General features: G+C 37.4%; 1 protein-coding gene across 1 annotated transcript; it reads right to left on the bottom strand.

Annotated features, from left to right (window-relative positions):
• Positions 1–16,155: 16,155 nt before the first annotated feature.
• LOC131631638 (suppressor of mec-8 and unc-52 protein homolog 1) lies at positions 16,156–35,014 on the bottom strand. Its single transcript, XM_058902413.1, has 16 exons — positions 34,859–35,014; positions 34,544–34,754; positions 33,944–34,096; positions 33,396–33,444; positions 32,949–33,032; positions 32,269–32,372; positions 30,937–31,023; positions 30,816–30,869; positions 30,371–30,466; positions 28,137–28,264; positions 27,421–27,547; positions 17,444–17,503; positions 17,230–17,337; positions 16,786–16,886; positions 16,625–16,676; positions 16,156–16,495 (listed from the first exon to the last, which is right to left on the bottom strand). The coding sequence occupies exons 1-16, from the start codon at positions 34,885–34,887 to the stop codon at positions 16,397–16,399; spliced, it is 1,542 nt and encodes a 513-aa protein (XP_058758396.1). The 5' UTR covers positions 34,888–35,014; the 3' UTR covers positions 16,156–16,396.
• Positions 35,015–72,089: the final 37,075 nt, after the last annotated feature.

Here is a 72,089-nt window from a genome sequence, read left to right on the forward strand (position 1 = left end):
TCGAGTTTTTTTTTAGAATACGAAAATTCAAATTTTTTCGGAAGAACGAAATCAATTATTTTTCAGAAAAACGAAAAAACTATTTTAAAATACGTAAATTATTATTTTTATGAAATTTTAAAAAAAAATAAAATATTTTTAATTATCTTTTGGATGGATGGATATCCATCCATTAGAAATTTGTTAATGGATGAATTGGATGGATTTTATTCCTTAATGGATGGATTGGATTGGATTTTTATTTAGAGAGTTTAATGGATTGTAATGGATTAATGGATTGGTTTGATCCATCCATTAAGGATCCAATCCATATCCATCCAATCCATCCATTTTGCCACCCCTAGATAATTATAGGTTGTTGAGATAAGTATAAATTATTGAGAGAATATCTCATATTCTTGAGATAATTATGGGTAGAGATAATTGTTTGTTGAGGGAAACTAAGGATTCGAATTTTAGATAAACTAAAACCTCGTGTTATACATATGGCTTGTAACAATGTAATCAATATGCAATTCACAAGACATAAATAAAGGGAACTGTAGCTACTCTATAGTCGCAAACATAGGTAATTTTCCCAAACTTTATGAATAAAGCTTTTGTGTCTTTCTCTCTACTCTGATATGTATTTGTCTTTATGTTCTAACAATTGGTATCAAATGACACATAATCCTGGAGGTGTGAAACTCGAAGTGACTCGGTTCGAAGGAAACGGGCAATTTCGATTAATGGCAAAGGAGGGTTAAGGATTTGTTGGCTTAGCAAGGTTTACATAAGGCGCTTTGTGATGAGAAACTGACAGCCATTGCAGTCGTTGATTAGAATGAGATGAAGGAGAAGGTTACATGTTTGATAAGCCTTTGTGTTTTCAATGACGTGATGAATCATATCCTGGACCTCACAACCCCGAAGGATGTCTGGAATAAATTGGAAAATAAATACATCTCCAAGACGCTCATGAACAACATCCTATAGTCTGAAGATGCAGGAAGGAGGATATTTGCAGGCTCATGTCAACGCTTTCAACAACATCCTCGCTGATTTGACACGGTTTGGTGTGAAGGTTGACGATGAGGATAAATTCATTATTTTGTTGTGCTTTTTACCAAGCTCTTGTGATTACTTGGTGACCACCCTCACATACGAGAAGGAAACAATCACGGTGGACTCTATTTCTTCTACTCTTTTACAACACACACAACATCACCAAAGTGTATAGGAAGGTAGAGGAAGTTTAGGTGAAGGTTTATTTGTGAAGTGAGTTCAAGACCGTGAAAGAGGAAAGGGTAAGGCAGTGAGTTCTGGAAAGAAAAATAGGTTCAAGTCCAAGGATAAAAAATAATAAAATGTTATGGTTGCAAGCAAATTGGCCATTGGAAAAGGAATTATCAAAACAAGTCCGGCAACAATAGTTCTTCAAATGTAGTTTAGTGTGATGGTTAATGCAGTGAATAGGAATTGCTTTGCGTTTCATCTGCAAAATACAATGATGCATGGATTCTTAATTTTGAGTGCTCCTACCATATGACATCGCACCGAGAGTGGTTCAACTCTTTTAAGTCAAGTGATTTTGGTTTTGTATATTTAGGTGATAATAAAACTTGTACCATCATTGGAAAGGGGTAAATTAAAATTGCTTTGGATGATGGTGGCGTGCGCATGATGACCGAGGTGCGTTATATTCTAGAATTACAGAAGAATTTGATTTCTCTGGGTATTTTTCAAGCAAATGGTTATTCATTATAGTCAGATGGAGACAGAGACATCCTGAGGATTAGCAATGGTGCAATGACAATGATGACGACAAGGAGGACTGCATGCAACATTTACAAGGTGTTGGGGGCACAATTATGGGTGGTGTAACATCTGTTGAATTGATAATGATGCACCCAAATGGCACATTCTCTTAGGTCATCTCATTGAACGTGGGATGATGGAACTACATAAGAGGAATTTGCTGAAGGGTGTTTGCAATTGCACAATTGGATTATGCAAGTATTTTGTTCTTGGGAAACAGTGTAGAGTTCATTTTAAGACCGGGCAACACAAGACCAAGGGAATCTTAGACTATGTCCATTATGATGTTTGAAGGCCTACGAAAGACCCCTCTGTTGGAGGTTCCAGATAATTTATGACATTCACTGATGATTTTTATCGTAAGGTCGGGGTTTAGTTCATGAAATATAAATTTGAGGTCTTTGCTAAGTTTAAATTGTGGAAGGTAGAGGTTGAGAACCAGACAAGGAGAAAAATAAAATATTTGCGGTCTAATAATGTAACTTAATACACATACAAGAAGTTCATGCATTTTTGTGAGGAGAATGGAATCTAGAGGAACTTTTATGTGAGGAAGACACTCCAACATAATGGTGTTGCAGAAAGGATGAACATGAATCTGACGGAGAAGGCAAGGTGCCTTCGGCTGAATGCTGATCTTTCAAAAGGTTTCTGGGCAGCAACACTCAATATGGCATTCTATCTAGTCAACATATCACCATGGGTTTCATTGGATTAAAAAGTTGTAGAGGAGGTGTGGACAGGTAACCCTATTTATCTGAGTAATTTGAGGATTTTTATGCGTCTAAAATAACTGCATATTTCCAGTGAGGATCGGTCTAAACTTGACCCAAAGTCAAAATAGTGGATCTTTATTGGCTACAATAAAGGTGTGAATGGGTACAAGTTATGAGATTTGATTAAGAGTAATGTGGTTGTCAGCAGAGATGTTATATTTGATGAGCAGTCAATGTTTAAATAGTGAGATGTGAAACTTGTGCTAGATACTAAGGTCGAAAATTCCAATCAAGATAAGATTCAGGTGGACATTAAGGAGCTACCAGTGAGTCCAAGGCAGATTGTAGTCTACCAGTAGGATGAACCAGGCTCCGAATCAGGTGGAGTGCAAGATTCAACAGAAGTACAAGACTATACACTTGTGCGTGATAGGTAGCCCCGTCGTATGACACCTCCAGTGAGATATAGGTTTAAAGACTTAGCAGCATATGCTCTTCTTACCAATTCAGGAAACCCTTATACATTTCTAAAGGCTATGGCTTGCCAAGAGAAAGATAAGCGAATGAATGCTATGGTGGAGGAGAGGGAGTCTCTAAAAAAGAATTTGACATGGATCTAGTTCAACTGCCACAAGGAAAGAGATTTATTGGTTGCAAGTGGATGTACAAGAAAAAGCCAACAATAACAGAAAAAGAAGGGGAAAAGTTCAAGGCTCGCCTATTTGTAAAGGGGTATTCACATCATAAGGGAATTGATTATGATGAGACTTTCAATCTAGTTGTTAGATGCATTTCTATATCAGAGCAGTATTGGCCCTAATATCCGACATGGATATGCATTTAGAGCAGATGGATGTGAAAACAGTTTTCCTCCATGGTAATCTCAATGAGCAAATCTACATGGAGCATCCAGAGGGATTCGGTGATACTGGACAAGGCAGACTTGTTTGTAAATTGAAGAGGCCCTTGTATAACTTGAAGCAATATCCGAGGCAGTGGTATAAGCACTTTGATTCATACATGTTCCACATTAGCTATAGAAGGAGTGGTTATGATTATTGTGTTTATGTGAGGAGCCTTGATGATGGTTCTTTTACGTTACTGTTACTATATGTTGATGATATGTTAATTTTTGCCAACCATTTGCATGATCTAAATGAGTTAAAGACCGAGTTGAATAAGGAGTTTGATATGAAGGATTTGGGTGGTGCAAAGAAGATTATTGGGATGGAAATTCATAGAGACAGAGGAGCTAATAAATTATGTTTGTCTTAGAAAAAGCTATGTTGAAGGTGTTTTGAGCAGATTTTACATGAGCAAAGCAAAGCTTGTGAGTACTCCATTGGCAAATCATTCTAAGCTCTCTTCGGAACTATATCCAAAGATAAACTCAGAGATTAAAGATATGTCTAAAATTTCTTATGCCACTGTAGTTGGTTGTTTGATGTACGTTATGGTTTGCACTATACCAGATTTGGCACAAGCAGTTAGTCAAGTGTGCAAGTTCATGTCTAATCTAGGTAAGCAGTCAAGTGGATCCTAAGTTACTTAGAGGCTATAGCAGATTATGGTATCATGCTCAGCATGGAGTAGGGCGTTCCATCAATTGTGGGATATGTGGATTCTGACTATGCAGGTGATATGGATGATAGGAGATCTACAACAAGGTAACTCTTTACTCTTGCAGGGGGAATTATATGCTAGAAATCATCAGTTCAATCCATGGTAGTTATGTCTACAACTGAGCTAGAATATATGGCAGTAAATGAAGCTACAAAAGAAGCATTGTGGGTTATAGGGTTAGTGAAAGAGTTCGGTGTTGAGCAAGGTGGAGTTCAGTTGCATAGTGATAGTTATAGTACTATCTATTTGACAAATAATCAAGTGTATCATGCTAGGACCAAGCATATTGATGTGAGGTTCCACAAGATCAGTGAGTTGTTGGCGTCCAGAGATATATTACTTCAAAAGGTTCACAATTTATAGAATGTAGCTGATATGTTGACCAAGCCAATCACTAGTGACAAGTTCAAACACTGTTTGGACTTGTTACATGTTTTTCAGTGTTAAGTAGGAGGTGTTCCTTCTCAGTTTCCAAGATGAATCATTATGCAAAGCCTTCATAGGGGTTTGATATTCGCCGAGGTGGAGATTGTTTAATATGGCTCATATTGTTGAGATAATGATGAGTTATTGAGATAAATATGGGTTGTTGAGAGTATAATCATATTGTTGAGATGATTGTGGGTTGTTAAAATAACTATAGGTTTTTTAGAAAATAACTCATATTGTTGAGATAATTATGGGTAGAGATAATTGTTTGTTAAGGGAAACTATGGATTAGGGTTTTAGATAAACATTGTAATCAATATGCAATTCATAAAACATAAATAAAGGGAACTATAACTACTCTATAGTCGCAGATGTAGATAATTTGGCCTAACTGTGTGAATAAAGCTTTTGAGTGTTTCTCTCTACTCCGATCTGTATTTGTGTTTCTGTTCTAACAAATGAGATCTACATTCCTGATCATATGCTTTTGGAAAATTTTTCAGTCGTTTATTATTAGAGTTTTGCCTAACTTATCCTTATAAAACTGACTTATAAAGTGAGAGGTGTCACTCTATATAAATTCTTTCAATGCCCTCGAATCTTTCTAACACACTTCCTCACGTCCAACACTCTTTTTGGGCTTGGTGCGTGAGTTTTAAACAATGGGCTACCCAAGGTTTGATCGAAAGGCTCTGATACCATATTAGATTTTGGTCTAATTTATCTTTACAAAACCGATTTGTAAGATGATGGATGTATATCTATATAAACTCTTTAGAGACTTTATGTCTAACTAATGTGGGACTTGAAATCTTTTCAAGACATCCCCTATAAAATCTCAATTTTCATGGATATTTTCATGGTGGCACAAACTTTGCACTTTTTTGGTGCACATAACTTAAGAACATATTACTTAGTTGAGTTAGTATTGATTCAAGTTTTTATAAACTAGACTCTTGAAGTTATGTTCTTTTCTGGTATTTTTGGAGGATGGGGATATGTTCTTGGTGATTATCATTTTCAAACTCTAATTTGATGCTCTTCGTTGGAATTGTTGTTTGCTTTGAATTCGTTTTGGTCTTGTTTATAGTTGTTTTTAAGGGATACTTCTTGATATTTTGCATTTTTTAAGGCATTTTTTTATTTTGCTTTTTTACGTGATACACACATTGTTTGAAATTTATTATAGTGTTGGAGTAATAATTTAGAGACTAGATCAGATATGATATATTCAATTATATTATATTTGGTTGAGTATGAGGCTGTTGCAGATAAGGTAAATAGGAGACATAATATTCAGAGTCACTAACTAGAAAGAAATTAAAGAGACCATATTTTCCTTTTTTAAGAGGTGACAATTTGACTCATACTCAACGAGTATTGCAAAAATTTCTACTACATATTGTTAACGGTGGAAATTCGTAACAAACGCTAGTCCTTCAGAATAATTATTATTCCGGTTGCTCGCATGATCGACTAGATTGATCCTAAGACATAGTCTAAGTTTCGAGATTTTGATGTTGGTATTGTGTTCATTTTTTGTTAGGTTTGTGTATAATTTTAAGTAAAAGAAAATGTATTGAAAATGTATAAAATAAAGTGCATAAATGTTAAAGGTTTCTGATTCGAAAAGGTAAAGAAAAATAAAAAGACTTTACTGAAGATAAGTATAAATTGATAAAAGACAATGCAATTTGATTGAAATTAATTGGTAATTCTTACGTACATTCTCAGCACTCGTTTCTCGATACGCTTTGATACCTTTGAGTATGATTGAGTTTTGTACAGATTTGAATACACTTAAAATCTAACGCTAAGATTCTAATTTATACTAAATCGACCCTAACGGTCTATTCCTAACGGGATGCCATGTTCTCCATTTGGATGCCTTTTGAATTCTAAGGCTTCCACGCGTCCTTTTTGGATAAGACAAACCAATTGAATTTGAATTTTCCTTTGCTCGATGCGCCAAACTCAACCAACATGGCTGTCGAAGATTATTCTCTAAAAGCTCTAAAATATTCTAAGTATTTTATCCTTGTCTTCGAAGATATATATTTCAGTAACATTTCGACAAGATAAAAAACCACTTCATACAAATCGATGCTTCGAATAGCCTTCAAAGGCTGGATTTCATATCTCTCTTTGAAAGATCTTCTTTCAACAATCTTCTCTTTGTCCGTCGAAATTTCCAACTAACACATATAGGGTAAAAAAACTCGTAAAGTTGGTTTGGGCATGTTCACAAGTAATTACCCCATAAAATATGCAGATATGTATGCGGGTAAGTGAACCAAAGTTCCAAACAAGTACCTACTATGTCTCATATCCGCACAATATATATTATATCTTATATTTTATTATAATATATAAATATGTATGTTTATTGTCTTAGGTCAGCCAAAGGTCCAACAAAAGCGACTAAACTCCAATGGCCAAATTCAAAGGCGCTAGTACCAAAGGACAACGGATAGGTGGAGCCACACCAAAAGAGTATCACACCTGATATATGCTACAAGTCTATCTATTTCTACCAAATTTGAACAAAAGGCTCCCTGCAACACATGTCGAACCAATCACACATGATTTTAACCTTCTATCATATATAAGCCTCGTCACGAGCCATGACATGTACTCTCGCACTCAATATAGCAATTTATTCCTCGCTGACTTAGGCGTTAGAGTGTTAACCTTACATGTCCACCCTATTCTATTACATCAGAGACTTGTATCATTGCACGAGAAAGGCTATTTCCCTCACCATCATCGATTTATTTTTCCGCTTCTAGAACAGTGGTGTCATATGTGGGATTCAAATTCTAATTCCTTTGAAATTTCAAAATTAATTCATCAAACTTCGGTTTTCAAAATACAAATTGCAAACCGAACTGAACCGCACGGTTTTATTAAAGTATGACCCAAACACATCCAAACCAAATATGGTTTATTGTGATTTTTGGTTTGGTTTGGTTCGATTTGAGGTTTTCTATTGGGTTGGTTTACTTCTGAACACCGCTACCAAACCACATTCACTCAACAACGGGAAAGATTCAATTAAGGATCACTTATGGGACTGAGGCCGCATCTTGATCAAATTAGCAGAACTCAACAATAGAACGACTTACCCCCAACAACAGGAAGATAAAATGCAATCCATAAGGGAAGAATTAGACCTTCTATACAAAAACAATATGCTTCTCCATCATCACAAACACCTTCATAAAGAAAAATCTAGCCGCCGAGTACAACAAGAAGGTTAGGACTATGAATTTCCAACGCGAAGATATCGTGTTATAGAGGGTTGGCGTTGGAGGAAAGAATGCAATTTATGGTAAGTTCTTCGCTAATTAGGAAGGCCCATATTGAACCTAAGTCAACACGAGCAACAGAACTTTCACCCTTTAGACCTTTCAAAAGGAACTCATTTCAAGGACCTGGAACACTGCCAAGTTAAAGCCATATTCCAGCTAACTCATTTCTTGTTTAAATAAATCTTGAGGGAACACGATTTCCTAAATGTAACTTTTTTGAGCTAAATAATGAAATAACTTTTGATTAAATTATATTAGTTTTATTTCAAAGGAAAAGTATAGCAAAAGCATAATGCTAACGTAACTAAACTCGGATATTTAAAGGAAAAACAGACAAAATTGCGCCAGTCACATCCCCTTCTTAGTAGTTTTCCACTTCATAGCGTAGGAGATGAAGCCCTAATTACGCAGGCCTCCAACCATGTCTTCAATTAGGGGCAGGGAAATGAAACAGACCCTTGGTCGGGGTAAATCCCTAAGACTTAAATGGAAAGAATATATGTCCAACCCAACCATAATAACCTTTGGGAGGTACCAATTACACCAAAGACAAATGACAAAATAAAATGATTCATGGTGGTAGATGATGAAATAAAATCATCCATAAAGTCAAATGATAATATAAAATCATTCACAAAGGTAAATGATGAAATAAAATCACTAACACATAAATCACAAAGTAAAGCAACTCACAAAGCCATGAGACAAATCATAAACATCCAAAAGGGTATAAAAAGTCATGATTTCATTAGTCAAAAATCGAAAACTATGTTTACAATAAATAAACTCGCTAGAGGCCAATGCTACATCCGACAACAAAGACCGTGATAAAGTAAATCAACAGCCAGGAAACCTAGCCTTTGTTGAAATCCACCAATTTCACTTCGACAAGTTCCTTCTCTGAATAAAGTTTCTCCCAGGGAATTTTTTACATCTAGGAAAAACAAGTTTACTTGACTCACATAATTTTCTAAGGAGACCTGCATCTAGAGCACCTTGGAGGATAGTGTTTTTGAATTCCTTCTCCTTCGCCAAGGCAGTCTCCATATCTGCCACAAACGTGTTTATGCTTCAAAAAGATTTATGAGTCTCTACCAGAGGTTTTTCAACCTTTGCTAAAGATGCTCAGACCTCACCTAGGGACCTTTCCTGCTCCCTCAACTACTCTTCCAAGAGCTTCACTTTAGTAGCAAAGATAGTGGGAGCACCATGTTCTACTACCTCCTTCTTTGTAGAAACGAGTTACTTTTTCATATCATCCAATTCCTTCCAAAGATCGTCGCACTAAAGAGGGATGGTGTCAAGTGGATTCTTCAGAACCTCATTTTCCTTTCTCAGAGAATTTGGAGCCAAAACCTCCTCCTGCCCGGGGCACCAATTGATAGCACCACATAAGCTCGATGCAAATGGTCAGATATTTAAGCCATCACCTCCTTTTTCTCCTCTCATTAATTTGGGAGAAATAAGTATATTCTCCTTTTATAAAATTATCTTGCATATCTTTTAAGTATCGATGATCATTGGTAAGAAGAATTTGTTGCATTGAGAATGTGGGTGGTGTGCATTTAGTTCCACTTATGACCACTTTATCATTTTACGCCACTGTCGGATTGAATTTCTTTAAAGTAGGTCCATCTTGAATTGATTTTCTCACCTTTATCTCGCTTCGATAAATCCATGAAAAAAATTTATGGCTTGTCATGGGACTTCTTACTTTGAGTTTTAAGAGACAGATAACCATTGTTCGTCACCCCTTATTTCACATGCCCTTTAGTTTGATTTTAAATTAGATCAAAAGTTGGTTCAATGGTTTCTCCCATGACCACCTCTTTGGCCAATCACGTTTCACCTGCATTCTATTCCGATGGAGAGATACTCTTCTCATAATCATTTCTCATCTTGATTAATTCTTTTGGGTTGACACTTGCTTTGAGATTTCTTTTGAGTCTTTAGATGTAATTTTTTGTTTGCCTTTGTATGAACCTTTGTTGATTTCTGAAGCTTTATCTAAAACTTTGTCAATCCTATATCAAACCCATGGCTTGCATCTTTAACTACTTAAGTGCATTGGTTGACTTTCTTAATTGTTGCATCTTTATCATGCTGGATATCATCTGTTCTGATTTTTTACAATTGTTATCATGTTGCATCTTTGTCATGCTAAATATTTGCTCCATTCTTCACAGTCGTCATCATGTTGCATCTTTATCATGTTGAATATCTTTTCAGTTGTCATCATCAAAACAAAAACCTATTACCTGCCAAACTAGGTTCCACACACCAAATTTTTCAAAATATCCAAAAGATACAAAACGCGCACCATATTTTTCTATATATTTGGTATAAATTCATAGCGGCTTTTTAAATTGCACTAAAAATCCATTATAAAACCCAAGTTTTCCCTTTTCAATTTTACGTGTTTTTATCAGATTTTTTGTTATAATTATTAGTTTTTTTTTGCAATTTACTGTTTTATGGGAGTAATTTTTTTCAAAAATTTGTTAAAATCAAGAGATATAAATTATGGTAGAGGCATTATTGACATTTTAAAATTATGTAGGGGTGTCATATATATATATATATATATATATATATATATATATATATATATATATATATATATATATATATATATATCCTCCCTATGTGATATGGAGTGTGGACAAATTCGAGTTGCCCGAATCTAAAGTTGGAGTTATATTTTATGGGGGTTAATTTTTCCACCCCACAGGGTGAGGGTGAACACAGTGAAAATTCAAATTTTTTTCTTTGACATATTCAAGAGATGTATCTTCAGACGCACCTAAAATATACACCGCGTCTCCTTAATTTATGGGTGATTCCTTAGATGCATCTCTGGAATAACCCCGTGAATTTTTTCTTTCGCCGCAAGTCTCCCAAATTGATATATTTTAGGCAATTTACACTAAGTATATATTAACACCATGCTAATTATACTAATGTAATTCAAGGATGTCTGATATAAATTCAAACAATAATACAAATCTAAATGTTATCATGACATATAACTTGTCAAGAAAATATAATTGTTACCAAAATACAAATACAAATAAACCATTGTGTATATGTAACCCCCCTTTTGCTTCTCCTCTATCGTTTTTACCCCGAGGCATTTTGTGCCTCGAGTAAGATGGAACGTACGAAGGCCATACCATAACTACCTTCTTCAAAATATAATCTCTCTATGGCATTTCTCGCAATCGTCACAATACAATAGCCGACAAACAACATGTCATGGGCATGGTCATCCCTAGCTTGCTCCTCTTCCAATATCTCCCGATGAGCTCGTCTAGATGGTTCTCCCACAGCATCTAGTGTCATGTATGGATGTGAGACTCAATAGAACCATATGATGTAGCCGTGTGCATCACTCCATGGATAAAGAGCTAGCACACTACGTGCCTCATTGGGTACCATATGATTATAGAAATCATTGAGTATGGCATCAAGATATTTGTGGTTTATTATCGGATGAGCATACATGGAATGAGGTCTTAGAATAATCTGAAGAAACTTGAAATGGCGCATGACCTGCTCATGAAGATATAGATATATTAGGCATAGCTCGCAAAGCCAACCATCCATAGTAGAAGGCTATGTCGTCCATGGAACGCATCTGATAGTGGCCTTTGTAGATCAAAATCATATGGAATCTACTATAGTTTGGTCAATAAACACCCGCAAGCAAATGGCCACTCCTCAGTGCAGTCCATCTCAAGTCCCAATCTGGATATGCAACGAAAGTGAGAGATGATACATGCATACAAATAATTCAGATAAAATATAAGTAACAGGTGTAACACAAGTGTTATGAAAGTATTAATAGAAGTAAAGGTTGCAAATACACTACCCTAAATGGCGTGCAGCTTTTAGTTATATGTCTTGTCTTCCAGAGACAAGCTTCACCTAGTTTGGAGTATAGATAAACCAAGCACACGGCCCCCTAGTTGTACTTGTGGATCCTCTCTAAGTCGCTAAACTATGTCAAGAAGACTTTATTGATGTAGGTTGCACTTTTGTCCATAAATATTGTCATTCCATCCAAGTAAAGAAAGTATAACCTCAGTGCACATTGTTTGTGGTGTCAAGCTCCTCTTGGGTCTCACCTGGGCCAGTTCCTAAATAGTTCACCATCATTTCAAGTGCCTCGAATCTGCTGATCTAGGATTGGTTTAGTAATATGCAACTAATCGAAAGATGAAGAAGACAAGAGACAACATTAAGGGTGATGGACATCTCACCATGAGGGATATGGAAATGTGACGTCTCCTTGTGCCATCTCTTAACAAATTTCGTCAACATGCCATGGTTAATGTTCTTGTATCCAATGGCACATAAACCTGCCAGTCCAGAGTAAAGAGCCACATCTTAAAAATATGCATCTTCATTTTGTTCCAGGTTCAGAATCTTCCTAGAATGGTTAACAAATTTTATCGTTTCACGCTCTAGTAAAAATAAATATATCAACATCAGTTGTAACTCAATTAGTATGAAATAGATGTAACATAAAAGTAAATATATATATATATATACCTCTACTTCCCGCCCATGCCTAAAAACAAGTTTTGCATAGAGATTAAGCAAGGAGGTGTCATAGGGACCTCCTGGAAAACTATCAGGAATAGGAGCAGAGGCAGCAGGTTCCTCTTGTTGGGCATCAGGTACTCCACAGGCTTCAAGGCCTAGAGGGTCAGGAGGAGACATGTGCTTTTAGGAGGTCGATGTTTGAGACATACAACATTGTAAATTATGAGACACCCGACCATGTGAAATTGACGCTTCCACGTCAAACAAACAAGCACTAACTCATGGCCTCGAGTAAGCTTCCCTCTCACTACGAATGAATGTATGTTGGGATACAGGACAGTGCCTTAATTTTTCCTGGTTTTTAGCCATTGTGTAAGTACATAGTGAAACTTAAAGGGGTAAATTAGGTTTTATGAATTTTCTCGTTATTTTACATATGTTCTTATTCTTTTACTTTTTCAGAATAAAGTGTATGGACTTAGAGCAATAATGTAGAAAAATAAAAGTGTAGGAAAGTAAATGAGACATAAGAACTATACTAGTTCCCCTTATAACCAAGGATACATTTAGTCTCTTCACACCCCTTGAAGGATTTTACTATGTTAGATCTTTGTACTGTCTCACACCAAAACTCTTATACAATCTTCAAACACAAATGCACCAAACCTATGGTGGACTTTGAATATTCCCAGTTCAAAGGACCTTTTTACAACACACAGAAAGAACACCACTTCCTATTTTCAAACACCTTAAGAAAGTATTTTCACTTTTTACAGACAATGTCGCCACACATTTTGTGAATAATTTACAACAGACAGATAAATTGGGAACAGACAATTTGTATGTTTTCCAATATTCTAAAAATATAATCTTCTCTTTCCAAAGAACAATTCAAGAATATGTAAACATCAAGTGCTCAATGGTTTATGAAATGTTTTCTCTGATGTGAGAAAAATATAAAGTAAAAAAATTTTAAGTCATTATATATGAACACTTGAAAAACAGTAAGGATTGTTTGAAAAACTGTGATGAAAGAGGTTATTTGAAATATGAAAAATTATTTCTTTAGATACATCACAAAATGCATCTTGAATGAGTAGCAATGTTTGGAAAATGTCCAAGATTAACTGTAATAATTTGGAAAAGGTTTCATGAACATGTGCAAATGAAGAGGTATTACCATGATTCAGATTTTTCAAAAAGATTCCGGAAGCAACCGATTAAACTAACATGTTTAACGTTCAAAAATATGCAAAAAAATACAAGGGCCAATTGATTGTAGTGTTGCATCAATCGATTGGGGGTTTAAAATTTCAAGGCAAAAATACCCCTCAATGGATTGTAGGGTTTGTATCAATGGATTGTGGGGAATATTTTTTTCAAGGAAAATTATGACCAAACAGTTGATTGTATTTATGCATCAATAAATTGTTGCTTTAAAAAAAATTTCTTTTCGCAAACAGGGGCTAACAAACAATCGATTGTACCAATCTGTCAATCAATTGTTCCTTTCAAAATATTGAAATTTTCCTTTTTAAAACACGTATTATGAATGGCAATCATGCATGAATGTTTAACAAACATATAATGGTTTAGATGAAAAAGTGTTGAGCACCTAAAGCATATACATATGAATTTCCATTGTACCTTAATCTTCATGATTCAATCCTTTAATTTTTAAAGCTTATGCAAATTTGATACTTGATTCAATCTTTTTCTACTTTGATCTTTCTTCATTGATAAACTTTTGTCTTTGTCAAAACTAAGCTAAGATAGATAAAGAACAACTTTTTCACACATTATTCCTATAATACAAAACAAACAAAAATCGTATCAAATCAAAGCAAGTAAATTTCAGAGATGTAACTCTAAAACATGAAAGTGAAATCCAGAAAAAATACGGAGATGCATCTCCGTAAAACAGGAAAGCAAAATCTAGAAAAATTCGGAGATGCATCTCTGCAAAAATATGCGATTGCAGAAATATGTAAAAAATGTAGTTAACTTCTTTTTGGTCCTGTATGTTAACCTCGGGTTTCATTTTGGTCCCTTAACTTCAAAAAATTCTATATTGGTCTCTTACTCTTCAAAACGTATCAAGTTGGCCCTTTTCGTCTAATTAGCAACGAAAGAACTCAAAAATTGATTGCAAAATCAGTCGCTAATATGACAAAATGGATTAAAACGGTACCTTTTGAAGATGTAAGGGATCAATATGGAACTTTTTGAAGTTAAGGGACCAAAATGAACCCTAAGGTTAACATACGAGACTAAAAAATATATTTTTCCCTAAACAAACTGCCTATTTTAAATGTAACTACAAAATAATGCATTTTAAACAACCTATTTAACCTAATACATGCATCACAACTCAAAAATAAAAGAAAAATAAAAGATGAAAAACTTACCGATTGAGAGTTGTTGTGCGAAAGTTTGAATGTATTGAATGAAATTTACTGGCATTGATTCTTTGAGGTATAAGCAGTGTAAAAGCTTAAAAACTGTGCACTTGAATCTTGTTCACGAGCTTTTTGAAGGGTTTGTGAAAATGTAACAGATGAAGAAGGAGAGGGAGGTTATGGCGTGAGGTATATGAATAAACCCGTCCAAAGATGCTTCTCCGTAAAGCTCAATGAGCATAGACACATTATTGGGAAAAATGAGGGTGGTTCCCTCACTTAATCGTTGAGTGTGTTTAATTTCGATCTATTTGGAGATGCATCTCCAGAATCTATGAGCTTTTGTGACTTTTCACCATGCTAAACTAACACCACATAGAATAGATAAAATAGATAAAGTAATCCATATTTTATTTTAAATTCCAATTACAATTACATCTCAAGACCTTTGGCTCATAACACTGACTGAAAAAAATAGATGGAAAAATTAAATAAATCATTTATTTTATTTAAAAGAATTTTTTTTATAAAATAATAGATAAATATTTAGTATTTATATCATTTTAACATTAAGAGGTATTATATCATCTTAAATTAAAGTTATTCAAACTCACCAAAATTCTCATTCTATACAATGTTGTTATTCAAAATTAAAAATATTTTGTATTATAAAAAAATAAACCGTCTAAAACTTCCTTTCTCAAAATTGTATTATTTCTACTTAATTTTTCTTTTTTAAAACCTCTCTCCTCTCCTTTCGTGAATTTTCAAACTAAACCTAAAGATCATCCTACAAAGCTCTTTTAAATCTCTCTCCTCCCCCTTCGTGAATTCTCAAACTAAGCCTAAAGATCATCGTATAAGGTCTTTTGAACAATAAATTATATCATATTAGTCATGATTGAATTTAAAAAGAAAAAATAATTTTAGCTTTTAGGCTCAGGAAAATTAATGCTTACTTATTTGAAAACCCGTGAGACGACTTATTGAGACTTCTTGATATATTCAAACAAAATTTTTAATGAACTGAATTTGATGAATATATATTATACTCCCTCTAAATTATAAGACGTTTTAGGTATTTTACATACATTAAAAAACTTAATTATTATCTTAGGAGAAAAACAAATTATATATTACTTTACAATAATGCCCCTCATAATTATACAAAAAATAAAAAAATAAAAAGTTGAAAGAAAAATAATAATAATTTATATTTTAAAAAAGATTATAAATGTTGCAATGAAATTTTAAATAATTTATAATTTGAGACAATTTCTTTTGGTATAGCATTTTATAATTTGGGACAGATGGAGTAATATTTAGATGGAGTAATATTTAAGTGATTATGTTATAATTCTCATTGAATTTCCATTTGTTACACATAAAGTTCTTGTAAAGAACAAATCTTAGTGCTGTTTCTCAGAAACTTGCATCTGTTGAATTGTAAGTGACCTACGGTTCAAATAGTATACAACAATTTCCTAGCAATGCATTAAATTAAGCTCCATAATATACATTACTCAAACTACACAGATGTTCATGACATAGAAGGGACATCAATAAAAAAAAATCAAGGTTTCCACAACTTCATCGTGCCGTCTTCACTGAAAGTTGCAACAAGATTCCTATGTGGATGATGAGTAACACCGATAATTTCCTTTTCATGGACCTGCCATTAATCAACAGATTATTTTATTAAATACTAAATAATTAGAACATCCTCAATACAATACAAGAAAATAAGACCAGATTGAGAGGAATTTATAGATCTAATCTCATGCTTAATCGACAAACATACCTTCATCAGATGCTCCAATTTGCCAGATTGATAGCTGAAGCAGTACATATTCCTGCATTTATTTCGAAGATTCCATTATGGACAAAGAATATGACAATTTCAAATTATAATTCGGGAGGAAAAGAAGATTATAATTTGTTAGAAAAACAGAGGCTACCAACCTGTCTTCACCAACACAGTAAATCCATTCCCCCTTAGGTGAAATACAGGCTGCAACAAAGTCACCACCTTCTCTTTTACCAGACGAGAAACTCTTTACAACCTACACCAACAGAAAAAGAATAGTAAAGAAGTATAGCATAAGGTTCTGCAACCTGCATGGTCTTTAAGTAAATATCCACATTTAACCAATATGAATAAGCAGAACAACCATATTCCGACAATTATACAACATAGTATTCCAACACTTATGCGAATGAATGTGTATGTAGGATTAAATTATGTCAAGAAAACACTTCTCTATGCAGAATTAGATATAATTTATTCTTATCAGATTCATACCATCATTAATTATTTATTAAGGAAAGCACTGCAAAGAGCTTTAAAAAACATTAGAACTACGTATAAATGAAATGACTTCTAGTCATCAACTCTTTGAAGTTTACCTGTCCTTGAAGTGTCATGATGTATATTGATGAGGTTTTGTTACAAACAACAATGTGCTCAGTACTTTTGGGGAAAATGTAAACAGAGTTAACTGAAGCATCTCCTCCCTATCAGTCCAACGGAACCAGAAATCACAGAAAATAAAATTAGGGAAAATGATATCACAAAACTTAATAAAAAAGAAACCAAAATGGAAATTTATTAAAGACACACCCTTAAAGGAGGAGGTGGCTTAAATGTTTGTATGCAGTCTGTAGTCTTCAAATCCCAAACCTGCAGTAAGGAGGAAAAAATACATACATGTCTCACTATTAGAGTGTTAGCTTTAGCTTAGAGCCAGTCAGTATGTTACTGACACCTGGCAGTTTGTTTTCAGTAGTTACAGGCTACTACAGGTCACAACTTGTAGTATATAAACAAGTTGTGATACCTGATGTAACTAACTTTTCACAATTGAAATTCAGTTACAACTGAAATGAAAGTTCAATCATTCTCTCTTTCTATTATGGTATCAGTTTAGCTTCTCCGATCCATGGACTCACAGCCAGGATCTCCCTCTTCCGCTCACGTTTCGTCTCCGGCGGCGCCGTCTGCGGCGGTGATGGACGAATCACGCCGTCTTCAGTTTGCGCTGAAGATCGCATACAAACTCGACGACAAAAACTTCCATCTATGGCGTCAGCAAGTGGAGCCTTACATCAACGCACACAATCTCACAGATCTGGTGGTTTGTGCGCGTGTTCCTCCCAAATTTCTCTCCGATGACGATCGTCTTCAAGGTATCGTCAATCCTCTCTATTCTTCGTGGCTTCAAAAAGATCAGCTACTCTTGTCGTGGTTGCAATCGATGCTCTCCAGCGAAATCATGTCTCGCGTCATTGGATGCGTTCACTCTCATCAACTTTGGGATCGGTTGTTCAACTACTTCCAAAAGCAAACTCGTGCACGAGCAAGACAACTTCGCGTTGAACTTCGCTCTGCTTCTCTGGATTCGCAATCAATTTCTGATTATCTGCTTCAGATTCGTCAAACTGTTGATGCTTTAGCCTCGATTGGTGATCCTGTTCCGTCCACGCATCACATTGATGTTATTCTTGAAGGATTACCGAGTGAGTATGCTTCGGTTGTGTCGGTTGTAGAGAGTAAGTTTGGAGATATGGATCTAGATGAAGTGGAGATTCTCCTTATTGCTCATGAACTCAGGTTGAATAAATTCAAGAAAACCTCTGTTCCAGATCTGGCTTCGTTGAATCTCACTCAAGCTTCATCCCAACCTCCAGCTTCTGAAACTCCTCCGGTTAGTGCTGTTGAATCTACTCCCTCTGTTCCTGCTTCTCCTTCTCCTGAGCCTGAATATGCTTCCTTCAGAGGTGGAAGGTCCTATAGAGGTGGCAGAGGTGGTAGAGGTAGAGGAGGCAGAAATTCTGGTGTTCAGTGTCAAGTCTGTTCCAAAGCTGGTCACACAGCCTTGAACTGTTGGCATAGATATAATCAACAGTTTCAACCTCAAGTTGCCTATGCTAGCACTCCTTTTGCCCCTGTGCAGTGGACTCCTCCTCAGGTTGCTTATGCTCAAATTCCTGCAAATGTTTGGACTAGACCTACTGCCAGTGCTACACCACAAGCTAGACCTGCTATTACATTGACTCCTAGTGCTTTCATTGCTAATGCTGCCCAACCTCAGGCTGCTGCCACTTGGTACCCTGATTCAGGTGCCTCCTTTCATGTCACTAATGATGCCAACAATCTCCAACAGCACACTCCTTTTGAAGGCCATGACCAAATCTTTATAGGAAATGGTCAAGGTCTGCATATCAATTCAGCTGGCTCTAGTCAGTTTTTCTCTACTTGCCAATCTCACACACCTCTCACACTTAAAAATCTTCTTCATGTTCCTTCAATTACCAAAAATCTCATCAGTGTTAGTCAATTTTGTAGGGATAATCAAGTCTATTTTCTGTTCACTTCTGACACATGTCTTGTTAAATCACAGGTGTCTAATGCTGTTCTTCTGGTTGGTAGAGTTGGTCCTGATGGCCTCTATCAGTTTCCTCCTTTTGCTGTCTCAAAGCCTACTCAGTCTCCTGTCAGTTCCAAGCCTACTTCTTCCTTAGTTAGTACTAATAAAATAGTGCCTAGTGTGCAGGCTACTACTATTTCCCCTTCCCTATCCAATGTATGGCATCTTAGGCTAGGCCACCCTAATGCTCATGTGCTGAAACTTGTATTACAAAGTTGTAATTTGTCTCATTCTAATAAAAATCTTGATACCTTTTGTGCTGCCTGCTGTGTTGGTAAAGCTCATAGATTACACTCTCCCTTGTCTCAAACTACATATCATTTTCCTCTTGAACTTGTGTACTGTGATCTTTGGGGTCCCTCCCCTCAATCCTCTACTCAAGGTTTTCATTATTATATCTCCTTTGTTGATGCTTTTTCCAAATTCACTTGGCTGTATTTACTGAAATCTAAGGCTGATGCTCTCCATGTGTTCAAACAGTTTAAAGCACTAGTTGAGTTACAGCTTGGATATCCTATTAAGGCTATTCAATCTGATTGGGGTGGAGAATTTAGGCCCTTTTCCAAATTTCTGGCAGATCTGGGCATTCAGCATAGGGTTATTTGTCCTCACACACATCACCAAAATGGTGTGGTAGAAAGAAAGCATAGGCACATAGTTGACCTAGGCCTTACCTTGTTGAGTCATGCTGCTCTACCTTTGACCTACTGGGACTTTGCCTTTACCACAGCTGTCTACCTCATTAACAGACTTCCCTCATCTTCAGTGCAGTTTCAAATACCCTATACTCTTCTGTTCAAAACTGCTCCTGACTACAAATTTTTAAAGGCTTTTGGTTGTGCTTGCTTCCCTCTATTAAGACCTTACAATGCCCACAAACTTGAGTTTAGATCTCATGAGTGTTTGTTCTTGGGTTATTCCACTTCCCACAAGGGTTACAAGTGTCTATCTCCCTCTGGAAGAATGTACATATCCAAGGATGTCCTCTTCAATGAGTCTAGATTTCCCTTTCTAGAGTTGTTTTCAAAATCAGCTACTTCTCATTCCTCCTCTTCTCTAAAAGCCTCTAGTATCTCTTCTCTCCACTCTCTTTTACCTACTTCAGCTTCTTCTCAATCTACTCCTCTACCTATGCCTACTCCTCTTACAGCTGTCCCTGTCTCAAGTCCTGTGTCAGCTTCTTCACCTGCTCCTGTCAGTTCTGACCCTACCTTGTCTCCTACTGTTTCTTCTTCCCCAAACCTCTCTACTTCTCCTAGCTCTACTTCTGCTTCTCCCAGTATACCTCTCAATGCCATCCCTGTTGCTCACATTCCTATCAACAATCATTCTATGACTACTAGAGCCAAAGCTGGCTTCACTCAACCTAGACTACAACCCTCTTTACTGCTAGTTCACTCTGAGCCTGATAGGTTCTTGTATGAATAAGTGAATAAGAGATAGAAATAATGAATAGAGAGAATGAAGGCTACTGTAATTGAATTGATAATGGAGACAATTACAATAATGAAGAAAAAGAAATGCAGTAACAAACTGGTAGTGGAACTACCAATTCCCCAAAGCACGCAGTGCTCCCAAATCACCAAAGTGACCCCACCACTCTAACTGAATTCTTGGCTAAATTATTCTCTCTCTCTGTTACTACCTATATAGTCCTTCTCTCCATGCACTCCATGCATTAAGTAGCCACGTCATCATTCATCACTTCTTTCCCCTTCTTTCTTGAGTAGACCCTCCATATTCTTGGTTTGGGCCCAAGGTCAAGGCCCACTCCACGATCTACGTTTCTATCAATACCCTTCTCCTCTGAAACAGCCTTGTCCTCAAGGCTAAACTCAGGGAATTGACCGCGCAGAAAATCATTATCTTCCCAAGTTACATCCTCTAGAGGCTTGTTCTTCCATTTGATCAAACTTTGATGCACTGGCGCACTCCCCTGCATAGTCACTCTAGATCCCATCACCAGCTCTGGATACACATCAACAGCATCTGTTATCTCTAGCTCTTTAGGAAGCTCACCTTGAACTTGATACTCCCCAATGGCCTTCTTAAGCAAGGATACGTGAAACACCGGATGAATCCGTGATTGCTCCGGCAATTGCAACCTGTAAGCCACCTCTCCGACTTTAGCCAAAACCTTGAAAGGCCCATAAAAACGAGCAGCTAGCTTTTGATTAATTCGCTTCACAACTGACTGTTGCCGGTGAGGGCGTAGTTTTAAGAAAACCCATTCCCCTACTGCAAAACTCAAGTCCCTTCTTTTCTTATTAGCATAGCCTGTCATCTGTTCTTGAGCTCTCTGAAGATGTAATTTGAGTTGTTTGAGAGCTTCATCTCTCTCACTCAACTCTAGAGCCACAGCAGCTACTTTTGTCTCATTTGTCAGGAACCTTAACAAACTAGGAGGTTTTCTCCCATAAACCACCTCAAATGGAGTCTTACCAATAGACACGTGATATGTTGTGTTATACCAGTATTCAGACCAAGAGATCCAGTTTGACCACGTTTTCGGTTGGTCGGAAGCAAAGCATCGTAAATAACTCTCCAAGCACCTATTAATCACTTCCGTTTGTCCATCCGTTTCCGGATGATATGCAGAACTCATATGCAACTTGGTACCTTGCAACTTAAATAACTCCATCCAAAAATTGCTAATGAATAAAGGATCCCGATCGCTGACGAGGGACTTAGGAATACCATGTAGCCTTACTATCTCCTTGACAAACAACTCAGCAATGGACTTAGCAGTATAAGGATGCTTTAATAAAATAAAATGACTATATTTTGACAGTCTATCCACAACTACTAAAACAGCCTCATAACCCTTCGATTTTGGCAGCCCGGTAATAAAGTCTAATGATAGATCTTCCCATATAGCATTGGGAATAGGGAGAGGTTGTAGTAAACCTCCTGGTGTGGTAGCAGCATATTTCTGCCTTTGACACACATCGCATGATCGGACAAAATCCCTTACACTTTTCTGCATCCCAACCCAATATAAGCATATTGATAGAAACGTGGATCGTGGAGTGGGCCTTGACCTTGGGCCCAAACCAAGAATATGGAGGGTCTACTCAAGAAAGAAGGGGAAAGAAGTGATGAATGATGACGTGGCTACTTAATGCATGGAGTGCATGGAGAGAAGGACTATATAGGTAGTAACAGAGAGAGAGAATAATTTAGCCAAGAATTCAGTTAGAGTGGTGGGGTCACTTTGGTGATTTGGGAGCACTGCGTGCTTTGGGGAATTGGTAGTTCCACTACCAGTTTGTTACTGCATTTCTTTTTCTTCATTATTGTAATTGTCTCCATTATCAATTCAATTACAGTAGCCTTCATTCTCTCTATTCATTATTTCTATCTCTTATTCACTTATTCATACAAGAACCTATCAATTGGTCCGACCTACCGGATCAATCACCACCATTTTCTGACGATAGTAGATGCGACGGCGTTCTCAAATGGGAGACCGAATTGATGCATTGGAAGTTCAGATGAGTGATGTGCAAGTTACGTTGCAATCGTTAGCCCAGCAGATGCAACAACAGAGTCTGATTATGAGTGAACTGAGCAAACAAATCAGTCAGAAGGGAGTGAATCAGGGGAGTGAGAAGTCTGTGGGAGACTCATCGCAAGTTGAATCTCGTCTTTCCGGCAAGAAGGTGAAGTTGCCACTGTTTGAAGGCGAGGATCCTGTGGCTTGGATCACTCGAGCTGAAATATATTTTGATGTGCAAAACACAACGGATGAAATGCGTGTGAAGTTGGCTCGACTGAGCATGGAAGGTTCAACCATACATTGGTTCAACCTCTTGATGGAGACGGAGGACGAATTGTCGTGGGAGAAGTTAAAGAAGGCGTTAATCGCTCGTTACGGAGGACGACGGCTAGAGAATCCATTTGAAGAATTGTCAGCACTGCGTCAAACTGGAAGCGTTGAGGAGTTTGTGGAAGCTTTCGAATTGCTCTCCTCACAGGTGGGAAGGTTACCTGAGGAACAATATTTAGGTTACTTTATGAGTGGGTTGAAACCTCACATCAGAAGACGAGTTCGTACGCTGAATCCTGTGACACGTATGCAGATGATGCGAATCGCAAAAGATGTGGAGGATGAATTGAACGAAGAAGACGACGATGGAGATCGATCTTACGGGAAGAAGAAGGGAGGTGATCGTATGGGTCGCAACGAATGGGCTGGGCTTATGTTTAAGAGTCGGAGCGGATCTAACCCGAGTCCAAAAGATACAACCCGATTCACTAATCCAAGTGGATCTAACCCGAGTCACAAAACGGGTTCGATGGGTTCTAACCTAAATTCAAGCTCGTCTTTGTTTTCGACGGGGAGAAAAGCTGAAAGTGACCGTCGCACTGTGTCGTCGGAGCGATGGAAGGGGGTTAGGAGTCTCCAGAACGATGAAATGGCGGAGAGAAGGGCAAAGGGTTTGTGCTTCAAATGTGGAGGCAAATTCCATCCAACACTTCATAAGTGTCCTGAGAAATCTTTGAGGGTGTTGATCTTAGGTGAAGGGGAAGGTGTGAATGAGGAAGGAGAGATTGTCTCACTAGAAACTCAAGAAGCTGTAGAGGAGAAAGAAGAAGAAGTGGAGGCAGAATGCAAGGTTATTGGAGTCTTAGGAAGTATGGGGGAGTATAACACGATGAAGATCGGGGGCAAATTGGAGAACATTGATGTGGTAGTATTGGTGGATAGTGGAGCTAGCCACAACTTCGTCTCTTCTAAGCTAACCTCGGCTCTGGGTTTGTCTATCACTCCTATGGCTGCTAGGAGGATCAAATTGGGAGATGGACATAAGGTATTGTCACAAGGAGTTTGCAAAGGAGTCAAAGTGAATCTAGGTTCTATGGAGGTATGGGTGGATGCGTTGGTACTGGACCTTGGTGGGCTGGATATCATTCTGGGAGTTTCATGGCTATGCACCTTAGGGAAGGTGATGATGGACTGGAAAGCTTTAACTATGCAGTTTTGGCATGAAGGGAGATCTATAACTTTGCAAGGACAGGGAGAGAACAAAGACAAACATTGTTTTCTAAATTCGTTTCTGGATGGTAGACAAGAAGGATTGGGAGGAGAGTGGTGGATGTCTCAATTTGAGAAAGAAGTAGGAGATGGTAGTTTGAACCAAGAGCTGTTGGGGGTGTTGAGTCATTACTCAGAGGTGTTCCGAGACAGCATCAGACTTCCACCAAAGAGGCCTCAAGTGCATCAAATAAAATTGTTCCCTGATCATGGTCCAGTCAGTGTTAGGCCTTACCGGTACCCTCACCATCAAAAGGAAGAAATTGAGAGGCAGGTTCATGAGCTATTGAAAGTAGGAGTCATCAGGCCTAGTATGAGTGCCTTCTCAAGTCCTGTTATTCTTGTCAAAAAGAAGGACAAAAGTTGGAGAATGTGTGTGGATTATAGAGTTTTAAACAAAGCTACAATTCCGGATAAGTATCCGATTCCCATCGTAGATGAATTACTAGATGAGCTTTATGGAGCAACTATTTTTTCAAAAATTGATCTTAAGTCGGGTTATCACCAAATTAGAGTACATGAGGATGACATCCACAAAACAGCTTTTAGAACTCATAATGGCCATTATGAGTATCTTGTTATGCCCTTTGGCTTGATGAATGCCCCAGCTACTTTCCAAGCCACGATGAATGATATTTTTAGGCCATTCTTGAGAAAGTTTGTCTTAGTCTTTTTTGATGACATCTTAGTTTACAGTAGAGATATCCAGGAACATCAGAACCATCTGAAACAGGTTCTAACTGTTTTGTTAGCAAATTGCTTTGTTGCTAATCAGTCTAAATGCAAGTTTGGTTGCACACAGATTGATTACCTCGGACATATCATTTCGGGAGAGGGAGTTGCGGTAGATCCGGAAAAAGTCAGATGTATATTAGATTGGCCGGAACCTAAAAATGTGAAGGGGGTTCGTGGATTTTTAGGTCTCACAGGATATTATAGGAAGTTCATTAGAGATTATGGCAAAGTGGCAAAACCTCTTACTGAACTCACCAAGAAAGATAACTTTGCATGGGGTGCAGAAGCTATTACAGCTTTTAAGCAGATGAAAGAAATGCAGTAACAAACTGGTAGTGGAACTACCAATTCCCCAAAGCACGCAGTGCTCCCAAATCACCAAAGTGACCCCACCACTCTAACTGAATTCTTGGCTAAATTATTCTCTCTCTCTGTTACTACCTATATAGTCCTTCTCTCCATGCACTCCATGCATTAAGTAGCCACGTCATCATTCATCACTTCTTTCCCCTTCTTTCTTGAGTAGACCCTCCATATTCTTGGTTTGGGCCCAAGGTCAAGGCCCACTCCACGATCCACGTTTCTATCAGAGCCAAAGTCTGTTAAGCAGGCTCTTACAGATGCCAAGTGGAAAGCTGCTATGCAAGCTGAGTTTGATGCCTTATGCAAGAATCAAACCTGGTCCCTTGTTCCTCTCCCTCCTAACAGACAATCTATTGGCTGCAAATGGGTTTTTCGTGTTAAGGAAAATCCTGATGGCTCTGTTAATAGGTACAAGGCCAGGCTTGTTGCCAAGGGCTTCCACCAACAGCAGGGATTTGATTACAATGAGACTTTTTCACCTGTGGTTAAGCCTATTACCATCAGAATCATTCTTACTATAGCTCTCTCCAGACATTGGTCCATCCAACAGTTGGATGTCAACAATGCTTTCCTTAATGGATTGCTCACTGAGGAAGTTTACATGGAACAGCCCCCTGGTTTTGTTTCTTCTGATCCCTCACTGGTTTGCAAACTTCAAAAGGCCCTCTATGGTCTGAAGCAAGCTCCTAGGCAATGGTTTGAGAGATTACAACAGGCTCTTGTGCTTCTTCATTTCACTCCTAGCAAATGTGATCCCTCACTTTTTATATACTCCTCCAATGGCCATGTGGTTTATCTCCTAGTGTATGTTGATGATATAATCATCACTGGAAGTGACTCAAAGCTGCTGCAACAGATTATCTCCAAGCTCAACACTGCCTTCTCTCTCAAGCATCTTGGTGATCTTGATTATTTCTTGGGCATAGAAGTTAAGGCTACCTCTCATGGCTCCATGCTGCTCACACAGTCCAAGTACATTAGGGATCTTTTGCACAGGACCAAAATGTCTGACTGCAGTCCTGTCAGCTCCCCCATGCAATCCTCTTGCAAACTCACCAAGACTGGCTCTCCTGCTCTCTCTGACCCTTTCATGTACAGGTCAGTAGTTGGGGCTTTGCAATATGCCACAATTACTAGGCCAGACATTGCTTTCTCTGTGAACAAAGTCTGCCAGTTTATGTCTCATCCTTTAGAGACCCATTGGGTTGCAGTCAAACGCATTCTTCGTTATCTCAAGGGTACACAGTCTCATGGCCTGCATCTATCTCCTCTGACCTCCAGCCAACCACCTCCTGTCAAGGTATTTTGTGATGCTGACTGGGCATCTGATCCAGATGATAGGAGGAGCTCCTCTGGTGCTGCTATCTACTTTGGTCCCAACCTAATCTCTTGGTGGTCCAAGAAGCAGCCTGTAGTGGCAAGATCCAGCACAGAAGCAGAGTATAGGAGTTTGGCTCAAGCCACTGCAGACCTGCTCTGGCTTCAAACATTGTTCACTGAGCTTGGCATTGCTATTCAACAGCCTCTTGTTCTTTGTGACAATCAATCAGCTGTTCTGCTTGCTCATAACCCTATTTTACATTCTCGTACCAAGCATATGGAGATTGACCTCTTCTTTGTCAGAGAGAAGGTCATAGCCAAAACCATTGCTGTTGCTCACATTCCTGGTGTTGATCAAGTGGCTGATACTCTCACTAAACCTCTTCCTTCAACAAGGTTCCTGGAATTCAGAGACAAACTCAGGGTTGCGAGCTCCCCATGAGTTTGTGGGGGGGGGTATTAGAGTGTTAGCTTTAGCTTAGAGCCAGTCAGTATGTTACTGACACCTGGCAGTTTGTTTTCAGTAGTTACAGGCTACTACAGGTCACAACTTGTAGTATATAAACAAGTTGTGATACCTGATGTAACTAACTTTTCACAATTGAAATTCAGTTACAACTGAAATGAAAGTTCAATCATTCTCTCTTTCTATTACTCACACGAACATAAGTGAAAACAAGACATTTGCCATGTGTATATTGTCAAGTAACTGACCTTGACAGTACAATCACTGGATGCAGTAATAACACGACTCCCATCATGAGTGAAAGTTGCATCGTTCACATAAGATGTATGGCCACGGAACTCTTTCAACATCTTTCCAGATTTAAGTCCATGGATTCTATATTACAAAAAGAACCATTGCACTCAGCAGTTGCTAAATATTTGATTAAATATGTAAGATTAACACACATTTAAAGCCACTCTAATGAGTTAAAATTAAAACAAGGGATTGTGCTCTTTACAAAAGGATTGCATAGAAATCAGTAATTTGATTTGCAATCTGTCTAGGGCTTTTAATACTCGACTCATAATAAGACATTAGTGTTTATCTGGTCTACAGTTAAAGCTTTCGGGATAGTAAGTTCAGGATGATTGAATTCTGCAGTTTTTTTCCTTTCATATATAATATATACACACGAACTCAGCGTTACTTTACAAGTAACTTTTTACAAGGTCTAAGGTGTGATGTAATCTTTAGATTAAGTTTAGTCACTGATCTAGTTTTAGCTTGCATGTTCGATTTTTGTCTTACCATCAACTATATTCAACAACACTAGCTTCAATTCACTTGGTTATTACTTATTACTGCATGTCAAAATGTTACGGAACATTTTTAAGTAGAAATTTGAAGTTTCGGGTGGAGCAAGGCCCAGCAAATGGTTATATAGAACAAAGATATAGAATACGTAAAATTAACTTAACAAAACCTTGCTGTGCTGTCAAATGAAGTACTTAATAATTGGCTTCCATCACGAGAAAAGGAAAGACTTGTAACACCTTGGGAATGTGCACGCTCAAGACGCCGCAAGCATTGACCGGTCCTAATACGCCACACCTAAAATGAAATGTGAATGATAGTGTTTAAAGTCTACGCATTGATAGTTTTCGGTGAAAACAAACAGTAACATTGACAAAAACTGCAGTCAACAGAGAAATTTATAAATATCATTTAAAGATAAACCAATCACAAAGAATACATTATTGTATGCATCGAGCATTTAATAGCCAGCTTTCAATAAAAATATCCAGTTAGATAAAATTTAAGAAAAGGTATATAGTCTAGACACACATAAATTGCTTACAATCTAAGACATTCAACAAGTCAATAACAAAAAAAAAAATAAAAAATCAAGGAGCACAATGGAAAAAGAGGACAGTGCATATTGTGTCTAAGAAAAAAACCAGAGAACCGAAATGATGCAATAAAAAAAGGATAGTCAGAAAAGCACGTGTCTTCTATTTGCACTGCAGGGAAATAGTAAGAAACACTGCAGTGCAAATGGAAGACATGGTTGCTGAGTATTTTATTTTCACGGTGAAGGGACTCTAACTCAAAGACCTTCCAACATAATGAGGGTAAATAGCATAACTCTCCCTAATATGAGTACAAAATGACAGCACAAGAAAATAGACAAAACTGCGACTTTGGCCCTATTCAGTGTTGTTGCTGCTTCAAAATTTCATTCACAAAAGACCATAATCTCTGGAGCAATCTGCAACAAGCAAACCAATACGGCCGAGAACTTAGAGCAGCCATAGGCCACTCTGCCCCACAGCACTGTGGTTGTATAGTTTCCTTAGATAATTTGTTTTGATTGTCAAACTCATGTCTTTCTGTAGTCTTAGTGTAATTCATGTTAGAACTGCATCTACATCCTAAACCATACTCTAAAAATACATTTGGTGCATATTTGAATTCTGTGAATAGATAATAGATTCATAATATCTGTGAATCAACTCAGTCCTGCTATATGAAGAACTGTGAAGTTATGAATCAATTCATGCACAATCGCAGTTCCTTTAAATCAAAGCATCAGAACATGAATTGATTCATACTTGTTAAGAAATGTGGTTGGGCCTAACTCAACCCTACAAAACCGGCTTGTAGGGTGAGGATTGCCCCCACTTATAAAGATGTGTTCAGGCCATATATTGTCCAATGTGGGACTCTTAACACACCCCCTCACGCCCAGGAGTAGACAACTGGAGCGTGGAAATAAATGGCGGGTGGCCCGATAGCGGAAACCATAGAAGGTGGTCCACCGGATCTTAAACCAGTCTCTGATACCATGTGAAGAAATGTGGTTAGGCCTAACTCAACCCTACAAAACCGGCTTATAGGGTGAGGATTGCCCCCACTTATAAGGACGTGTTCAGGCCATATATTGTCCGATGTGGGACTCTTAACAATACTGAATAAATGTGTCTTTGAATAGACTTGTGGAATCTATGAATCAATTCATACATGTAATCGTGTATAACCAATTTTCCAAAATTTTTAGAACTGCAGACAATTCATGTGAATAAAAATCAGATTCCTAAGTATTTGAGTCTTGTTTCCATTGAAACCCATTTCATATAAATCCTAAACTCAGTGATTTCTTATAACATTTATAGCATCCAATACACATTGAGAGAATCTTCAAACTACTTATATTCTCTGAATCCATTATCTTGATGGGGTATTGATTGAGAGATAAATAATGAACTAGTGTGAGTAAAATCTCCTTTAGCTGCTGTATTTATTAATCTTTGTACATTGAACTAGTCTAAGTAAAATCACCATATAAGTTCAATCAATTTTATTAAAAAATAGAAATTCCTCTGGAAATCTCTTTCACAGGTTAAGAAAAAGTGTTGATTTTTCAAAAGGCGGTAGATTCTATTCAACCCCCTTTTTCTAGAATCTTTGGAGCCATTTAACTAACTAACTACCACTACTAGAGTGAGACAATTTGCCACTCTATGACAACTCCACCATGTTTAGTGTACAGGATCAAATTCACTAACCAAGTGCTATTCTATAGCTAGGTTCAATTTCGCAGAAATGTTGAACAGTCATATGTGCAAGCTTTGAAAAAGATAAAATGATGTGCGGGAATATTAGATTCATAAAAAAGGATGGCTCCTAACACCTTCAATGCATATTAATAGTACTCACTTTAATCTTTCCATCTTGTGACCCAGAAGCAATCATCTCTGAATCTCTGCTAAAGTCAACACACAGCACAGGATCATCATGCATCATGAATACTTCCTGCAAGTTCTTACAATCAAAAAAATTGTCTACGGAAAAGTGACAAGATTTATATATAACATGAGAACCACAAATCATACTTAATGTTACAGCAAAAATCTACATTTTGGGATCAAGTTTAAAATAGTCCCAAATTAGCAACAGAGATCTGATAACATGAACTTTATTTTCTATGGTTTTGAATGTACCTATAAAGTAAAGATGCTGGGAAAAACCAAGTGTTTTGAAAACCAACAGGCCATAAATTTTTTCCCGGGAAGTTCATCACATACAAGACATTGATTTTTGATATTGATTTTTGATATTGATTTTTGATATCTAAAACAGTTGGTTTAAAAAACTAACTTACATCTGCTTGGTACTGGAGGTCTTTCTTCAGTTTTCCACTTATGTAATCCCAGACCTAGAAAATGACCACAGTAAGGGGAAAAACATCCAATAATGAAAGTTTCAAATTCAACTATGCATACCTCAATAAACCCATCAACCGAACATGATACGAGAAATTGCCCATCTGGGGAAAAGCGAGCACACTCTGCGTGACTTTTTGCCCCAAACTAGAAGCGCATATGTAGACACGAGAAAAGGGTCAGAATATGTATTCTTCAACTCTAAAGAGAGATCAATGATGACTAATAAATTTTATAGAAAATAATAGTGGAGAAATATAAAATGACAGAATAAGACAACCTTTAGAAGGTAACATTAATAGGGGTCAGATTAATTCTATTGTTTAACCGATAACTAAGATATCTAATGACCCAGTATGATATGATTATGACCATAGAATATCACCTTCGGATTATCACATACCAATGCAATCCAGATCACATAAATACCAGGTCAATGACAAAGAACCAGATTGCAACTCAGAGGATGGTAAAGAGATAATCTACTAACTATGATTGGTTCAAGCCATTGATTAACAATGTCCATACAATCACGTCAAAGTCTTCCAGAGCTAAATTATAAAAACCATTGAACCAAATAATCATCCTGCTTCCTTGTTATCAGACTAAAGGTAATATCTCATCTCATTCTCATCATTTTCTCAGACTCTTTGACCATCCCAACAAAAATACATTAAAACATCCTAAGGAAAAGACGCACGGTCACCTAAAGAGATAAAGCCGGCCATCGTCTTTATGATAATCTACTTTAACAAAAACAGAGAACAGACAAGTAAAATTGAGAAATACTATAACAAAAACGACCCAATGGCCAACCATGACAGTAAAGCTACAAACAACCTAGTTCTAGTGTACACACATTAATGCTAGCCAACATGCTGCCAAAAACAATTTCAAAGACTTGAAGCTAACAAAATGTTTTCAAAGAAACATCCTATTTCTTACTCATGTGAAATACAAACGAGGTACCACAACAACCTTGCAGATTCACAACTCTATTAAACCCCTAATCACACCCCTTTCAAAACGCCCATATGCCATTCAGCCTTAGCCAATAACCAATAAAGTAAAGAGGGAAAATGAGCCCAAAAAAGGAGAGGGGGAATAGATAAATGAAGAAAACGTGTTTCATTGAAGCAAAAGAATCACAGAAAAATACCATAAAACAAAAGTGAATAACCTTTACAGGAAGGTTCTACATCCCAAGGAAAAACAGAACTATAATGAAAGCGATAACTAATTCGATGGCAGAAAGTTCATTCTTCAAATAAAAATGACCATGCAGAACTATATTTGGCTCTGCATATTTGTTGTTGTCTCATTAAGGATTGATCACATCATTATCCATTAAAATTTAACAAAAACTATGCCTTGAGGATATACAAAACATACCTTTATAGTGTGAGAAAGAGTGGTTGGATACATGTCATCAACATCTTGTTTCATAGCAGCTGTTCCACGAAACAAATCAAACTGTGTTCCAGGAGGAAGTAAACCTGCAAGATCCCAAAGGAAAGCATCACCGTAAGATATAAATTATCCTCAAAGTAGCATGGTGCCAACATACAATGACGGCGATACAGCATTTCTTAAATTAAGAGAGTACACAAAAGTAAAAAGAGAATTACAAAACATTAATAAAATTTACAAATTACTTGTACAAATCTAAATAAAATTTCCACTCACCTAAAAAGGGGGAAGAGTCATAAAATTATGTAAAAAGACATAGCAAGTGTATCGACAAAGCATTTTACAGCATTAAAATGGCGTACTCAGATATGTGACCATATCAAATAGTATTCGTATTAGATTCATATCTGATACAGTGGAAAACCATGTATCGGTTCTTCATAGGTGCCAAACCAATCATTTTATCATTTCCAGGCATGGAGAATTTAGTCATGCCAAAATTTAAAAAAGAAATCTCTTCTCTGCTTACTTAACATGAGAAATGAAAGACGCATCCTTATAATTGAAAATTTAAACTGAATTCATTCTTAGGCATCAAAAAGTTGCAAATATGAGCAATGGTATACAATACATTGCTCAGGTACTTAAACCAAAAGAATTACCTTGATGCTGCTGCCATTTCAAAGCCTGACCAATTAAAGCCATTAATCGGGAAGGTGGCACCACAGTCACTTCGGCTGCAATAGCTGAAAACGCAAACACAGATGTTCTATTGTTCAAAAACGTGAATAGGAGAACCTATCTTATAAGTCCAATTATATAAGGATTTTATTTTCATCATGCAAAATGGCGAGAATTTTGGTTAATGACATTCAAAATTGTGGTTAATTGTGTTCTTTGAATAGTTAATGTATAATAAGTTGCGACACCTTTTTATATCAATTAACCGTCAACTAAATGTGATTAATCACATATTTAAACTCTGTTAAACATCTAAATTGTTGTCAAATTTTTATGTCAAAAAAATAACACACCTCTTATTATAATCATTAAATTGGTATCATATCACAATAAGATGCAGTAAGAACAAGAAAGGAAAAGACAAAAACCTTGGGCTATAAGCGCACGTCGCTTCTCTTTTGTTGATTCTTGATAAGCCTATCACATAGAACACAAGTCACAAACCCATGTATATTGACACAACGCAAGAATTTTAACAAATAATGACCCCTAATCCATGACCTTACAAGTGAAAAAATTTGTAAGTCATTCCATAATCTGTAGATTCTGTAATACTCATTTTCCAAAGAGCACGTAAGAATATCAAATCAAATTTTGAGGTTTAAAAAGACAGCCTGTCAGGTATTTCTATGTAACTTAGCACTCCTTTGCAATAACTTTTGGAGTATGTATCTTTCTACACTTATCCTTATCTTAACTACATTAGCTCTATTTGACTCCGAAAAGAATTAATTGGCACTTGCACAAATGCATACAAATACATAGTAATAGCTTTAATATGAGAAACTACAGCTAAATGAAAACACAATTTAGGCATTGTGGAAACAAAATAGCAAGAACTGAATTAAGAGAGGAGTTTTTATTAGGAAAACATAAAATTACAAAAATATAGAGAATTAGAAAAAAGTTTCCTGACCTCATTTGGGTCAAAATACGTTCTAACTAGAAGATGCTCGAGACGCAAATATCTTTCGGCTTGCTCTTGTTTCATGACACCCATAACCTGTGTTTGTCTTAAAATAGAGCGTGCGGTATCCAGTTCTCTAAGTTCAATCATTTCTAATACAATCTGCAACCATAGCCACATCCTTATCAATAGATAATCTCAATTTGGGCATAGTAACATAAAATAGCCCTGTTAAGATAAACCCCTTAGTTTGCAGCTTATATATCTTAAGTTGCTCATGTATAAGCTATTTCTATAAAAACAACCAAAAGATTTAAAAAAGTTAAATTTCTATTATAAGCTATTTCCGTAAACGTTACGTAGCTGAATGAAGATTCCATTCCATCGTTTGGAAATTTTAGGATGGAACAAGACCAATTTTTCATTCCACCCAAATTGGTGGGCGAGAAATATGGTGATAAGTGATGGAATGGAATGGAATCCATACCACTCCATTCCATCCCAGTAAGCTATTTTCACAACTTCTTTCAAACACTCTAACAATTGTTTAAGCCAATAAAGTTCAAATAAGTTCTTCCAAACCAGCCCAATAATTCAAATGCAAAATACCTGCTCATACAAATCCTCCAACTTATTCCTCGGAAGTTTAAGCTGAGAAACTTGTGGCAAAATCGCATCCCATCTTCCACTATTAATATCAGCAACAAAGGTTTCAATGCTATCAACAGTATTCAGAGAAACTTGACACTCATTCTGCAGTGTTTGAAATGTCTGATGCAGTGAATTTTCTTTGCAGAACTGAAGCACGGTTTTAATCACACTGAAAAATCAAAAAACAATGAGAATGCAATTTCACGTTATTGTTACAATTCAATTGAATAGGGTTAGTTAATAATAGGGTTAGGGTTAGTAAAGGAAACTCACTCTCGAGCTTCGATTTCTAGCGTCGACATTGGTAGCGAGAAGATGAATCTGTGTAGGGTTTAAGCAGTGATAATGAAATTCGGTTGGTTCAAACGATTTCAGAGGAAGAAGAGAGAACTGAAAAACGGGAAAAGAGGGTATAGATTGAAAAACGGGTAAAACGTTGAAAAGTTTGGGCCGGGCTGCGATGTAATGGGCTGGCCCATATGTTACTGAATGATAAGGATTAAGAGGGATTGCTTATTGAGGATTCTGCATGACACCCCCTAAATTATATATGGCATCCGGTATTTTCGTATTGAAAAAAATGTTTTTGATACTAAAGAGAAAATCATATAAACTTATCAGAATATTTGAAATTTCCGGTTTGCCACAAAATCTACCAAAAATTTTGAAATTACTTGAAATTTTTGGTATGTCTACAAATTCTGTTATTTTCTTGAGTGGTCTAGAGCTAGCAGAGCTTATTGCACTCTTAATGGTGGTGCACATCGAGTGAAAAACAAAAAAAGTCCCTCAAATATGGAGATGTATTTTCAGACGCACCAAAATTCCATATTTTTTCATAAATTTCTACAGAGATGCATCTCTGTAAAAAAATACGAAAATATACCTCCGGACGGGTTTGAGTGATATTAACGCGTCAAACATTTCTCCTTCCTCTTTTTCAGCATAGCTTATTCTAAACCAAAAAAGAGGTGTGCGTGAGAAACCCTATTTTCACAATTTTTTAACCATTCTCAAATTTTCTACTGCATTACGCCTAATCCAAGAGTTTTATCAATCTACCCGAGCTCATTCAATCACTACTTGAGTCCACTTCTCACATTTGATAAGTTTTTTCATTTCCCTCCTTCTGGAGCATCCCGACAGGCATCCGTTCATAGGGAGAGAACTTGGCCATCGCGACCACCAGTTTGTGTCAGATCATTTGATGTGTAAGCATCATCTTCCAGAGTTTAGTTGTTTCTTACTTTGTCTTCTCTGAGACATGTGTCCTGTAACACCCCAAAAATCTAGATTAATTATTTAATTAGTTATTTAATTAATTTGGCGTGAGTATATAAGTCTCTATGAAGTCTTGATATTCAAGTGATGATATTAATTGTTTTGATGATGATATATGATGTTTCAAGGATTTTGGGTGGTGCATAGATGTTATGAGAATTATTGAGAATTAGGAGTATTTTTGAAATAATTAGAATAATTAATTATTAATTATTTTAATTAATAAAATAGAATAATATTGAGGTAGAGATAATAAGGGCAAGTTGGTAAATTCAAGAGGGTTAAGTGGAACAAAAAGAGAGAAGAAGGAAAAGGGGATTTTCATTCGATCGTAGAAGTTTAGAAGAACGTGAAAAAGAGGAGAGCTAGGGTTGAGAGAACTTGAAGGCTTTGTAGGATGCGAAGAGGATTTCGAAACCGAGCTTCAATCTAAGGTAAGGGGAGTCTATCCTAATTATTATAATTGGCTTAATTGATTGATAGTTATAGAATTGGTTTTGGGGATTTTGGGGTTTGAAAAATAGATGATGAGGTGATGAGTTTTTATGAATTAAATGTGTTAAGTTGCAATAGAATTATGCCTATAATGTAAGATAAATGGAGTTGTGATTGTATGATGAGAATCTGAGTTTATATGGTAATTTAGGGTGTGTAATGTGAAGGAATCACAGGAATTCGGACTGAATTATGCAGGAAATCGCATAAGGAAATTCCTGGTTGCATAGCTTCGTCGGGCGGAGGAGGGCTCGTCGGGGCAAGTCGCTTGTATTCTTGGAACGCACTGGGCGGAAAGCGTGGCGAGAGGGAGTGTTGGCTACTGCCTTGTCTCGTCAGGCGAGTGAAGTGGCTCGTCGGGCGAGAGACCTGAGAAATTGAGAGTGTTGGCTATTGCCTTGAGTCGCCGGGCGAAAGAGGGTGCTCGTCGGGCTAATGGTGCCTGAACTAGACAAATTTAAAAGGACCGTAACTTAAGTTTCTGGACTCCGTTTGACGCGTCATTTGAAGCCTATGAGAGCTAATAAAATAATCTATACTCTGGTGGGGTAAAAATGAGTTGTAGGGTATGGTTTTCTAATAATTGTTTTATGATGAGATGATGATGATGATGATGTCTTGTGGTGAATAATAGTAAACGTGATTTCTATTATGAATTTGATTTAACCATGTTTTGTTGTTACTTGACTTATGTTCTATGATGTTTTGATGTTGTCGTGAGGTATGTATGATCATGAAACATGTGATGATGAATATGCTGAGTTGTGATTAATATGATGAAAGATGATTCATTTTCCTATTATGTGTTATTTCGGATCATGCATTCATAGCATTTGTAGGACTATTGTCCAGTGATGGAAGGGTAGATGCCCAGTGATGTTAGGACTAATGTCCAATGTTGGCCTTAATCCCATTGTGTGGATTAAGTGCGTTTTGTGATGTACTCCGGTTCCAAGCAGGAATCTATCCTATGTTGAAGATCTTTGGAGGAAGATGACTATGTCATCATTGATGATGAATTGGAATCACATGCATGAGTCTATTGATGTTGTATCTCATTATTTGTGGCATTGAATATTACATGAAGTAAGTGATGCATTTGATGTGATTCTTGAGTTGAGTGATTGATGTGAAGAATTGGAGATTGTTGATTTGCTATAGATGTAATAGATGATATCGTGTTGTTATTGTCCCTATGCTATGACTATTATATCTATTACTTATGCTTTTTATAATGATTGTGAATTACTCACTCTTTTTGTTTGAATGTTCCCTCCATGTAGGTAACGCGCAGGTGATATAGACTAGTGCAGGGAGCTTATGAGGTAGCTTCAGAGTGCGCTTATTTAGTTTCCATTCAGTCCAGTGGGTCTTGCTCTGATATGTAACATCAGGTTTGGGATCGACTGATTTGAGGTTGATGATAATTCTTGTTATTTTTGAAGAACCTTGTATTACTTCTATAATCATGTCGTTGTAAACATAAATTGTGGTGTTTTTGTTAATACCCGAGTTACTTTCCACGATATTGGTTGATTATGATGAAGATGTTTTGAATTTTTTATTTCGCTGCGAACTTTTAAAGTAATTTACTTGATGACATTAAAGATGCTATATATATTTAAAATGTTTGGCAACCCGTGTTACGAGGCAGGGGTCTGTGTTAAATGATTTTTATCGAAGATGTGACATCCTTGTTATTGTTTTGTGTTTATTTATTTAATAAAATATTCGTGAAAATCGTGGGAATTTAGAAGGGTGTTATATTAGTGGTATCAAAGCATGACGGTTCGTCTGACTAGGTTATTGAGTCTGTAGTGTGACAGTTGGATTACTGTCGGTAGTTAATTCTAACTTTGATGCTATTTTTTTGTGTGAACAGATTATGGCTGGAAGAAACGACGCTACAATTGTTGCTGCCTTGAAGGCTGTTGCTCAAGCTATGCAGAATCAGCAAAATGTTGGGAGGGTTGATGAGTCTAAAAGCTTGAGTATGTTCCAAAGGCAGAATGCGCCTACTGTCAAGGATAAGTATGATCCCGATGGAGCACAAGGGTTAATACAAAAAAAGTTACATTTGTTAAAAAAAATCACTTTTCAAAATCAGTAAAATTTGAAATTTCTGATACACTCTTAGAAATTTCAAGTATACGAAATTGTTTTTGTACCAAAAATTATTTACATTTGACAAGTTTTCGGTAGCGAAGTACAGAAAATTTCAAAATTTCTGGTGCCGAAATAGAAAATCAGAGTAAGTTACTAGAATATTTGAAATTCCCAGATTGCCACAAAATCTACCAAAAATTTTGAAATTGCTTGAAATTTCCGGTATGCCTGCAAATCTTGTTCTTTTCTTGTATGGTCTAGAGCCGGTAGATCTTATTGCACTCTTAGTGATGTTGCACTTCTAGTGAAAAACTAAAAAAGTCCCTCAAATATGGAGTTGTATTTTCAGACGCACCAAAATTCCACATTTTTCATAAATTACTACAGAGATGCATCTCCATAAAAAATACGAAAATATACCTCCGGACAAGTTTTTAGTGACATTAACGCATCAAACATTTTCCCTTCCTCTTTTTCAGCAGATCTTATTCTAAACCAAAAAAGAGCTGTACGTGAGAAACCTTATTTTCACCATTTTTTAATCATTCTTAAATTTTCTACTGCACTACGCCTAATCGAAGAGTTTTATCAATCACTACTCAAGTCCACTTCTCACATTTGATAAGTTTTTTTCATTTCCCTCCATCTGGAGCGTCCTAGCATGCATTTTTTTCGTAGAGAGGAAACTAGACCATCGCAACCGCTAGTTGGTGTCATTTTATTTAATGCGCAAGCATCATCGTCCAGAGTTCATTTGTTTGTTGCTTTGTCTTCTCTGAGACCCGTGTCACATGTTGCAGCTCCTGAAGCTCCACCAGTCCAAGTTGATGCACTTGTTGTTGATGATACCGTTCATGGTGTTGTTCCTAAGGTTTCTGGAGAATGCCCCTATGACATTTCACTATTGTCTCCAAATACACTAGAAAATTACAAAGATGTATCTCAAGACCATTTTTTGACAAAAATGAGATGATTGCTTGATTTACAAAAGATGAGGTGATTTAAATGGTACGAAGTGGTTTTCAAAACTCGATCTCCGCTCCTATTATCACCAGGTCAGAATGCACACTTAGTGTGAATACAAGATCACACTCACAAAGATGTTTTTGATTCATGGCAAACTCAACAAGCATACAAGCAACAAGGTACAAGCAGAAGAACTCAAAGAAAAGCAAGCTTTGGTCACTCATAACAGAGCAGGTCGATCTACTATGCATACAGGTCGACTCAACACAAGCAAAATAAGAGGAACTCAGAAGATCAGCAGTCAGGTCGACCTACTCTCAACACAGGTCGACCTAAAATGAAGAAATTTACATATCATTCTGCTAGGTCGACCTACACAACAACTAGGTCGACCTAATCTGAGAAAATTTACCCAAAACGCATCTGAAGTGGATTCTGGTCGACCTACTTCTTTGACAGGTCGACCTAACTGGGAACAAATGACATCCAAAGGATATGCAGCTCTGTTAGGTCGACCCAGCCCTAAACTAGGTCGACCTATCTGATCAAAACTGACTTCCAAAGGATATGCAGCTCTGTTAGGTCGACCCAGCCCTAAATTAGGTTGACCTATCTGATCAAAACTGCCAAAATTTCTGGTTTTCTCTGCATCAACTGAAAAGCTCTCATATATATTGTCCAAGGTTCAATTATTGAAAACAACACCAACGACTGAAAGATACACAAAGGCTTCTCATCTTCGTTCTTCGTCATCTCCAACACAATTACACATAATCATTCTTGCGTTGAGGGTTAGTGATCGAGTTCGATAACGTCCATGGAACGGAATTGAAGATTCCTAGTGGGTGAAGATTTGTGGGGTTTTTGGTGAATAAAATTCGAGGGTTTTGTCCTCCAAGATAGGTGTTTCTTGGGGGTTTTTATCAAGAGGTTTCATCGAGGATCCATCTGAGTGTGAAGATTGAAGAACAAGGGTTCAAGGCAATTCAAGACACTGCAGAAAAGGGATCAAGTGAAGCTCTTGGATCACCTTGATCTGGTTCAAGATTAAGGGGGAAGAAGATTCAAAGGATCGACAAATTCGGTTTATTGTTTATCGCTTTGCTTTCTTCTTTGTATAAACTGCTTTCAACATTAATGGAAGATTTCCCAATTTCAATTTGGAATTGGGGGCAGACGTAGTCGTAGCGAGGACGATCGACGAACTGCCTGAACAAATATCGTGTTCTTATCGCTTTTATCTTTTCATTTACGTTCTGTTCATATTTGGTCATAATTGCAAAATTGATCAACGATTCAAGTGTTAAAATTGTGAATTAAAGTTCTGCATAAACATCACAATTCACCACATCTTGAATCATCATCAATTTGAACATTATCACCAAGTGTTTGTCGTTTTGCTTATTCCACTATTACTGCATTGCAAACCAAAGTTTGTCAATTTAGAAGATAATTGATTTTCAGCTGTGAAACGTATTGATTCGATAACATATCACTTCATCATTAATCTCAATTATCTTGTGGTTTTGTCACATATACGACCCTTGCAATAACGGTCCGGAATAGACGCAAGTCGATTCAGAACCGCTTTCGCTTTAGTTCGAAATAATTCCGAAAAACTCTGTGAGATCTATTCACCCCCCCCTCTAGATCCTCAGGCCAGCGTCTAACAAGTGGCATCAAGAGCTCTGGTTTATTCCGTGCTACGTGAAACACTTATTGGAAAGATGGCTTCCGGACCTAAAGGGGCTCACAATAGAGCTCCAGTTTTCAACGGTGAAAACTATGGCTATTGGAAGGATTGTATGTGTGTCCACATCAATGCAATTGATAGGAACATCTGGACAGCTATTGTCAATGGTCCCTTTCAGATCACCATGACAAATGCAGCTGGTGCAGTTGTTCCAAAACCAGAAAATACTTGGGATACTGAAGATGAAAAGAGATATGCATACGATTGGAAAGCGAGAAACATTCTAATCTCAGCTCTAGGAGTTGATGAATACTATCGCGTTTCCCATTGTAGATCCGCTAAAGCTATGTGGGACACATTGCAAGTTGCCCACGAGGGAACGGATGATGTCAAACTAGCTAGGATCAATACGTTAACTCAAGAGTTCGAACTCTTCCACATGGAAGATGGTGAATCCATCGAAAACATGCAGAAGAGATTCGTTCACCTGAAAAATCGGTTAAATTCTCTTGATAGACCTGTTTCCAATGCAGTTGCTACTAACAAAATCTTAAGATGCTTGAACAGGGAATGGCAACCCAAGGTTACAGCAATAAAGGAAGCAAATGATCTAAACACCTTAGACATTACCACTCTCTTTGGTAAACTAGAGGAACATGAACAACACCTTAAATCCCTTGACATGCATGAGAAAAGGGCAAAGGAAGAAAAGAACATGGAGAAAGAGGTAGAGAAGAAGTCAATAGCTCTAAAAGCTTCAAGCTCCAAGACCTCAAGACAAGAGCTAGAGGATAGTGATACAAGTGATGACGAAGACTCCGATGATGAGGAAATGGGACTGTTTGTGCGAAGATACAACAAATATCTAAAGAAAAATGGAGCAAAACATTCTGACAAAGGATTGATCAACTATAGAAAGCAATCAAACAAGTTCAAACAAGATGACGACAACAAAGGAAAAATCAAAGGCCCTTGCTTTAATTGTGGGAAAGCCGGTCACTACAAACCTGATTGTCCATACCTTAAGAAGGAAAAAGAGAAGAACCAAAGCAAAGGTCATAACAAATCTAAGAGAGCCTACATAGCATGGGAAAGTGATTCATCTAGTGAAAGCTCATCAAGCGATGAAGCAAAATCAGCAAACCTATGTTTTATGGCTCATCAACACAAGAAAAAGAAAGTTGTAAGTCATCTTAAACCTGAACTCGTAGATAAGGTATCTCATTCTCAACTAAAACTTGCTTTTGAAGAATTACATAGAGATGCAATTAAAGCTTTCAAACTTTTGGCCTCAAATAAGAAAATCTTTTCATATCTTGAATCAAAAGTTGAGAAAACCGAAAAGGATATGGAAGCTTTAAAACAATCTATGCTAGACATTCAAAAGGATAAAGTTGAAATAGATCCTACATCATGGTTTGGTTGTGAGACATGTCACATTTGGCAAAAAGAAGTAAGAGATCTAAAAGCCAAGTTAGACAAGGCTCTACAACCAAAAGTGACTTTTGCGGTTGATCCAAATAAGTTCAAAAGATCGTATACTCCTTTATATAGTAAATACACTTTTGTACCAAAAGTATCAACTAGCAAAACAGCATATTCTCATCATATTACCTGTCATTATTGTTGCAAAAAGGGTCATACCATTGAAAAATGCAAATTTAGGAGGATTTTAGTTCCTAAAGGAGTATTTCAATGGTTGCCTAAGTGCAACAATTTATGTACTCACCACCTAGGACCCAATGAAGATTGGGGACCTTCCACTCTAAATTAATTTTGCAGGAAAAGTGTCTTGACATTACCGAAAGGTTGTGGTTCCTTGATAGCGGATGTTCAAGACACATGACGGGAGACATATCACTCTTTGTTGAGTTCCACGCAAAGAAAAAGGGGTATGTCACCTATGGAGACAACAATCGGGGAGCTATACTTGGTAAAGGAAGTGTAGGTAACCCGTCTACCACAACTATAACTGATGTGTTACTAGTAGAAGGTCTTAAACATAATCTCCTAAGTATTAGTCAATTGTGCGACAAAGACTTCAAAGTAACTTTTACTAATTCTGGCTGCACAATAGAACATATTAAGAAAAGAGATATCATGTTTAATGGCACATGAGTAAACCACATTTATATGCTAAAACTTGGATGAAGGCATATTTTTTTTGGTTACTCTCAATCTAGTAAGGCATATAAGCATATAGGTTCTCTCAATTCAGTTACTACTTATTGTTGAAGAGTCAGTTCATGTGTCCTTTTGATGAATCTTATGCAAAATGTGTCGAGAAAGGTATATCTTTTGATAGTGCAGGCCCATCTATTGAAGACATTGTCAAAGATAAGGAAGACGAAAGTGAAAGTGTTGCAAAGGAAGATGCTAAGAAAGAGAATGATGAGTCTCATGACAGTGTTGAAAAAGAAAGCATCTCAAACAATGAAGAACTTCCTAAGGCCTGGACAAATGTAAAAGATCATCCAATCGACAATATAATAGGAGACATCTCAAGGGGCGTTACAACACGCTCAAAGATAAGTAACTTCTGTCATCATTTTGCTTTTGTTTCACAAGTTGAGCTGAAAAACGCTAAGGATGCATTACTTGATGAGCATTGGCTAATGGCCATGCAAGAAGAATTAAACCAATTTAAACGGAATGATGTTTGGGACTTAGTCCCTCATCCGGGAGATCATCAAGTAATAGGCACTAGATGGGTTTTTCGTAACAAACTTGATGAAAACGACATTATTACTAGAAACAAAGCGAGATTAGTTGCCCAAGGTTATAATCAAGAGGAAGGTATTGATTATGAAGAGACATACACTCCTGTAGCACGTCTCGAAGCTATTCGTCTCTTACTTGCTTATGCGTGTTCTAAAGACTTCAAACTATTCCAAATGGATGTTAAAAGTGCTTTTCTAAATGGTTATATAAATGAAGAAGTCTATGTTGCTCAGCCACCCGGCTTTGAGAATTACATGTGTAACACCCTGGATTTCCGCTTACCCCGCAAGGCTTCCGGCCTACCAAGCATGTCACCAGCTTAATCAATAATCCCCCCTAGGTCCGCTTATCGGCTGCCCAGGAAATATTGTTTTTTGCCTCCCGCAGGAATCGAACCATGTACCTAGGGGTTAAGTACATATTCATAGCAATTCCTGCTACCAATTGACCATATGGTCAAGTGGTAGCAGGAATTGCTATGAATATGTACTTAACCCCTAGGTACATGGTTCGATTCCTGCGGGAGACAAAAAAACAATATTTCCTGGGCAGCCGATAAGCGGACCTAGGGGGGATTATTGATCAAGCTGGTGACATGCTTGGTAGGCCGGAAGCCTTGCGGGGTAAGCGGAAATCCAGGGTGTTAGCAGGAATTGCTATGAATATGTACTTAACCCCTAGGTACATGGTTCGATTCCTGCGGGAGGCAAAAACAATATTTCCTGGGCAGCCGGTAAGCGGACCTAGGGGGGATTATTGATTAAGCTGGTGACATGCTTGGTAGGCCGGAAGCCCTGTGGGGTAAGCGGAAATCCAGGGTGTTACATTAAAAGGCGCCTTTTAATGTAACAGCCCGAGCCTTCGGCGTTGCCGGCACTGTCACCTCATGATCTTCTCTACCCCCCTCACTAGTAGAGTTTTTGCCTTTCGTGGGAATCGAATCCTGTACCCTGGGGTTCAAGTACATGTTCATTCCATTCCCACTACCACTTGAGCTACTTAGCTCAATTGGTAGTGGGAATGGAATGAACATGTACTTGAACCCCAGGGTACAGGGTTCGATTCCCACGAAAGGCAAAAACTCTACTAGTGAGGGGGGTAGAGAAGATCATGAGGTGACAGTGCCGGGAACGCCGAAGGCTCGGGCTGTTACAACATGTACCTAACTCATGTTTATAAGCTGAAACGTGCTCTATACGGTCTTAAACAAGCCCCTCGGGCTTGGTACGAACGTTTGAGCAAATTTCTTCTTAGTCAAGGGTACTCTAGGGGTAAAGTTGACACTACTCTCTTTATTAAAAGAAAAGATAAAGATGTTCTCTTAGTCCAAGTTTATGTAGATGATATTATATTTGGGTCGACTAATGCAAAACTTGTCAAAGATTTTTCTAAGCTTATGCAGAGTGAATTTGAGATGAGTCTTATGGGTGAGCTAAATTTCTTCCTTGGCCTACAAATCAAGCAACTCAGTCATGGAACGTTTGTAAATCAAACTAAATACTGTACGGAGCTGCTCAAAAGATTTGGAATGAGTGAAGCGAAGGAAATTGACACACCTATGGCAACAAATACTAATCTAGACAAAGATGAGAAAGGTAAAGAGGTTGACGTAAAATTGTACCGAGGTATGATAGGTTCACTATTGTATCTTACTGCCTCAAGACCAGACATTATGTTTAGTGTGTGTATGTGTGCAAGATATCAATCTTGTCCAAAAGAATCTCACTTAAAAGCTGTCAAAAGAATTCTGCGATACTTACGTGGAACTACTACATATGGCCTATGGTATCCAAAGGGAAATGAGTGCCATTTGGTAGGATTCTCCGATTCAGATTTTGCTGGCTGCAAATCCGATAGAAAAAGCACCAGTGGAACATGTCATCTATTCTCAAATTCATTGATAAGTTGGCATAGCAAGAAACAAGTATCAGTTGCATTATCTACTGCTGAGGCAGAATATGTAGCTGCTGGAAGCTGCTGTGCACAAATATTATGGCTCAAGCAACAACTTCTTGACTTTGGTATTAAGCTTGATCGTATACCTATCATGTGCGACAACACAAGTGCCATAAACTTGAGTAAAAATCCTGTCTTACACTCACCGCCAAGCATATTGAAATAAGACATCACTTCCTACGAGATCATGTAGAGAAAGGAGACGTTACATTTGAACATGTAGAAAGCAAGAAGCAACTAGCCGACATCTTCACCAAACCTCTAGCAACGGAGCAATACTTCAACGTTCGTAGGGAATTGGGGATACTCGATATTGTTAGAACAAGATTTGTTCTGATCAATTATCTTAGTTTTGATGATAACAATAATATGAATTTTGCTTAAGATAATATGGTACTCTAATCCAATGCAATTTCCTTTTCAGGAAATATATAAAGAGTACGCATAATTCAGCGCTCAGAAGCTTTGTCTCAAGGGTTCAGCATGCAACATCAGAACATGGTCTGGCAAGACATCAGAAGATGGTCGAAGCAGAATCAGAACATGGGTCTATGGAAGCATCAGAAGAACAAGAGAACAGAAGCACTGAAGTTCTGATGGTATCACGCTCAGAAGCACTTCAAGGTCAGAAGATCAGAAGATGCTTTGCACCAAGCTGTTTGACTCTGATGATATTCAAACGTTGTATTCACAAACATCAGATCAGAAGGAAGTACAAGTGGCAAGCTACGCTGACTGACAAAAGGAACGTTAAAAGCTATTAAAGGCTACGTCAGTAGACACAGCGTGAACAAGGCTCGAGGTAGTTGACAAAAGCGTATAACATTAAATGCGATGCTGTACGGAACACGCAAAGCATTAAATGCACTCAACGGTCATCTTCTCCAACGCCTATAAATATGAAGTTCTGATGAGAAGCAAGGTTAACGATTCTGCACCAAAACAACTCATATTAACTTGCTGAAACGCTGTTCAAAGTCAAAACTCAGAATCTTCATCTTCATCAAAGCTCACTACATTGCTGTTGTAATATATTAGTGAGATTAAGCTTAAACGTTAAGAGAAATATCACAGTTTGTGATTATCGCTTTTAAGAAGCAATTGTAATACTCTTAGAATTGATTACATTAAGTTGTAAGGAACTAGAGTGATCGTGTGGATCATAATACTCTAGGAAGTCTTAGAGGTTATCTAAGCAGGTTGTAACTAGAGTGATCGTGTGGATCAGTATACTCTAGAAAAGTCTTAGAGGGTATCTAAGCAGTTGTTCCTGGAGTGATCAGTGTGTGATCAGAAGACTCTGGAAGACTTAGTTGCTGACTAAGTGGAGAACCATTGTAATCCGTGCGATTAGTGGATTAAATCCTCAGTTGAGGTAAATCATCTCTGCGGGGGTGGACTGGAGTAGTTTAGTTAACAACGAACCAGGATAAAAATAACTGTGCAATTTATTTTTATCTGTCAAGTTTTTAAAGCTACACTTATTCAAACCCCCCCTTTCTAAGTGTTTTTCTATCCTTCAATTGGTATCAGAGCGCCGGTTCTAAGGTGCAAGCACTTAACCGTGTTTAGAAAAGATTCAGGAAGAGAAAAACGCTTCAGTAAAAGATGGTTGATGAAAGTGAAAAGTCTACACCTGCATCTACATCTGGCTCTGCTGAGCAATACAACGGTAACAATGGTTATACTAGACCGCCGGTATTTGATGGTGAAAACTTTGAATACTGGAAAGATAAACTGGAAAGTTACTTTCTTGGTCTAGATGGTGATCTATGGGATCTTCTGATGGATGGTTACAAACATCCAGTAAATGCCAGTGGCGTAAAGCTGACAAGGCAAGAAATGAATGATGATCAGAAAAAGCTTTTCAGGAATCATCATAAATGCAGAACTGTTTTGCTGAATGCTATCTCTCATGCTGAGTATGAGAAGATATCTAACAGGGAAACGGCCTATGACATATATGAGTCTTTGAAAATGACTCATGAAGGAAATGCTCAAGTCAATGAGACTAAAGCTCTAGCTTTAATCCAGAAGTATGAAGCCTTCAAGATGGAGGATGATGAAGACATTGAAAAGATGTTTTCAAGATTTCAAACTCTTACTGCTGGATTGAGAGTTCTTGACAAGGGATACACCAAGGCAGATCACGTAAAGAAGATCATCAGAAGCTTGCCCAGAAGATGGGGTCCTATGGTGACTGCATTCAAGATTGCAAAGAATCTGAATGAAGTTTCTCTGGAAGAACTTATCAGTGCCTTGAGAAGTCATGAAATAGAGCTGGACGCAAATGAGCCTCAAAAGAAAGGTAAGTCTATTGCATTAAAATCCAATATCAAGAAATGCACTAACGCTTTTCAGGCTAGAGAAGAAGATCCTGAAGAATCAGAATCTGAAGAAGAAGATGAACTGTCCTTGATCTCCAGAAGGCTAAATCAACTCTGGAAGACCAAGCAAAGGAAGTTCAGAGGCTTCAGAAGTTCAAAGAAATTTGAACGTGGAGAATCTTCTGATGACAGAAGATTTGACAAGAAGAAGGTCATGTGCTATGAATGCAATGAGCCTGGACACTTCAAGAATGAATGTCCAAAACTTCAGAAGGAAAATCCCAAGAAGAAGTTTCATAAGAAGAAAGGTCTTATGGCAACCTGGGATGAGTCAGAAGATGATTCAGACTCTGAAGATGAGCAGGCTAACTGTGCGCTGATGGCGACAGAAGATGAAGGATCAGAATCTACATCAGAATCAGATTCTAAAGAGGTATTTTCTGAACTTACTAGAGATGAGTTAGTTTCCGGTCTAACAGAACTTCTGGAATTCAAGTCTCAGATTAGTCTCAAATACAAAAAGCTGAAAAAGCTATTTGAATTTGAAACAAAGAAGCTTGAGCTGTAAAATTCTGAATTAAAAGAAAAACTTTTAAAATTATCCAATAATGTTGGATCTCCTTCTGATTCAGAAAAATCCACTCCTAGTCTAAACCATATTCTGAAAGAATATGATTTAAGTTTCAGGAAGTTCTTATCTAGAAGTATTGGCAGAAGTCAGCTAGCTTCTATGATATATGCTGTGTCTGGAAACAAAAGAGTCGGCATTGGTTTTGAGGGTGAAACCCCATACAAACTTGAACCTGTTGATGAAATGAAATTCACATACAAGCCATTGTATGATCAGTTCAAGTATGGCCACTCCCATGATATTAGGCACACTTCACATGCTCAAAGTTTTCACATAACACACACCAAAAAGCATGTGACACAACCTAGGAAATATCATGAAACTCATATAAAAAATTATCATGCTGTTCCTCCTATTGCTTATAATGTTAAACCCAAGTTCAATCAGAACTTGAGAAAATCTAACAAGAAAGGACCCAAAAAGATGTGGGTACCTAAGGACAAGATTATTCCTATTGCAGATATCCTTGGCTGCAACAAGGACAAAGCACAACATGTCATGGTACCTGGACTCTGGATGCTCACGACACATGACAGGAAGAAGGTCTATGTTCCAAGACCTGGTGCTTAAGTCTGGAGGAGAAGTCAAGTTTGGAGGAGATCAGAAGGGCAAGATAATTGGCTCTGGAACTATAAAGTCTGGTAATTCTCCTTCCATTTCTAATGTACTTCTTGTAGAAGGATTAACACATAACCTCTTATCTATCAGTCAATTGAGTGACAATGGTTATGATATAATCTTTAATCAAGAGTCTTGCAAGGCTGTAAATCAGAAGGATGGCTCAATCCTATTTACAGGCAAGAGGAAGAACAACATTTATAAGACAGATCTGCAAGATCTTATGAGTCAGAAGGTGACTTGTCTTATGTCTGTTTCTGAAGAGCAGTGGGTCTGGCACAGAAGATTAGGTCATGCTAGTTTGAGAAAGATTTCTCAGATTAACAAACTGAATCTGGTCAGAGGACTCCCTAATCTGAAATTCAAATCAGATGCTCTTTGTGAAGCATGTCAGAAGGGCAAGTTCTCCAAACCTGCATTCAAGTCCAAGAATGTTGTTTCTACCTCAAGGCCATTAGAACTCTTGCACATTGATCTGTTTGGCCCAGTCAAAACAGCATCTGTCAGAGGGAAGAAATATGGATTAGTCATCGTAGATGATTATAGCCGCTGGACGTGGGTAAAATTCTTGAAACACAAGGATGAGTCTCACTCAGTGTTCTTTGATTTCTGCATTCAGATTCAATCAGAAAAAGAGTGTAAAATCATAAAGGTTAGAAGTGATCATGGTGGTGAATTTGAGAACAGATCCTTTGAAGAATTCTTCAAAGAAAATGGTATTGCCCATTATTTCTCTTGTCCTAGAACTCCACAGCAAAATGGAGTTGTAGAACGAAAGAATAGGACTCTGCAAGAAATGGCCAAAACCATGATCAATGAAACCAATATGGCTAAGCATTTTTGGGCAGAAGCAATAAACACTGCATGCTATATTCAGAATAGAATCTCTATCAGACCTATTCTTAATAAGACTCCTTATGAATTGTGGAAGAATAGAAAGCCTAACATCTCATATTTCCATCCTTTTGGATGTGTATGCTTTATTCTGAACACTAAAGATCATCTTGGTAAGTTTGATTCCAAAGCACAAAAATGTTTCCTTCTTGGATATTCTGAACGCTCAAAAGGCTACAGAGTATACAATACTGAAACATTGATTGTAGAAGAATCAATCAATATCAGGTTTGATGATAAGCTTGGTTCTGAAAAACCAAAGCAGTTTGATAATTTTGCAGATTGTGATATTGATATATCAGAAGTTGTTGAGCCAAGAAGCAACGCATCAGAAGCAGAGCTTCTCAGAAGCAAAGAATCTGAAGATCAAGTATCAGCTTCTCTGGAGGATCTAAGCATTTCTGAAGAACCATCTGTCAGAAGATCATCCAGACTCATCTCTGGTCATTCAGAAGATGTCATTCTTGGAAAGAAGGATGATCCAATCAGAACAAGAGCATTCCTTAAGAACAATGCAGATTGTCAATTAGGTCTTGTATCTTTGATCGAGCCAACTTCTGTTGATCATGCTCTAGAAGATCCAGACTGGATAATTGCTATGCAAGAAGAACTGAATCAGTTTACAAGGAATGATGTTTGGGATCTTGTTCCTAGACCAGATGGATTCAATATAATCGGTACAAAATGGGTCTTCAGAAACAAGCTCAGTGAGAAAGGTGAAGTGGTAAGGAACAAAGCCAGACTGGTGGCTCAGGGTTATAGTCAGCAAGAAGGGATTGACTATACAGAAACCTTTGCACCAGTGGCCAGGTTAGAATCTATTCGTCTATTAATTTCATTTGCCACTCAACATAACATCACTCTCTATCAAATGGATGTTAAGAGTGCCTTCTTAAATGGTTATATAGATGAAGAAGTTTATGTCCATCAACCTCCTGGTTTTGAAGACTCTATGTCTCCTAATCATGTTTTTAAATTAAAGAAATCGTTATATGGATTGAAACAAGCTCCCAGAGCTTGGTATGAACGCTTAAGTTCTTTCCTTCTGGATAATGGTTTCACTAGAGGAAAAGTGGACACTACTCTCTTTTGTAAAACCTTTAAAAGGGATATTTTAATTTGTCAAATATATGTAGATGATATTATTTTTGGAACATCTAATGCTACACTTGGAAAGGAGTTTGCTGAGTCTATGCAGGCTGAGTTTGAAATGAGCATGATGGGAGAATTCAAGTATTTCCTCGGAATACAAATAAATCAAACATCAGAAGGAACGTATGTTCACCAAACCAAGTATGTGAAGGAACTTCTGAAGAAGTTTAATCTTCTAGACTGCAAAGAAGCCAAAACTCCTATGCATCCAACATGCATCCTAGGTAAGGATGAGGTAAGTAAGAAGGTAGATCAGAAGTTATACAGAGGTATGATTGGATCTCTTCTATATCTGACTGCTTCTAGACCTGACATTCTGTTCAGTGTTTGTTTGTGTGCTAGATTCCAATCAGATCCTAGAGAATCTCATTTAACTGCTGTTAAGAGAATTCTAAGGTATCTGAAAGGTACTACTAATGTTGGCTTAGTTTACAGAAAATCTAAAGAATACAACTTAGTAGGATTCTGCGATGCTGACTATGCTGGAGACAGAATTGAAAGAAAGAGTACTTCAGGAAGTTGCCAATTTCTTGGAAGTCATTTGATCTCCTGGTATAGCAAGAAGCAAGCAACTATTGCTCTATCAACAACAGAAGCAGAATATGTCGCTGCTGCTGGTTGCAGTACACAGATGCTCTGGATGAAGAGTCAGCTAGAAGATTATCAGATATTTGAGAGTAACATTCCTATATTCTGTGATAATACTTCTGCTATATGTTTATCTAAGACTCCTATTCTTCATTCAAAAGCTAAACATATTGAGATTAAACATCATTTCATAAGGGACTATGTTCAGAAGGGTGTTATATCTTTAAACTTTGTGGATACAGACCATCAATGGGCTGATATCTTTACAAAACCCCTGGCTGAAGATAGGTTTAAGTTCATTCTGAAGAACATCAGTATGGATTTATGCCCAGAATGAGAAGATGAGAAGTTCTTACGTATGAGTATCTTCTGAAATGAATGTGGATTTCTTTTTATATCAGAAGTTCTGATTGAAATCTTTTAGAAATTATGATTCGGTTATTACTAACGTTTCATTGTCTAAGTTGATTCAGAACCTCTTTTAAAGCAATACAGCTGTAACGTTTTATCTCGGGATGGTAAACCTGTCGTTACTGTTCATGGATAAGTGCGCGTGCAGTTGAAGGGACGCCGACCATAGGTAACTGTGCTAGTCACCTCATTCGTCTTTATTATCTCTCCTCACGTCACGTAACATTAAATGCTTTTCATCATTTACTCTCTTTCAGTTTTTCTTTTTTTATGTTCTTCAAACGTTTCTTTTCCCTCTTATATCTCTCTCACTTTGCATTCCTCATCAAGTTATTTCTCTCTCTCTCTTCCGTTTTCTTCTCTTGCTCAAACAAGTTTTTCTTACTTTTAAAAATCCTAGCTCAAACCTAGTGTTCATCCTAAGTCTGTTGAGGATCTATGACTCAAAGGCGACAGATCTCTGCATATCTCGGGATGGCTCTCCTAATACCTCTCAAGTCAGACCTCTTCTTTGATGTTGTTATCAACTTTCACCCAAAGACAGAAGACTTTCTTGAGTTATGGGAGGAGGTTAAGAATGATATTCTTAACTTCTATGTTAAGGGAAAGCCCCGTTTGCAACATTAGCTCTCTGTCTGTGAACTGTCCCTCTCTTCCTCTTTGGTCACTTGGATCTCTCCTACAATGGAGGTTCTAGTCTGGAAGACAAGAGTCCACAGGGATTCTTGATGGGTTGACACAGAGTGTGTCCTGCTAGGGTGCTGTTTTTATTTTTTGTAGTCATTTCCTCTTGGGATGACTTTTTATGTATTTGCTAGGAATGTTTCTCATCTTGTTAAACATAGGAACCTTTTGTAATATCTTTTGATTATCAATGAAAAGTTTCTTTGTTTTTACATTCCAGTGATTTTATTTGTCGTTTTATTCATCTGAATCTTTTGAAATATTCTTTTTGATGTTATGACAAAAAGGGGGATAAGATAAATGATAAATGATTTGATTAATCTATCAGTTGCTGGGTAAAGCTCCCACACATTTACTAACAAGAACTGCAAGTTCTATATGGTTTAAGTGTTTTGCAGGTATAAAGAAGTGAAGAGAATCTTCAAAGCAAACACAGAAGCAAAACCATAAGGAGTGTTATTCTGTAAAAAGAATAAACTCATGGAAACTGAAGCAAGCTTAGTGCTGTCAAGCTTCAGAAATCAGAAGCAAGAAAGAAGAATAAATCAGAAGCACTGATAATAGAATTTGATCCATATTTGTCTATTTGATCTGACAAAATTCTATTTGCTCTGATACATTATTTTAGCCTATATGGCTCTGATACATATCATGTGTTCTAATATACATTTTATGTTCTGACTCGTTCATGCTGACTTTTGTCGTTTAGTTTTTGTTCTGTAACATTTCAGGATGTAGAGATGCTCAGATGATGCTCTGGTACATTCAACAATGTTCTGATACAAATCTAGCATGAAGTGATGTTGATAGAAATTCAAAGCTCTGAAGCTATCCGAGGGAAGCAGAAATCAGAAGCTGTGAAGGTTCTAAAGATCCAGAAAACTCAAGTTCTGAAGCTGTCCTAAATGGAAGCAGAAATCAGAAGCTGTGAATGTTCAGAAGATCAAAGAAATTCAAGTTCTGAAGCTGTCCTAGAAGGAAGCAGAAGTCAGAAGCTGTGAATGTTCAGAAGATCAGAGAAATTCAAGTTCTGAAGCTGTCCTAGATGGAAGCAGGAATCAGAAGCTGTGAGTGTTCTAGGGATCTAAAGAAATTCTAGTTCTGAAGCTGTCCAATGGAAGCAGAAGTCAGAAGCTATGAATTCTCTAAAGACAGAAGCTTATATGATCGTCTCTACCGAAATAATCAGGGAAGTCTTTTATTAAAGTTCTTCGAGTATTTATTTCAGAGGGAGATTATTTATCTCAGGGGGAGATTGTTAATCTCAGGGGGAGACATATTCATATGCTTATACTATAGCTGTGTAATTTGTCTTTTGCCGTCTGCTCTTTCTGATCGCAAATTCATATCATTTATATATGTTTTTGTCATCATCAAAAAGGGGGAGATTGTTAAAACAAGATTTGTTCTGATCAATTATCTTAGTTTTGATGATAACAATAATATGAATTTTGCTTAAGATAATATGGTACTCTAATCCAATGCAATTTCCTTTTCAGGAAATATATAAAGAGTACGCATAATTCAGCGCTCAGAAGCTTTGTCTCAAGGGTTCAGCATGCAACATCAGAACATGGTCTGGCAAGACATCAGAAGATGGTCGAAGCAGAATCAGAACATGGGTCTATGGAAGCATCAGAAGAACAAGAGAACAGAAGCACTGAAGTTCTGATGGTATCACGCTCAGAAGCACTTCAAGGTCAGAAGATCAGAAGATGCTTTGCACCAAGCTGTTTGACTCTGATGATATTCAAACATTGTATTCACAAACATCAGATCAGAAGGAAGTACAAGTGGCAAGCTACGCTGACTGACAAAAGGAACGTTAAAAGCTATTAAAGGCTACGTCAGTAGACACAGCGTGAACAAGGCTCGAGGTAGTTGACAAAAGCGTATAACATTAAATGCGATGCTGTACGGAACACGCAAAGCATTAAATGCACTCAACGGTCATCTTCTCCAACGCCTATAAATATGAAGTTCTGATGAGAAGCAAGGTTAACGATTCTGCACCAAAACAACTCATATTAACTTGCTGAAACGCTGTTCAAAGTCAAAACTCAGAATCTTCATCTTCATCAAAGCTCACTACATTGCTGTTGTAATATATTAGTGAGATTAAGCTTAAACGTTAAGAGAAATATCACAGTTTGTGATTATCGCTTTTAAGAAGCAATTGTAATACTCTTAGAATTGATTACATTAAGTTGTAAGGAACTAGAGTGATCGTGTGGATCAGAATACTCTAGGAAGTCTTAGAGGTTATCTAAGCAGGTTGTAACTAGAGTGATCGTGTGGATCAGTATACTCTAGAAAAGTCTTAGAGGGTATCTAAGCAGTTGTTCCTGGAGTGATCAATGTGTGATCAGAAGACTCTAGAAGACTTAGTTGCTGACTAAGTGGAGAACCATTGTAATCCGTGCGATTAGTGGATTAAATCCTCAGTTGAGGTAAATCATCTCTGCGGGGGTGGACTGGAGTAGTTTAGTTAACAACGAACCAGGATAAAAATAACTGTGCAATTTATTTTTATCTGTCAAGTTTTTAAAGCTACACTTATTCAAACCCCCCCTTTCTAAGTGTTTTTCTATCCTTCAGATATCTCCAATTTGGGCTAATTACGTTTGTTCTCTCTTAATATTATTCCTTTACTTTATATATATTTTTTTCTGCTAACATTTCTCTTAGCGTAAAGGTAGTTCATTATCAAGCCAGGCGTCATTCCACATTGACTAAAGGCTGCCACTAAAGTTGACACCTACATATTGAGAAAGCGGTAACGTAATTGTTGTTCACTTCCAAAAATATTATTGATACTATAATATGCTATCAATTAACATGCTTATAGTGACTGCATACATATATATCTCTCTTGCTCATATATGTGTCTCATCTTTAATACACCTTTAAACATATTTGGCTCTCATACTATCACTATCTACCTTTTATCTACTATACTATGAATGCTAGCGTGTTATCTATGTTTCTCTCGTTACTCTCCTCTGCTGTTTTTCTTGTATCTCTTTTGATGTTGTCAAAGGGGGAGATAGATGCTGAGTGTACGGGGGAGCTCAGCTGAGTAAATAGATGCTGAGTGTACGGGGGAGCTTTTACCACTTATTGCCAAAGCTTCTACTACCGGTTTGCCATCATCAAAAAGGGGGAGTATGTGAATACAAGATCACACTCACAAAGATGTTTTTGATTCATGGCAAACTCAACAAGCATACAAGCAACAAGGTACAAGCAGAAGAACTCAAAGAAAAGCAAGCTTTGGTCACTCATAACAGAGCAGGTCGACCTACTATGCATACAGGTCGACTCAACACAAGCAAAATAAGAGGAACTCAGAAAATCAGCAGTCAGGTCGACCTACTCTCAACACAGGTCGACCTAAAATGAAGAAATTTACATATCATTCTGCTAGGTCGACCTACACAACAACTAGGTCGACCTAATCTGAGAAAATTTACCCAAAACGCATCTGAAGTGGATTCTGGTCGACCTACTTCTTTGACAGGTCGACCTAACTGGGAACAAATGACATCCAAAGGATATGCAGCTCTGTTAGGTCGACCCATCCCTAAATTAGGTCGACCTATCTGATCAAAACTGACTTCCAAAGGATATGCAGCTCTGTTAGGTCGACCCAGCCCTAAATTAGGTCGACCTATCTGATCAAAACTGCCAAAATTTCTGGTTTTCTCTGCATCAACTGAAAAGCTCTCATATATATTGTCCAAGGTTCAATTATTGAAAACAACACCAACGACTGAAAGATACACAAAGGCTTCTCATCTTCGTTCTTCGTCATCTCCAACACAATTACACATAATCATTCTTGCGTTGAGGGTTAGTGATTGAGTTCGATAACGTCCATGGAACGGAATTGAAGATTCCTAGTGGGTGAAGATTTGTGGGGTTTTTGGTGAATAAAATCCGAGGGTTTTGTCCTCCAAGATAGGTGTTTCTTGGGGGTTTTTATCAAGAGGTTTCATCGAGGATCCATCTGAGTGTGAAGATTGAAGAACAAGGGTTCAAGGCAATTCAAGACACTGCAGAAAAGGGATCAAGTGAAGCTCTTGGATCACCTTGATCTGGTTCAAGATTAAGGGGGAAGAAGATTCAAAGGATCGACAAATTCGGTTTATTGTTTATCGCTTTGCTTTCTTCTTTGTATAAACTGCTTTCAACATTAATGGAAGATTTCCCAATTTCAATTTGGAATTGGGGGCAGACGTAGTCGTAGCGAGGACGATCGACGAACTGCCTGAACAAATATCGTGTTCTTATCGCTTTTATCTTTTCATTTACGTTCTGTTCATATTTGGTCATAATTGCAAAATTGATCAACGATTCAAGTGTTAAAATTGTGAATTAAAGTTCTGCATAAACATCACAATTCACCACATCTTGAATCATCATCAATTTGAACATTATCACCAAGTGTTTGTCGTTTTGCTTATTCCACTATTACTGCATTGCAAACCAAAGTTTGTCAATTTAGAAGATAATTGATTTTCAGCTGTGAAACGTATTGATTCGATAACATATCACTTCATCATTAATCTCAATTATCTTGTGGTTTTGTCACATATACGACCCTTGCAATAACGGTCCGGAATAGACGCAAGTCGATTCAGAACCGCTTTCGCTTTAGTTCGAAATAATTCCGAAAAACTCTGTGAGATCTATTCACCCCCCCCTCTAGATCCTCAGGCCAGCGTCTAACACTTAGGACATTCACAAGACAACCTTTTGTATGTACCAAGGTCACTACAAGTTTTTAGTGATGCCATTTGGCCTCTACATCGCCCCACAAACATTCCAGTCCACCATGAATTTGATTTTTTAGCCCTATCTTTGACATTTTGTGATTGTATTTTTCGAAGATATTCTCGTCTATAGCCCTTCACTCGAGTCTCACCTTAAACATCTTATGACTGTGTTCTAGTGTTTGTTAGACAATGAGTTCTTTATTAAGAAATGAAAGTGTGCCTTAGCCTAACCCTCCGTTGCTTATTTAGGTCACATTGTATCAACTTCTGGGGTTGCGCCTGGACCAGAGAAAATCACTTTTATCACCACTTGGCCCACTCCAAAATCAGTCAAGCATTTCCATAACTTCTTGGGTTTGAAAGGATTTTATAGGAAATTTGTCCAAAATTACTCCAGCATTACTTCTCGTCTCATTGAATAGCTTAAAATTGATGGGTTTTTGTGGAACCTTGTTTTACAGGTAATAGGTTGTTGTTTTTATGATGACAACTCTGAAGAACATAACAGATATTCAGCATGTTGAAAATGCAACAAAGTGTTATTTTGACTATAAAGGAGAGAACAGATAATGAGCATAATAAAGATGCAACATGATGCAAACTGTAAAGAATTAGAAAGATAACATTCAACATAGTAAAGATGTGATCATAAAGAAAGTTAACCAATGTACTTAAAACATTTAAAGATGCAAGCCATGGGTTTGATAAGGATTGACAAAGTTAACTTCAAATTTTAATATAATTCAAGTTAACTTCTTTTCTAATCATATGCACTTGTTTGTGTTTGTTATTGCTATTGTTGTTACTATGGTAACAAACCTAGGTGTACATCAGTGAATTAAATTGAAAACAAATTTGTTTCCATTTCATCTTGTATTTTTCTTATAACATAGGTGATAGTGATAGATGAAGTCGTGGCATGAGCTTATGATGATTTGTTGATGCTTTGAACAAGTTTGAAGATCAACATGCGAAAAGAGGTAGAAATGGGACAAGCCAAGTGGCTGCTTGGGACTTGGGAAAATTACAGAACTTTTGAACTCAAAATTTGCTTGTCGTTGATTCTTTTCCTTTTTGTGTTGTAATTGATTATTTTCCTTATTAATCAATAATTCATGGCTTTGACCACAATTGAATTTTAGGTCAAACTAGTCGATTGTTGACTATCTGAGCAATTGACTGAGTAATCTTGGGAATTGAAGCTTGAATTTTGTCATAGAAATAGTATGAAACCTAATAAGCCATATGAAATCCATTGGAGACCTTGATTCATCAATTTTCTTAAAAGAATGCAAAACCCTAGTTCAGGAGGTCTTTGATTAGGAGAATGAGCCTTAGATTAACCCTTAAGCCTTGAACCTCTGTATGAGCTTTGAAGGTAAGATGAAATGGGCAAATTTTAGGGTATGACACGTGGTTCTGAAGACTCTGAAGACTTGAAGTTCTGAAGACTCAAGTTTCTAAAGACAAAGGATTCTGAAGACCAAGTGATGAAGACTTTGAAGATGTGACTCTGAAGACTTGAAGTTCTGAAGAATTAAAAGCTTATTCTCTTTTCTTCCAACTCATGATGTGAGTCTCTGAAGTTCAAGAAGGAAAGAAGATAATGTTACTATGTAGTACGAGGTACAAGGTACATATGAATGTTTCGTTCCACTACCAAGAAAGGAAGGACGTTGTGTACTATCTTATCTCCCACTATGTTCAAGCCGCCAAACTTTTGGAAGTTCCAGAACTTCCCTCCAACGAATATATTATTGTATTGGATATATAAGGGCTTGAAGACTCAAAGAAGAAGCAAGCACGCTCATGATCATATTCACTCAATATAGTTTGTTAATAGCTTCATATTTCTTTTAGTCTTAGATTTGAAAAAGTAAAGTTTACATCCAGCTTGTGTAGAAGCATTATATTGTAAACAAACCCTGATCAAAAGTTGTTTGATTGTTCCTTGAGAGATAGAGTAAAGGTCAGCAGTCTCGAGAAGTATAGGACTAGAGAGTCTTAGAGGTTGTTAGTCACAAGCGGTTGCTTGTGCAGGTGTTAGTCACAAGGGTTTCCTGTGCAAAGTTGTTAGTCACCGGCGATTGCCCGTGCATTATAGTTAGTCACTCGCGGTAGCTTGTGCAAGGTTAGTCACTGGTGGTTCTCTATGCGATTGTAATAAGTTTGGTTATAGTGAATTAAGTCCTCGATTGAGAGAGGTGAAATCACCTAGGAAGGGTGGACTGGACTAGCTTGATATTCGTCAAGTGAACCATTATAAAAATACCGTGTTCTTTCCTTCTTGCATCTTTTTGTTATTATAAAGAGTAGAAAGTTTGTGGTTTTAAGAAAGAGGATTGTTTTTAATAAAGCACTATGTTTTAAAAACCCTATTCAACCCCCCTTCTAGTGTTTTTCACACCTTCAGCTTCCACGGAACTAACAAACACCGCCTCTTGACCGAATGATGCATGTACAATTACAACAATCATATGCAATTAAGATCGTTCCCTAATCTTAATATTCATGCATATCCACTATAATTCAGCACACTTGAATTATCATATAATTGCACATATAACCACATACTCATGAATTATCCACACACAATTCACTTTCATAGTGCAACCATGCCAAACCATCACATTATCACATCACAAGCAATGTACTTCCACAAACATACATGACATTTTACACAACCACGCTGTCATACCCCAAAATTTGCCCTCATATAATTATAAGTGTCATTTTATTTCGATTAAATGACATGACACAATTGGTAAGGAGGTAAGGTTTGCAGGTATACAGTTCCGGGTTCGAATCCCACTATTGACATTTTGCCCGTGTCATTTGTTTCTAACTTTGGTTTTAATTTTATATTAAAAAATCACAAAAAAAATTATTTTTTATTATTTAAATATTATTTTCGTATTAATTTATCTGGCATTTTAAAAATATTATTTCTTCACCTTTTTCTATTTTATTCATAAAAGTATACAAAGTAAATCATAAAATAAAAACAAAAATTAAAAAAAGATTGTGTTAACTTTTATAGTATTTTTATTTTTAGAAATAGTTGATGAGATTGATCAAAATAGTCATGAATCAAAAATCAAATTGAAATTGTTTCTGATTTTGATTATTTTAATTAATCATCATTATATTTCATTTTTATACTCTTTTTAGAATTTAACCTAGTTTCTCTAACAGTATAAATAAACGGACAACAAAACCCTATTTTGACCAACACCACGTACATATCCACACACCAAAACCTTGCCTCACCACTAATTTTTTAAACCCTTCTCCACATTCCTCCATTCCACGTTTTTGTCCTAAGTCTACCGTCAGCAGTATTCATCACCACACCTATTTCATTTCAACCATGACACTACAAAAACCATAACCTTTGTGTCATCATCAAACAATACCATGCACAAATTTATTGATAACCATAAAAACACATCCATTCAAAACCTTCAATCACCGATTCAAACATTCACCATTGACACTAAAACTGTCAACACGACTATAGCATAAACTCCTTAAACCAGAAATCAACCTAATTTCGTCACCATCATTAATTCAGAATCCATTCATCAAAGTCACCAATGAAATATGTTGACAACAACAAAATCAATTTTTTTTTCTTTTCAGTGGATTTCAATAACAGCAACATGTTTCTCATAACATTGTATCAGATTTATTTACTTAATTTTTTGAAACAGATACAGAGCCGTAATGCTTCAGCTTTATCAACAAGATCGATTCCAAAATCGATTCGACAAGCACATCCGCAGCAATTTACTCAGATCAGAACAAGCCTTTATCATCACTGCTAGCTACACAAACCTACACCGCTAGCAAATAGCAGAAAAGAGATCGAAAAGAGGAGAACAGATTTGAACAAACCGTGAACTCGCTTCGCGTCAGCCACGAGCACCAACCTCCGACCTGCACCGAAGGATCCACCACCACCGGCCGCGCACCATGCAAACACCGTTACCTCAGCTCTCGGCGAATCACGGACGTCATCGGATGGAGAAGAGAAGAAGATGAAACCTGTGTGTAGTTCGTGTGGGCTGGGTGGATTACGTTTTTTTTCTTCTTTTATTTACTTCTTGCCACTTGTCATAATTTGTGTGGTTAGTATTAGGTATGAGAAGATAACCAGGTAAGAGATCCCCCCGTTTTTAGTTTCACTGACTTTTTGTTTTATTTTGTTTTTATTATTAATTATATAATAATGCTAAGGAATGTCCATTAGGATTAATACATTATATTAGATTTTTTTGATTTGGGCCTTAAACCCAATCGTCACTATATTTTGCTAACTTCTAATAATAATTTTACTCTACACCCCTCACTTGTAGAAATAAAATAATTAATTGATTATTGTAATTTAACTAGTTTAGATTAGTTCATTATTCTAAAAAAAATACAAAAAAATAATACAAATTCAAAAATGCCAAAAAATATTTGTCTTAATTCTTTTTTTTAGAACTTAACATGGTCATTTTAGAATTTTCTCTCAGTCGATAATTGTTTATGTTCTATCATTTTCCACGTATCATTTCATATGCGTACTAACATTTTTATTGTATTTTTGTGAGGTACTACCATGTTGAGCATTGGACTATTTGGTGGACAATTACAATTTTATTTTGTATATATTATTTCTGCACTTTTACTTTTTCGCACCTCCCCCGATTTTTTGGTTATGTACCCCCTAATCCCGAAGCCTTGTAATAGCGTAGTATTTAATTTCCGCACTTTAAATTTCTGTATACTATTAACTGCGTGGTTAGTAATTAGGGTGTGTATGGAAAGATAACAACTGAACATAGCTCACTAACATCAAGACTAAATATCTGAACACAACACACGTGATTGCTGCACACACTCACCTTTAGGGTTTCCCCTCTTGGTTGCCTTTCTAGAAAAATAGTCAAGTCCCTTCGAGCGTGGGGATGCCTTAGCCCATGTTGCCTTCGATTCAAAATCACCATGTCCCTCCGATTTAAAGATCATAGTCCTTTCGATGTTGCCTTCAGTATAAATGATCTTGTCCCTCGATTAAATGGTGATAGTCCCTCCGTTGGCTAAGGTATCCTTACTGGTTGCCTTTATGATTATTCGATGACCCTTCGATGACCCGCACGTCCAATATAAACAAGGATTTCCTACTCCTATATAGTATGGATAATCCTAGGAACCGTAAAAAGTATAGAAAAAGACTAATTAGTTAGGGTAGTGCTCTTAATCTGCCTAGCTCAACAAAAATATCTTTTCAATACTATTTCGAAAAACTAAGGCTACGCATTTACGCTAAAGTCCTTATGCCTCTTTCAACTCAAAACAAACAAACATGAGCTAAGCAAATTAAGAGCCCGTAGATAACTACGGATGAAAAGGGTGCTTGCACCTTCCCTTTTCATAACTTACCCCCCGAGCCCGTTTTCTTTTTAAAAGGTCTTTTTCTGTACTTTTTACCCTTCCTAACATTGGACAAAATAAAAGTCGGTGGCGACTCATGCTTACCGCAACACTTGTTGCTTAAAAATAAAAGTCAGTTCACCGAGTTACAGAACTGGCGACTCTGCTGGGGATATATTTTTAAGAGGGGTTTACCTTAGGGCTTAGTTCATTATAAATGTTCTCAATTGTTTGTTTTGTGTGCTTTATTTTTAAAGGTATTGTTTGGGTTTACTTGTGTGAAAGATCCTACACTCGGATCTAGTGTACCTTAGGTATGTGGCAATAGACCAAGGAGACTGTACGGCTCGTCCCGATATGGTTGATCTGGTGGCCACCGTTAGTGTGACACTTTGGTTGGTTCTGATGGCCCTTGAACATGATCGAGGAGACATTAGGCTACCATGTAGTGTCGTGAAGCACTAATTTGCCCTTAGAACCCTAGTTGAAACTTGACTTTGGCCTATTAAGAAGTAGCGAGATGGCCGGCTTTGGACCTTGACCAAAGCTGGTTGATACTCGAAGCTACACTCATTGAGATCAATCTTTCGAGATGTTTTCGATCAGCCACCCGAGCGCTGACTGAGATAATGCTTTCGAGAACGATCGTCGAGATGAGCACCATAGAGCCCGATCTTTATTTAGGACAGGTTCAACCAACTAAACTTCAGTGGGGAGGGTACTTACCTATGGACTTCATGCAAGCCTTTAAACCTAAGGCTACTTGTGTGACTTGTTTGTGTTCATTATCTAACTATTTGGTTTCCTCGCAGGATTTGTTCATACCCTAACCGTTTGGTTTCCTTGCAGGATTTGTTTATACACTAACCGTTTGGTTTCCTTGCAGGATTTGTGTGTACGCTAACAGCTTGAATTCCTTGCAGGATTTGTGTGTACGCTAACAACTTGAGCTCTTGGTAGGACCTACTCGTCCTCATCGCCTAACTAACCTTTTTCAAGGATTTCAAGTATTTAGGGCGCGCAATTCCAGGTGCCATCATCAAGAGCCAAATTCTTATCAAGGGGCAAGAGGATTTATATTCCTCTAGCCAGATGCCTTCAAATTCAGAAGTACCGTACCCTGAATCAGAGGCTATGACCCACTGGATATGGTGAGCCTGATTCTCAAAGAAGGACGTTCAAAGACGGAAGTCGAAGTTCTTCAACAAAGCTGCAACTACATGTCAATGTTGCAAATTGGGTTCCAAAAAGATCCTTGAAAGCATTGCATATGCATTTGCATACATATCATTGCATAACAGGTTTCCAGACAACGAGCTTCTCATTTTCTACCTCAAATCCCTAAAGCTTGATACTTACAACTCCTTTGTGGCTTCGTCAGAATCTTCTTCTTAGAAGTAATCTGTAGTTCAGATACGAACGCTTGGTTTGGTTTCCTCTCTGGGGCACTTGGTCAGTCGATCGATAATTGCCAACCAGTCCGAGATAAGGTACAAGACCTGATTGATGCAAAGGTTATCATATTCACACCTGCAGGCCAGATTTGAAGTTCTCCCTCGACTCAATGGACCTTCTGAAGCAATAAGTCCATACGGAGAAAATCTCCTCAATGTTGGCAATTCGTAATTTCTCATGCATTTTCATGCGTAATCTTTCTTGTTCTTGTTCAATACTGTCTATATGCAATACTTGTTTGTTTTTGAACTATAATAACGATGCATTGGATGTGTTTGTCTTGAAAATATTCATTCGCTCTCGCTCTAATATGTTCTTATTTGCTTATGATACCAAACTCTCAATGATAAAGCATGATGACTCTGAGGGGAGAATGACGAACACATAATACCAATAATCTCAAATGGTGTGCTTTCGAGTAAAACCCTGTTGATGATGTACAGGCATTGTTTCAAATTCCCAAACACTGGAGATATAAGGAAGTTAATCCCTTGCCAACCCCTTTTGAGCCTTGAAGTAGGAGTTTCTTTTCTATACGAAAAAACCCTCACATTTAACCTAGGGGCAGGGTAGTGTTCAGTTAACTTGATTGGGTGTTCAAAATTCAGCAGGACCTCGCACCTAAGGAAACAAAAATGGTTATCCTTCAAAAGGTTGAGAAAAAGTCGAGACCGCAATGGTCATCTCTCGCACAATAGGAGGTCAAAATATGACGGTACAACAACGACTATCCCTCGTCAACCAAGAAATGAGGCAGTCATAATCTTTCCAATGATAATAAATTGAAGACGTCTCATACGACTTGTTCAAAAAAAAAAGAGAAAAATGAATCGAAAAAAAAAGAGAAAAGAAAGCCCGCTAAGCCAATAACTTGAAAACAAATGACTAAGGCAAAAGTTAGGGCATCCCGCTGGACTTCAAACTCAGAATTCAAAAGAATTTGTCCAGGCAAAAGTTAGGGAAACAAAAAAGATCCTCAACAAAAGGGGCAAATTCGTGTGTCTATAAATTCAAGATCGTGTGATCAGACGCCAAGAGTAAAAGGTAAGTGACTGTCATGTCCAAACACCTTGTCGATTCCTCAATCGTCTCAAACTCCTCTGGAAGGATGAATGCTCGCGTCGAGTTAACTGAACTTAGGTTGGAGAACATCACGAAGGAGGTGGGCACCAATAAAATTTTGAGCCTATATATCTTTTTTTCTAAAACCATTAACCTGGCCACGTTACAACCCTCAAAAGTCCTAATTGAAGCAGGGTTAATTCGAAAGCATACTACAACGAGAAAACGGTAAATCGACTCCCAGGAGTTTTGCTAAACGCTTGAGTTGGTATCACGCCACTTTTCACAAAAATCGATGTTTTGACATCCTTTCAAAAAAAAAATATTTCAAGACAAACATGAACTTTGCATTAGATTTATATTTCTCATACTAAACATTCTTTGCATATGAACAAGTACTTGACACCAGGAAAACTTCCATCATGAGCTGCAGATGAAAAGTTTAACCCTCTCAAGGGACAAGTTGTCTTCAGAACTCCGTTGAGTTCGAGCATGAACATCTCAAATTATAATCACCCTCATGGGCACAAAAACGGTTGAAATACCCCATGGACTAAGCGTTCAGATATTCGGGGCAATCAAGCCAAGATTCAAAGGATCTCTCAAAACTGCTGAAATTACTAGGAGCCTTCACCCAAGCACAACTAGAATTACCTCCAACCCTGATCAACCAGGGGCATGATTCCTAAGTTCATGATACAGGGGCATGTTGCTTATGATAGCACGAATATCAGAAAGTCCCCCGATAGATAAAGCTGCAGAGATGTCTCGTACGCCCGACTCAGTCAGTCAAAAGCTTGTATATACAAGGGGCATGACATATCTCATTCATCAGGGGCAATCAAGTCAAGATTCCGAGAATCTCTCAAAGATGCAAAAAACAATCAGAAGCATGTATCCAAGTAAATCTTAGTCTATTTCCAATCAACATGGGGCATTGTCCTGGGCCAATGATTACGAGGGGCATGACGCCCATAGTGCACATCTCATAAAGTCCTCGCGAGGCGAATCTTTCCGAAGTTCCTACTAGCGGGGGCAAATCTATGCAAGTCTAGTTTGACACCTTGATCAATACTCAGTGGTGTGTCCTAATCAATGTAAATCCAGGAATTACAGATAATATAATACTGGGGGCAATGTTCAAGGCATCCAGGTCTTCCCACAGCTCCGATTTCACAAAATCATATCCCCACAGAGTAATCCTCAAAGAAGATATCTTTGAACATACTCGTCCCGACAAAGACATGGCTCCCCACTAGAGTTTACATCTTCAACACCATCGGTTCTCCGACACGTTGCTCTTCTCCAACATGGCTTACTAATATCTTTATCTCCAGTCAGGGTACATCAAGTTACTGGTTATCCCCAAGCAAGAATCATAAATTCCCAGCTGAGCATCTTCAAAACAAGATCAGACATCAAAACCACAAAGGCATAGAGATTTATTTTCTCAATAAAGACAACATAAATCATATTCACATATCATATGGCATAAACATATTCATACATTGCATACATTACCTCATAATGAATTCATCCATAACATACAAAGTTTCTCTTTTATTCTGAGGGACTCATTACATAATACATGCATCATGACATTGCATAACTATACCTATTGCAGGATACAGGCACAGACAAATGAACGAAATCTCCAACTTTCCAAGATCTAATTCAGCTACTACGAATAGTACTGACACGGTCAACGCTCGAAGATCTAATTCATTTACCACGAACGGTAATGACACGATCACTTTCAAAGATCTAATTCAGTTACTACGAACGGTACTGACACGGTCAACGCTCGAAGATCTAATTCATTTACCACGAACGGTAATGACACGATCACTTTCAAAGATCTAATTCAGTTACTACGAACGGTACTGACACGGTCAACGCTCGAAGATCTAATTCATTTACCACGAACGGTAATGACACGATCACTTTCAAAGATCTAATTCAGTTACTACGAACGGTACTGACACGGTCCACGCTCAAAGATCTAATTCATTTACCACGAACGGTAATGACACGATCATTTTCAAAGATCTAATTCAGTTACTACAAACGGTACTGACACGGTCAACTCCCAGAGATCTAATTCTATCATCACGAACGGTGTAGACACGATCACTGACCTTCCCAGTCTAATTCAGTTACTACGAACGGTACTGACACGACAAGAGAATCTAATTCTATCATCACGAACGATGTAGACACGATTATCTCTCTAAGATCTAATTCGGTTACTACGAACGGTGCTGACACGATCGACCTTTAAAGAGATCTAATTCCATCATCACGAACAAGGTGGATACGATCAACTATTTCCTAAGTCTAATTCAGTTACTACGAACGGTACTGACACGACCAACTCTCAAAGATCTAATTCATCTACTACGAACAGTAATGACACGATCAACACTCAAACAACTATTGTGCATAACTTACTGGATAGCGTCTTTAAGCCCATCCCCATAACTTACTGGATGGCGTCTTTAAGCTCATCCCCATCATACACCTGGATGGCATCTTCAAGCCCATCTCCGACAAAAGTCCCTACTTCAGCTAGGGCAAATTCCTGGGTATTCTAGTGTTCAATCCTCTTCTACCTTCAGATTCCGACTGACATACAAACCACTCTACATCTTCAGGTTTAAGAAGATTGAACAGGGGCAGCTGTCATACCCCAAAATTTGCCCTCATATAATTATAAGTGTCATTTTATTTCGATTAAATGACATGACACAATTGGTAAGGAGGTAAGGTTTGCAGGTATACAGTTCCGGGTTCGAATCCCACTATTGACATTTTGCCCGTGTCATTTGTTTCTAACTTTGGTTTTAATTTTATATTAAAAAATCACAAAAAAAATTATTTTTTATTATTTAAATATTATTTTCGTATTAATTTATCTGGCATTTTAAAAATATTATTTCTTCACCTTTTTCTATTTTATTCATAAAAGTATACAAAGTAAATCATAAAATAAAAACAAAAATTAAAAAAAGATTGTGTTAACTTTTATAGTATTTTTATTTTTAGAAATAGTTGATGAGATTGATCAAAATAGTCATGAATCAAAAATCAAATTGAAATTGTTTCTGATTTTGATTATTTTAATTAATCATCATTATATTTCATTTTTATACTCTTTTTAGAATTTAACCTAGTTTCTCTAACAGTATAAATAAACGGACAACAAAACCCTATTTTGACCAACACCACGTACATATCCACACACCAAAACCTTGCCTCACCACTAATTTTTTAAACCCTTCTCCACATTCCTCCATTCCACGTTTTTGTCCTAAGTCTACCGTCAGCAGTATTCATCACCACACCTATTTCATTTCAACCATGACACTACAAAAACCATAACCTTTGTGTCATCATCAAACAATACCATGCACAAATTTATTGATAACCATAAAAACACATCCATTCAAAACCTTCAATCACCGATTCAAACATTCACCATTGACACTAAAACTGTCAACACGACTATAGCATAAACTCCTTAAACCAGAAATCAACCTAATTTCGTCACCATCATTAATTCAGAATCCATTCATCAAAGTCACCAATGAAATATGTTGACAACAACAAAATCAATTTTTTTTTCTTTTCAGTGGATTTCAATAACAGCAACATGTTTCTCATAACATTGTATCAGATTTATTTACTTAATTTTTTGAAACAGATACAGAGCCGTAATGCTTCAGCTTTATCAACAAGATCGATTCCAAAATCGATTCGACAAGCACATCCGCAGCAATTTACTCAGATCAGAACAAGCCTTTATCATCACTGCTAGCTACACAAACCTACACCGCTAGCAAATAGCAGAAAAGAGATCGAAAAGAGGAGAACAGATTTGAACAAACCGTGAACTCGCTTCGCGTCAGCCACGAGCACCAACCTCCGACCTGCACCGAAGGATCCACCACCACCGGCCGCGCACCATGCAAACACCGTTACCTCAGCTCTCGGCGAATCACGGACGTCATCGGATGGAGAAGAGAAGAAGATGAAACCTGTGTGTAGTTCGTGTGGGCTGGGTGGATTACGTTTTTTTTCTTCTTTTATTTACTTCTTGCCACTTGTCATAATTTGTGTGGTTAGTATTAGGTATGAGAAGATAACCAGGTAAGAGATCCCCCCGTTTTTAGTTTCACTGACTTTTTGTTTTATTTTGTTTTTATTATTAATTATATAATAATGCTAAGGAATGTCCATTAGGATTAATACATTATATTAGATTTTTTTGATTTGGGCCTTAAACCCAATCGTCACTATATTTTGCTAACTTCTAATAATAATTTTACTCTACACCCCTCACTTGTAGAAATAAAATAATTAATTGATTATTGTAATTTAACTAGTTTAGATTAGTTCATTATTCTAAAAAAAATACAAAAAAATAATACAAATTCAAAAATGCCAAAAAATATTTGTCTTAATTCTTTTTTTTAGAACTTAACATGGTCATTTTAGAATTTTCTCTCAGTCGATAATTGTTTATGTTCTATCATTTTCCACGTATCATTTCATATGCGTACTAACATTTTTATTGTATTTTTGTGAGGTACTACCATGTTGAGCATTGGACTATTTGGTGGACAATTACAATTTTATTTTGTATATATTATTTCTGCACTTTTACTTTTTCGCACCTCCCCCGATTTTTTGGTTATGTACCCCCTAATCCCGAAGCCTTGTAATAGCGTAGTATTTAATTTCCGCACTTTAAATTTCTGTATACTATTAACTGCGTGGTTAGTAATTAGGGTGTGTATGGAAAGATAACAACTGAACATAGCTCACTAACATCAAGACTAAATATCTGAACACAACACACGTGATTGCTGCACACACTCACCTTTAGGGTTTCCCCTCTTGGTTGCCTTTCTAGAAAAATAGTCAAGTCCCTTCGAGCGTGGGGATGCCTTAGCCCATGTTGCCTTCGATTCAAAATCACCATGTCCCTCCGATTTAAAGATCATAGTCCTTTCGATGTTGCCTTCAGTATAAATGATCTTGTCCCTCGATTAAATGGTGATAGTCCCTCCGTTGGCTAAGGTATCCTTACTGGTTGCCTTTATGATTATTCGATGACCCTTCGATGACCCGCACGTCCAATATAAACAAGGATTTCCTACTCCTATATAGTATGGATAATCCTAGGAACCGTAAAAAGTATAGAAAAAGACTAATTAGTTAGGGTAGTGCTCTTAATCTGCCTAGCTCAACAAAAATATCTTTTCAATACTATTTCGAAAAACTAAGGCTACGCATTTACGCTAAAGTCCTTATGCCTCTTTCAACTCAAAACAAACAAACATGAGCTAAGCAAATTAAGAGCCCGTAGATAACTACGGATGAAAAGGGTGCTTGCACCTTCCCTTTTCATAACTTACCCCCCGAGCCCGTTTTCTTTTTAAAAGGTCTTTTTCTGTACTTTTTACCCTTCCTAACATTGGACAAAATAAAAGTCGGTGGCGACTCATGCTTACCGCAACACTTGTTGCTTAAAAATAAAAGTCAGTTCACCGAGTTACAGAACTGGCGACTCTGCTGGGGATATATTTTTAAGAGGGGTTTACCTTAGGGCTTAGTTCATTATAAATGTTCTCAATTGTTTGTTTTGTGTGCTTTATTTTTAAAGGTATTGTTTGGGTTTACTTGTGTGAAAGATCCTACACTCGGATCTAGTGTACCTTAGGTATGTGGCAATAGACCAAGGAGACTGTACGGCTCGTCCCGATATGGTTGATCTGGTGGCCACCGTTAGTGTGACACTTTGGTTGGTTCTGATGGCCCTTGAACATGATCGAGGAGACATTAGGCTACCATGTAGTGTCGTGAAGCACTAATTTGCCCTTAGAACCCTAGTTGAAACTTGACTTTGGCCTATTAAGAAGTAGCGAGATGGCCGGCTTTGGACCTTGACCGAAGCTGGTTGATACTCGAAGCTACACTCATTGAGATCAATCTTTCGAGATGTTTTCGATCAGCCACCCGAGCGCTGACTGAGATAATGCTTTCGAGAACGATCGTCGAGATGAGCACCATAGAGCCCGATCTTTATTTAGGACAGGTTCAACCAACTAAACTTCAGTGGGGAGGGTACTTACCTATGGACTTCATGCAAGCCTTTAAACCTAAGGCTACTTGTGTGACTTGTTTGTGTTCATTATCTAACTATTTGGTTTCCTCGCAGGATTTGTTCATACCCTAACCGTTTGGTTTCCTTGCAGGATTT

Source organism: Vicia villosa, unplaced genomic scaffold (genome assembly GCF_029867415.1).
Source record: "Vicia villosa cultivar HV-30 ecotype Madison, WI unplaced genomic scaffold, Vvil1.0 ctg.000852F_1_1, whole genome shotgun sequence".
Lineage (NCBI taxonomy): Eukaryota > Viridiplantae > Streptophyta > Magnoliopsida > Fabales > Fabaceae > Vicia > Vicia villosa.

Excerpts from the sequence above, each read along its gene's own strand:
- LOC131631638 (XM_058902413.1), bottom strand. The coding sequence starts at position 34,887 with ATGTCGACGCTAGAAATCGAAGCTCGAGA. Across the intron at positions 34,097-34,543 it reads TGGAGGATTTGTATGAGCAG|ATTGTATTAGAAATGATTGA; the intron begins GTATTTTGCATT and ends CTATGGTTGCAG. Across the intron at positions 27,548-28,136 it reads TCATTTGACAGCACAGCAAG|AATCCATGGACTTAAATCTG; the intron begins GTTTTGTTAAGT and ends TTTGTAATATAG.